We start from the raw sequence: 72,089 nt of genomic DNA on the forward strand, positions 1-72,089 counted from the left end.
ACAATCACCTTAAAGTGCACACACATTTTTCAGCAATTACTGTTAACTTAGATTAAGAGCATACACTACTCGGTTATTACCACTAGCTTGTAGTTAAGTTTACTTAGTTATCATTTCTAGTATCTCTTAGTGTTAGTACACCCTTTCTTAGACTGTTAATCATTGGTAGTAGAGACATTTGTTTTGGAAAATATTCTCCAAAAGCTATTACTTTAAGTAGTATTCTCCTCCCTATAGGAGCATATATGATGTATAGCTGAAATAAATTATAACTCAAATGGTTACTCATCACTTTTTTATTTTTCTACCAAGTTGAGAGCTAGAACTAGTTAACAAATTCCATCTACCTCTTAAGATCCTATTAGAAATATGATTGGGAGAAGGGGAAAAAGAATAATGAAGTGAGTTACAGAATTTGGACCACAACATCGTCATTTATAAACTTCCAAAAGATGTGACTAAATAGTTGCAACTCATCTGAATAATTTCAACCCATTTGAATAGATGTCAACTCAATAGTTGTAACTCATCATTTAAATTTAGTAGGCACATTCTCAAAGCATGGTTGTTATTACCGTTAATTTTGTACTAGGTGTGAGCAGTGGAAAAGTATGTAGAAGTTTGTATCAAATATAACCTAAAGGGGTGGTGAATAGGTTTTACTTACTCCTTTACCCAATTTTTACTTATTTTAATTTTACCGAAATCAAACTAAAATCAAACCCACAAAACAAAAATAAAGTGCAAGTAAAGTAAATAAATCTTGAGAGATGACACCGGAATTTTTAGCGAGGAAACCCCGACTGGTGGAAATCAACCAATCGTTATGGCAAAACCTTATGGACTACGCTGTAAGCCTGTAATACCTCAATATTTTAAAGGATTTATTAATTGAAATTAATTACTTTTATTTTATTTTTAAATAATTTATTTGATTCAATTTGAATTAATTGCGTTTATTTTAATTTTTAATTGATTTATTTTATTGAGTGCTTAAATTAATTATTTTATTTTATTTATATTTTGTGAATTATTGATATGATGATTATTGTGTGTGTGCTTAATTATTGATTGAATTGTTGGCGTGTTGATTTTATTGGTATGGTATGACTTGGTTGTAATTTATTGTTTTGTTTATGTGCTTAGTGTAATTAATTTTTTTTTTAATTTAAGTGTTTGTTTAATTATTTTATTTATTTAAATTAATTAGATTGGGCTTAAGGAAAATTGGATCAAAGAATATGGTCTTAGGCTTGAATGAAGCCTTATTGGGTTAATTAATAAAGCCCATAGTTTTATGATTATTTAAATTATCATTTTTTGTATAATTATAAATATATATTTAATTATATATAAATATAATTAATTAATAAGTGTTATGGAAGACTATATATATAGATGATATATATAGGTATTTATGATTTAATTAATTAATAATTAATTATGGAATGTAATATGCATAAATATATTATATATAATATATGTGTTTAGATATATAGATTAGTTAATGATTATTAGTTTCTTTTTATTTAATGGTCATTATAGGAATAGTATTAGGTATTAATTAGGGGTGGCAAAATTAGACACGACACGATAACACGATACGAACACGACACGGTTTAGGCGGGTTTGGGTTTAGTATAAATGGGTTTCGGTCGGATAAGGGTCGACACGATTAGAACACGAAAAAGTTGGGTTGGGTTCGGGTTCAACCCGTGTAACCCGTTTAATTAAACGGGTCGTGTCAATACGGATACGACCCAACCCATTTACAACCCATTTAAAATATAAAATAGTAAATTGTGAAATAAGAGAGGCTAAATTAGTAAATTTGTCCATATAGGTGTAAAATTAAAAATATAAGAAAAAAAGCACTAACCCTATCGCATTCGCATACGGTATATTCCATTTTCTTGTTTCTGTCGATAGAGAGTTAGAGAGCAAAAGGCGATTAAGAAGTACGAACCCTAGCTTTGAGCCTTTGATCATCTTCGATTTCTTATGTGATTTCTTCCTTCTATCGAGTTCTAACACAAAGTCACAACTAACAAAGGTACAGATCATTCAATTTCAGTTCCTATTTCATTTATTATCTCTTATATTCATTATTCACTATTTCCATTTTTTTGTTTATGCCGACAGAGAGCAAAAGGCGATTACGAACCCTAGCTTTGATCATCTTCGATTCCTCATGTGGTAGTTTTACAAGCAGCATATTAAAATATAGTTTTTATCACTACGAGCTTGATATTCCGAGGTTCTTTTTAGCAAATATGGTTAGTGTTAGTGCTTTCTTTATTTGTGTGTTGTGTTGATTGGTTCATTAGTGTTTCTTCTGAGATTTGACAAGAGATGGTCAAAGGGAGAGTAATCAAATCTTTGCTTAGGCTCAAAATCTAATGAATGTTTCAGACACTATCTCTGTATTTTCAATTGATACCGGTTCTATTTTTAGTATATGAGATCTGGGCTATTTAATCTAATTTCTTCCTTCTGTTGAGTTCTAACAAAGGTACAGATAAATTTCTTTGATCATCTTTAGCTTTCTTCCCAGAAAGACGAAGCTGGACCACACCATCTATAAGTCATATATATCTATATATATATATATATATATATATATATATATATATATGTCTGTGTGTATTTCTAATTTTCTATGTAAGCACACACATGTATGTATGTCAGTGTATTTCTTGTTCTTTTTTAATTTCTTTTATACTTGGATTAAATCGTTTAGAAATATTGTATATTCGTTACTGAAGTATAAAGTTTCCTCATTCCACAAACATTTTTGAGTTAAATAATTTCTTAGACATCTACACTCACTTATATTTTATTTTCTACGGAAAAAAATTTTGAAATACTTTTTGCTGAAACAAAAGAAAATTTCTGTCTTATAATTATTTTTTATTAAAGTCTAGAGATTATTACAGAAAAAAGAATTTGGGTGTATTAGAAATTAGAACAATAACTAATCTTTTCTTAAAATAAGAAATATATATTAAATTAACTTAGTAATTTATTTTTGTATTCTATTATCTTATCTTTTTACTTTTCTTTTATTTCGGTGCAAACTTGTAGATGGACGCTGCTACTGATATTCAAATAAACCTTGAAGATGTTGAAGAAAGTGGCGATGAAGTTGAAGAGCTACAAGGAGATGAGGAAGCTTTCAAACCAAAAAAAGCTGTAAAACGAAAAAGAAAATTCACCTCTACTGTTTGGAAATATTTTAAGATGCGTCCTCTTGCTAAAGACAAGAAGCCAAGATGCGAGTGCAACAAATGCGGAACTGTTTATTTGTGTAGTTCCAAGTATGGAACTGGGAATATGAAGCGGCATATTGATAATTATATCAGAAAGGACACATATGATGTAGGTCAGCTTCTTTTATCTCAAGTGCATTCATCAAAAATTGATCCTGAAAAGTTTCGTGAATTATTGACTGCTGCTATTATAATGCATGAGCTACCTTTTCAATTTGTTAAGTATGAGGGCATTTGAGTAGTATGTTGATATTTATGTGAGGATTTTCAACCTATTAGTAGGAATACTACCAAGGCTGATATCTTGAAAATGTATAAAACTGAAAAGGGTAGGCTTCGACACTTGTTAGGATCAGTGGAAGGTAGGATTTGTTTGACATCTGATTTATGGACTTCTTTAACTACTGATGGGTACTTGTGCCTCACTGCACATTTTATTGATGATGATTAGCAATTACAGAAAAGAATCTTAAACTTTTGCTACATGCCATCACCACATAATGGGGTTACCATAAATGAAAAAATTTACACATTGTTAACCGAATGGGGTGTAAACACTAAAATTTAGTGGGCTTTGGTTTTAACGAATGGACCCATTAAATATAGGCCTAATGTTTAAATAAATTATTTAATTTACCAGGCTTGGTCTACTTAAATTATTTAATTAGCTCAGCCCAGATAATTAAATGAAACGATAATTATTCCTAATAAAATATATTTTGAATAATTATCATTAAGGATAATTATCACAATATAACCGGCCCGGCCCAGTTATAGTTTTTTCCTTATCAGGAGATGACATGTGTCATCATCCTATTAATCCAAGAAGCCTATAAATAGAGGGTTGGAGGAAGAAAAAGGGGAGAGGATTCAGAATTCAGAAGTCTACAAATTTAGACACAAATTCAGAATTCAGAAGTTCAGAGACTCAGAAATCCAGAGACTCAGAATTCAAACACAAATTCAGAATCGAAACCCAAAAGCGAAGAACATCAAGCACATCCAACAATGTGCCGTTCTTCATCAAATTCCACAGTGATTCAAGAACAAGCTCGTGCAGCCCTTGGATCCAACCAACCAAAAACACGGAGATCGAATCAAAGGACCATTCTTTTTTTGTAAAAGATATTACAAAGGACTGTACTCCACATTCATAAATTAATAAAATTCTATTTTGCTCCATATTTTGTTTCTATTGCAGACTTACAAAATTTGTGTGTACAAATTTGTAGCACGCCCGGTGGGACCACCTTTGCCTCTCATCTCTTTCTCCTACCATCAAGTTTCTTCTCTATCAGATTCTATGGCTCCCCCTGAGATTCAGACAAACAAGAAAGCCCAAAAGAACATCGCTATTGCAAAGGTCGACGCTAAAGCCACCATGAAAAGTGGCACGAAGACCAAATTAAGCGATGGAAGTACCTTGACGGGCCCTGTGACACGTAGAAAGTCCCAGGCGATGGCGTCATTCAAACTTTAGCAAGATGTGGTGAAAACTAATCCTGCAACACCGGTGAACGTGAAAACTCAACATATCAAAAACCTTGACATTGTTCCAGAGGAGGCTCCACCACCAGATTCACTTCGTTCTATCTATGATGCTCACTCTAGTGTCGGTTCACCCCCAGAGTCACCACGTCAGACTTCGGAGCAATCAATCACTTCAAGGAACGTGGATTCTCAAGGCCTATCATACTCAGATATAGTTGTTGCTATGATGACTGGAGCTGCTACGGTGGAGGAACAACTAGCAACTATGGCTCATTCCATTGAGAACCTCACAAAGACTATTGAAGAAAAGGACTTGCAAATCACTACACTAATGAATAAATTGGAAGTTCAGACCTTCGGTGAGACACCAATGCCATCCGAGAATCGTGCAACTTTCACACCACCACCGTCTGGGAAACCTACATCTTCCACAGCAATACTAACGGAGAATCCTAATTCTACAGCACAAGGTACTCACAGGGAGAATCCCAAACAGACGCCGGTGACAGAACAAGCGACCAGTCAAAACCAGACGCCGGGGATAGAACAGGCGACTGGTCAAACCAATCATACATCTTCTTTAGTCTCTTCATTATCTGTTGAACAATTACAAGATATGATAACGAATACAATCCGAGCTCAATATGGTGGTGTCTCACAGAGCACTCTCATGTACTCAAAGCCCTATACAAGGAGAATCGACAGTATGAGAATGCATGTAGGATACCAACCTCCGAAGATTCAGCAATTTGACAGAAAAGGTAACCCCAAGCAACACATTGCCCATTTTGTCGAGACTTGTAACAATGCCGGAACAGAGGGGGACTTACTAGTCAAACAGTTTGTCCGGTCCCTTAAAGGAAACGCGTTCGAGTGGTACACTGACCTAAAGTCAGAATCAATTGATAGTTGGGACCAGATGGAATGAGAATTCTTGAACAGGTTCTATAGCACTCGTCATACTGTTAGTATGATAGAGTTGACTAACACGAAGCAATGGAAGGATGATCCTGTAATCGACTTCATTAATCGGTAGAGAGCCCTCAGTCTTGACTGCAAGGACCGTTTGTCAGAAGTATTTGCTGTGGAGATGTGTATGCAGGAAATGCATTGGGGCCTGCTCTACATTCTGTAAGGCATAAAACCTCGCACATTTGAGGAATTGGCTACGCGTGCCCATGACATGGAGATCAGTATGAAATCCCATGACGGCAAAAGTCCCGTGACTATAGAACCACGCAAAGATAAGAAAGACTGGAAGAAGGGCGACAAGTCATCAAAAAATGCGGCTAAAGATTCAATGGCTATCTCAACCACCCCAATCAAGATATCTGTTAAAGATGACAAGAAGGATGATAAAAAGCCTCGCCAGTTTCAAGAGAGGGAGAGACAGCGTCCTACGCTAAAGGAGTTAGAGAAGAAAGAATACCCCTTCCCCGATTCCGATGTTCCTGGCATCTTGGAATGTTTACTTGAAAGTAAAGTTATAGAACTCCCTGAATGCAAACGTCCTCCAGAGATGGGACGTATCAACGATCCAAAATACTGCAAATATCATCGCATTATCAGTCATCCAATTGAGAAGTGTTTTATCTTCAAGGAGGTGGTGATGAATCTGGCAAAACAAGGAAAAATCTTGTTGGATACAGACGAAGTTGTAACTTCAAATCATACTACTACTACTTTGACAACCTCTGTCGTGGGGAGTGCTCGTTCTCAACCTTTAACTTCGGAGGTATCTTGCACAACTATCCAGTTTGGTTCATTGGAACCAATCCCAATCTATATTACCAAGGGAGTGTACGTAACATTTCAACATTTGGAAGGGTTTTTCCTCAGGATGATGAAGAAGGATGGACTCTGGCGACAAGAAAGAAACCACGGAAGCAACAAGCTGATATTTTTCAGACTAATTATTCTGACAGAGGGCAAAGGAAGAAGAAACCCCAATATCACCATAAACAGTCTGGCCATAACAAAAAATGGGTCAAGAAGACACAGTCAACTAAACACACCTCTATAAGCAAAAAGAGTCAGAAGCCTATTACTTTGCAAGAGTTCTTTCCAAAAGGATACCTAAATGACGAAGTTGTAACAACTTACATGGTTTCAACTAAGAAAACAAGCCTTAATGATGAGAAGAACGAGGATTAAGATGAAGTCCAGACTGTAGAGAACCATAATACAACCATCATTGAAAAATCTGATGATGATGAAGTGGTCAGAGGTACGTTTGAGTCATGTTGTGCACCAATTGTTTTCACGGACGAGGATCTTCAGTTGGGTTCGAAGCCGCACAATTGTCCTCTCTTCGTCTCCGGTTACATAAAAGAACGGAGAGTTACTCGTATTCTTGTTGATGGTGGCTCGGCGGTGAATCTAATGCCAAAATTTATGATGAAAAATCTTGGCATAATAATTCACGAGTTATCGCGTAGCCGTCTTATTATTCAAGGTTTTAACCAAGGAGGACAGAGAGCTATCGGCATGATTCGGGCAAAGCTAACTATTGGCGAGCTCCAAGCAGAAACCTTATTCCATGTGATTAATGCAAAGACGTCCTACAATTTGTTGTTGGGAAGGCCTTGGATACATAGTAATGGCGTCATTCCATCGACTCTTCATCAGTGCTTCAAATTCTATAAAAATGGCATACAAACGGTTGTAGCGGATCATAAGCCATTTACAGAGGCAGAATCTCATTTTGCCGATGCCAAGTTCTATATCGATCATGATACATCTTCGGAAGTGCCCATCCCAAGCCTTCCGTCTACACAAGAGATTCAATCTACAAAAGCAAAAGAAGCATTAAGTGATCCACTAGACGTTTCAGTGACAGACATTGTAAAGGTAGCTAAAACGCGAGGGGTCTCGATAAAAGCACATCGGACGAAACCTATTTTAAAGTATGTTCCAAAATCTCAGCGACAAGAAGGGCAGGCACCTGTTATCGAGATAAGTGAAACTAAGGAATTTAAATTAAAGATGTCACAAACTAAGGAAAAAGAAGATATGCAAAAGCTTAAAGGAGAGTTAACTCTTCCTCTTCCTAAGATTCAGAAGTCTTCGCCTTCCAAGTCTCCGTTAAAAGGGTTCGTGTGGCCTTCTCAATCTATGGTTGATCATTTATCACTTCCAAAACAAAGGACCGACGAAGGATTCGATCCTAAAGCATACCAACTCTTGGCTAAGTCGGGGTATGATTTTACAAAACCTGCAAGCCTTGGAAAACTGAATGCTGAGGTCACCGGTGAGAAGATGCACGGCCTTAATGAGACACAGAAGAAGTTGAAAGATCAAGGGCATAAAATCATTTCACCTAAGTCTGGTCTCGGTTTCGTAGCTTCTGAGCCACTTCGAATTCAAATCACAAAGAGGGATAAGAAGTCAAGCACCTCATACATTGGGTTTGAAGAAGTTGAGGACGAACAAGGTCAGCAGATTGGGCATCAAAAATTAGTCTTTGACCGTATAAGAGCTCCATGCGATCGAACATCTGTATTCAATAGGTTGTCAAGCCGAGAATCAAATGTTTCAAGTTCTCATATCAGCAATTTGCCTCGTAACTCTGTTTTTAACAGAATAAGCTTTCATGACCAAGGAAGAAAATTTGCACAACCTCAATCTCGAAAGTCAGTATTTTCTCGAATTGGTACTATCCATGATGCACCACTAAAAAACATCAAGATTGTGAAGTCAGAAGAAACTAACATCGACGTGGTGAATAATAGTGAGGTTCAGAGCCTAGTGCCTTCGCGAATGAAACGTAAGACAGAGATAGATGTCACCAATGATGTTACATTGAAAGCTCGAAGGCGAACCATTGTATTTACTAATCAATCAGCAGAAGTGGATAGAATAGAAGGCACTGGCGAATCGTCTTGTGTTATGTCATACCACATCACTGTTGAAGAGGAACCTGACTGTGAATAACCAGATGATATCGAGAAAGCTCCACCAACACTAGAAGACGGGGGGCAGGCTACTGTTGATCAACTCAAAGAAATCAACTTAGGAACTGACGATCAACCCAAACCAGTTTTTGTTAGTGCATTCCTAAACCCCTCAGAAGAAAATGATTACTTTCAATTATTGTCTGAGTACAAGGATGTCTTTGCTTGGACATATAAAGAGATGCCCGGTCTTGATCCTAAAATTGCAGTGCACAATCTCGCTGTCAAACGTGGGACACGTCTGATTAAGCAGTCTCAACGTTTCTTCCGTCTAGAGCTAGTTCCAAGGATAGAGGAAAAACTCAACAAATTGATTGAAGTAGGGTTTGTCCGTGAGGTCAAATATCCAACATGGACTTCGAGCATTGTTCCAGTGAAGAAGAAAAATGGACAGATTCGAATCTGTGTGGACTTTCGTGATTTGAATGAGGTATGCCCAAAAGATGATTTTCCTTTTCCCATCCCTGAGCTCACTGTAGATGCAACCACTGGACATGAAGCTCTCTCTTTTATGGATTGTTACTCTGGGTACAATCAGATAAGAATGACTCCGAGGGACGAGGAGTTAACTGTTTTTCGCACTCCTAAAGGCATATATTGTTACAAAGTTATGCCCTTTGGACTAAAAAATGTGGGAGCAACATACCAGCGCGCTATGCAAAGAATCTTTGACGACATACTCCACAAGATTGTTGAATGTTATGTTGATGACTTGGTGGTTAAGACAAAAGAACGAAGAAATCATTTACAAGATTTACGTACTGTCTTTAATCGCTTTCGAAAATATCAACTTAAGATGAATCCCCTTAAATGTGCATTTGGTGTGACTTCAGGGAAATTCCTGGGATACATCGTACGTCATCGTGGTATTGAGATGGATCCTAATAAAATTAAGGCTATTCAAAAGATATCGCCACCAAAGAATTTACGTGAACTTAGAAGTTTTGCAAGGTCAACTTGCGTTCATTCGTCGATTCATTTCAAATTTAGCGAGTCGTTGTCAGCCTTTTAACCGACTCCTAAAAAAAGATGTTCCATTTAATTGGGACCAATCATGCCAAAATGCTTTTGATAGCATCAAAAAGTACCTTCTCAATTCTCTGGTATTGGGAGCACCGGTACCTAGAAAGCCACTCATACTTTACATTGCTGCGCAAGAAGAATCGCTGGGTGCCTTACTCGCTCAGAATAATGAAGAACATAAAGACAAGGCATTGTATCATTTAAGTCGCAGACTCACCCCAACGGAGCGAAATTATCCTCCAATTGAAAAAACATGCCTCGCACTTGTCTTCGCTTCTAAGAAATTGAGGCATTATTTCTTGGCTCATACGATACATCTTGTTGCAAGGGCAAATCCTCTCAAATATGTCATGTCTAAGCCGGTCCTTTCCGGACGATTGGCGAGGTGGTCAATTTTGTTCAACGAATTTGAAATTATTAATGTGCCACGAAAAGCAGTAAAAGGACAAGTCTTAGCTGATTTCTTAGCTGACCATCCTATTCCAGCCGATTGGGAAATTTCTGAAGATTTTCCTGATGAAGAAGTCTTCCTTGTGGACATCCTTCCTCCATGGATGATGTTTTTCGATGGGGCAGCACGATCAGATGGGGCTAGAGCAGGTTTAGTTTTTGTTTCTCCAAAGAGACATGTCATTCCATACTCTTTTGCACTTGCTGAAAACTGGTCAAATAATGTAGCTGAGTATCAAGCCTTGATTATCGGCCTTCAAATGGCGAATGAGATGAACATCACGGACCTCGAAATTTATGGAGACTCTAAGTTGGTGATCAACCAACTTCTTAAAGAATATGAGGTTAAGAAAGATGATCTAGTACCATACCATCGTTACGCCTCTCATTTGTTGGAACGGTTTGATAGCGTCATACTAGAGCACATTCCAAGAAAAGAAAATCGGATAGCTGATGATTTAGCAAATTTGGCTACAACATTGGCGTTAACTGATGAAGACCTGGTTGATGTTCCTGTATGTCAAAGATGGGTCTTGCCACAAGTCTTGGAGGATAAATTTGAAGAAAGTAATGTGGTTTCTTATTGGACACAAGAGGAAGAAGACTGGAGAATCCCTATCATTGATTATCTGGAACATGGAAAGCTTCCCGAAGACCTACGCCATAAGACTAAAATACGATGGCGAGCACCTCGTTTCATCTATTACAACGATACATTGTATAGGCATTCCTATGAGGGCCTTTTCCTTCGCTAACTTGGAAATGATGAAGCAACGCATGCAATGAAGGAGGCACATTCTGGGATTTGTGGAGCTCATCAATCTGGTCCAAAACTGCACTTTCGCGTTAAAAGAATGGGTTATTATTGGCCCACCATGGTCAAAGATTGCTTGGAGTATGCAAAAAGGTGTCAAGCCTGTCAATTCTATACCAACTTCATACACTAACCACCGGAACCATTACACCCTACTGTGACATCATGGCCGTTCGATGCATGGGGATTAGGTGTAGTTGGTCCTTTAAAAAAGTCTTCAAAAGGCCATTTGTATATCTTGGCTGCAACTGATTATTTTTTAAAATGGGCGGAAGCTACACCCTATAAACATGTGAAAAAGGAAATAGTGGTTGACTTCATCAAGTCCAACATTATTTATCGATATGGTGTCCCTCGATACATCATCACTGATAACGGGACGAATTTTAAAAACAGTTGGGTAACTGACCTTTGTGAGAAATTTGGATTCAAACAACGTAAATCCTCTATGTACAATGCCCCTGTAAATGGTCTCGCAGAAGCATTCAATAAGACTCTATGTAAGCTATTGAAGAAAGTAGTCAACCAAACAAAGCGAGATTGGCATGAGCGAATGGAAAAAGCATTATGGGCATACCGCACTACATATCGGACACCTACTCAAGCAACTCCATATTCTCTGGTCTATAGCGTAGAAGCAGTTCTTCCATTGGAACAACAAATCCCTTCATTAAGGATAGCTATACAAGAAGGTCTTACAAGTGAAGAAAATGCCATCTTACGTCTTCAAGAACTGGAAGCATTGGATGGAAAGAGATTAAAAGCTCAACAATAGCTAGAGTGTTATCAAGCTCGACTTTCTAAAGCGTTCAATAAGAGAGTTCGACCTCGGTCATTTCAAGTTCGAGACTTAGTATTAGCTGTTCGTAGACCGATTGTCATAAATCGTAAAGGAAATAAATTTGTATCCAAATGGGATGGGCCGTATGTTGTTTGCGAAATTTATACTAACGGCGCATATCTCATTATTGATGAAGACGGAGTAAGAGTGGGGCCCATTAATGGCAAATTCCTGAAGCGCTACTACCCATGAAGGCAATACTCCTGATCGTACGAGCTTAAACTGCACTATGCTCCTGGCCTACATGAGTTAAAACTGTGATTGCAAAAAAAAAAAAAAAATCTTTATAAACTCCTGGCCCGCAAGAGTATAAACTGTGAACGGTGAAACAAATAAATAATGATAACATCTTTGTAAATAAAATGGAGATAATAAATCATTTGTTTTATTGCTAAAAGTCAAAGTTACAACTTGTTTTTTTGGAAAAAAATGATGATCAATACTAAAATTCCATAGCGATAATTTCGTCACGTTCTTGCCATAATATCTCTTCCAGTTGCTTCACTACTTCAAGATCGCGATTCGAGATGACGTTAGCTTCTTCTATTGATTTTCGATCTTCCCAAAGTTTGGTGATGGCTTCCTTTTTCTGAGATAACTGTGCATCCATTGTCGATATAAGAACTTTAAGCCCTTGAGTCTCTTCCCTGGCTTCCTGCAATTCTTTCACTAATCTAGCTTCTTTAAATTCAGCTTCACTCAAACTAGATTGAAGTGATTCTATACGCTTAGCACCATCATCTTCTATAGACCTAGTGTTGGTGAGTTGTGCATCAATACTGGCCAATCGTTGGGATTGAGAGTTTGAAGTCATCATACAGGCATATGAAGAAGATGTAGCAATATAATTGGCCGCATTATTGGTATATGAGTCAATTCGCCTCTTCAAAGCTGAATGGTCTCTAGGGAGTTTTGCGAGTCCTTCATAAAGTGTTTGAAGTTTAGGTGCTCGAGACGGTATTTTATCGGTAGGAGTATCGTGTATGATATTCTTTATGAAATCAATAAAGAATAAAGCAGCACGACGATGAACATCAAGAACGATCTCTTCCGCATTGAAAATTGACATTTCAGAAGGGGCAACACGATGCAAGGGTGGACCCTGTTCTCTTAAAATCAAAGAAGGGATAACTACATGATCTTTACCAATATTTTCAACCACCTCCATAGCTTGACTAGTCACTTCAGCAACCCCCAAAACATCCGAGTGTTAACTAACTCTGCTTCTTTGTAGTGAAATCTCTGTACCTTTTCCTATCGCAGTGGCCAACTCTAAGGCAGATGGTCCATAAATAGATTCTTCACTACATGTTGGGTTAGCAACAATGACGACATCTTCCCCAAGAAATCCCTTGCTATCTTTTATCTATTAAAAAAATAATAATAAATAATGGTAATTTGCAGTACCAAAAAAAAAAAAATAATAAAAAAAAAAAAAAATATATATATATATATATATATATAAAATAACAGTTACCTGTATAGGTTGTGAACTGCTAGGTACCCCAGTAAAAAATTGATCAAGAGAAGTGGCAACACATTCCTGTACTGAATCAAGTCTCACTTTGTCGGTGACGTGCTTCTAGTTACAATCATCATCATAAGCTTTCACATCCTCATCTAACTCCATTGACAACTGACGACGGCGACAGTTATTGATTAGTGGTGGGACATCTTCTGCTGTTTGGTGATGGCTACTAGATCCTCCAACAATGTCACAATCATTATGAGATTTGATGGTTAACTTTGGCACTGGCTTAGATGGGAGATTTGACTTCAGCCCCTTAATTAAAACCTTCCTGATTTTAGTTGGTTTCTCTGGTGGGGAAATCGTGCGTTTAGATTGCTTTGAGGTAGTTTCTTTCTATGTAAATGGATCAATATATACGTTTGACCACCATTTGGCATATGCTCTGGTAACTGAGGATTTTTGGTGGCTTAAGGTTGAAAGAAGCAACGCATCACAACCAGAAGAATAATGAACGGATGAGTTCCAATGCTTTAAAAATTCCTCTAAGGTGTAAGTACGAAAGTCATTTTTTAATTTTCCAGGAATATCTTGATGATACCCAAATTGTCGGCTAAATCTGTGTGGACTATACGGCTCAATGATAAGATGGTCATTTTGGCGCAATGTCAAATAACGTGATCGAAGATTGATTAGGGTGTCAAAGTCAGACTTTGTCATCTCGCCATTATCTACAATAAGTCGCTCTTTTGAAGATCTTTTAGCCATTCGAGTTAAGTTTATTCCTTTACATGATCTGAATAAATTTTGGGCTTCAAAATGGTCAAAGTATCTTGCTCCTCCTTTGCCTGCATATAATGTCATTATAGGCCAATAGTTGGTATTAGGAATGGTGAAATTAGTTCTGAAATATTCACTCAACCATCCGAATACATAGTGAATAGGAAATATCGCAGAGCAGCTTCCAGGATCTAGTGAGGAAACAATCTCGTTCAAGCCTCTGTAAATACTGGCCAGAACCAGGATGGAAAGACAAATGTTGCAGCCATCTGCTAACATGCTTGCGACCTTGAAAGTCCCAGGACGAATTATGTTGCCAGGGTGTGCAGGTAAGGCAAATTTACAGAGCCAACATGCTAAAAAAACAGCTAGATAAGTGGTGTCTCTCGATGTTTCATCTACACCAAGGTTGATAAATCCTTCTTTCTCTTTGGTGGACATCGACCGGACAGGAGGGATCACACCAGACGGATTTTGAGTCCTCATAGGGCAGTGAACTTTATTTTTTGTTGATTTCTTTGAAGGTTTGGCATGTCTTGATGCACCTTTAAACCAGAAATTAATCCAGTCAGATATCTTCACATTCTGATCTCCTTTATACTTCTTGGAAAGTCTGTGGAAGGCCAAAAATAGGTGTTGACAACTCAAAGGGATAGAATTTTTGTTGTTGCCAGCTCTTGATAGTTCATCTGCACAAGGAATAACTTCATCATAAATTGTTCCTTGGTGAGGGAGACCACCTAGCATATATAGATCTCGAAGAGAAATTGATAGCTCGCCAATAAAACAATGAAGTGTATTAGTGGCTGGGCACCAACATTCAAGGAATGCTTTGAATACATCTTCATGACGATCATAGGAAAATATGGGGGCGAATAAAGCACCATATAGTTGTTGTTTTGATAGAAAGTCGTGGAAATGCGCTAAGACATCTTCTGACCACTCCCAATATAGTTCGGTGTATAGCAATTCAGCAGGAAGTTTATAGGGAATACTCCATGATATTTCCTTCGCCTGAACATTAAGACCCAATAGTGAAAACTGGTTTTCTTCAACAACTCTCTCATAAAGTGAAGAATTTAGTATCAAGGCTTTAAAGACAATAGATTCTTCATTAATTTGATCAGGACCAAAGTCGGTGAGTTCGCATGTGGCCGTGCATGTCCAATGAGATGAACAATGTTTATTGTTAGAATCAGGCACTTGAATAGCATTGCGACCAAAAAGTGAGTCATATACACTTAATGTCGTTCCTTGGACTCGTTGACTATTTTTGCTCTCTAAGATAGTCAGTTTTTGCTTTGCGAAACACTTGAACACCACCATGATGGATACCAAAGCTCAAATCGGTGTTGTCTAGAAGGAGGATTCTGCTACGGTTGACACAAAAAAAAAAAAAAAAAATCCAGCGTGCGTGGAGTGGAGTGAAAAAAAAAAAAAAAAAAAAAAGTTCTCCAGCGTGCGTGGAGAGAGAAAAAAAAAAAAAAAAAAAAAAAAATATATTCTCCTACATGCGTGGAGAAAAAAAAAAAAAAAAAAAAAAAAAAAAAAAAAATTGTTCTCCTACATGCGTGGAGAAAAAAAAAAAAAAAAAAAAATGTTCTCCTACATGCGTGGAGAAAAAAAAAAAAAAAAAAAAAAAAAAAAAAAAAAAAAAAAAAAAATTGTTCTCCTACATGCGTGAAAAAAAAAAAATTAAAAAAAAAAAAAAAAAGCTCCAGCCAGCGTGGAGAAGAGAAGAGAAGAGAGAGAAAAAAAAAAAAAAAAAAAAAAAAAAAAAAAGAAGAAGAAGAAAAAACACACGTACCTATTATTTGGGATCTGACAAGTCTTTTGGAATTGATATCAAACCCTATAATATTGAGGGTATATATAGGCAACAAGATACCTCCAAGTTGTATTGGGATTTGGACAATTCAATTTAAATAGGAAAGTACAATTAAGATGGGAAAAAAAAAAAAAAAAAAAGAAACTTCAAGTCCCACTTGGAAAAAGAGACAAGTCTTGTCAAAATTGGGACTTGAAGTGGGGGTAATTTGTAGACACTAAAATTTAGTATAAAACTAAAAAGGGTAGGCTTCGACACTTGTTAGGATCAGTGCAAGGTAGGATTTGTTTGACATCTGATTTATGGACTTCTTTAACTACTGATGGGTACTTGTGCCTCACTGCACATTTTATTGATGATGATTGGCAATTACAGAAAAGAATCTTAAACTTTTGCTATATGCCATCACCACATAATGGGGTTACCATAAATGAAAAAATTTACACATTGTTAACCGAATGGGGTGTAGACACTAAAATTTAGTGGGCTTTGGTTTTAACAAATGGACCCATTAAATATAGGCCTAATGTTTAAATAAATTATTTAATTTACCAGGCTTGGTCTACTTAAATTATTTAATTAGCTCAGCCCAGATAATTAAATGAAACGATAATTATTCTAATAAAATATATTTTGAATAATTATCTTTAAGGATAATTATCACTATATAACCGGCCCGGCCCAGTTATAGTTTTTTCCTTATCAGGAGATGACACGTGTCATCATCCTATTAATCCAAGAAGCCTATAAATAGAGGCTTGGAAGAAGAAAAAGGGGAGAGGATTCAGAATTCAGAAGTCTACAAATTCAGACACAAATTCAGAATTTAGAAGTTCAGAGACTCAGAATTCAGACACAAATTCATAATCGAAACCCAAAAGCGAAGAACATCAAGCACATCCAACAACGTGCCGTTCTTCATCAAATTCCACAGTGATTCAAGAACAAGCTCGTGCAGCCCTTGGATCCAACCAACCAAAAACAAGGAGATCGAATCAGAGGACCATTCTTTTTTTGTAAAAGATATTACAAAGGACTGTACTCCACATTCATAAATTAATAAAATTCTATTTTGCTCCATATTTTGTTTCTATTGCAGACTTACAAAATTTGTGTGTACATGGGGGATTGAGAAAAAACTGTTTTCAATCACTTTGGACAGCTTCTTCAAATACTTCATTTGTTGACATGTTGAAGTGTCAATTAAATTTAAATGATGCATTGTTGAGTGATGGTAATTATTTTCACATTCGGTGTTGTGCTCATATTTTGAATTTGATTATGCAAGATGGTTTAAAAGAAATTAATGAATCTGTCATTAAGATTTGTGAAAGTGTTAAGTATGTTAAAGGTTCTCCGGGGAGAAAACAAAAATTTTTGGAATGCATTTCTCATGTGTCTTTGGATTCTAAGAAAGGTTTGAGGCAAGATGTTTCTACAAGATGGAACTCAACATTTATTATGCTTGAGTGTGCCATTTTATTATCATCGTGCATTTTGTCACATGGCATTAAGTGACTCAAACTATAAGCATTGTCCATCTAAAGATGAGTGGAGCAAAGTGGAGAAGATTTGCAATTTCTTAGGAGAATTTTATAATGTCACCAAAGTCTTTTCTGGAACAAAATATGCTATAGCAAATTTGTACTTTCCTGCTGTGTTTTTAGTTCAACGAAAATTGCTAACTGAAAAGGAGAGTTTGGATGAGTTCTTGTTTAGCATGGCCACTAAAATGTATTCGAAATTCTCTAAATATTGGTCAGAATTTAGCATGATCCTTACTATTGCTGTGATTTTAGACCCTCGTTTCAAGCTTTATTTTGTGGCTTTTAGTTACACTAAGATTTATGGTTATGATTCTAGAGAGATCAAAAGGGTCTGTGATAACTTGTTTAGTCTCTTTAATGAGTATTTGTGTGATTCTCATTCTCATATGAGCACAAAAGCCACTTCACAAACAGTTGGAAGTTGTTCTTATGAAAGAGAAAAAGCATTTTGGACAAAAGAGAGTAGAGATATCATGCAGGTAATTTGATATTTTATTTTTTCATTTATGTATTTTAACTAGTTTTACTTTATTCTTGTAAAATATTTATTTGAGTACTTGTTTTTACTTATTTATTTTTTATATAGGAATTTGATAGTTTTGAAAGTGATGAATTTGATAGTGCTCAAAAATCAGAATTAGAATTGTATTTGGATGAGCCAAAGGTTGACAGGAAAGTAGACCTTAATGTGCTTGTATATTGGAAGGCCAACCAATTTAGGTATCCAGTACTTTCTCGTATGGCTCGAGATGTATTAAGCATTCCAGTGTCTACGGTTGCTTCCGAGGCTGCTTTTAGTGTTGGTGGTCGAATTCTTGATCAATTCCGTAGTTGTTTTAAACCCGAGAATATGGAGGCTTTGGTTTGCACAAGAGATTGGTTATTTAATATAAAAGGTAATCAATTCAAATTTTTATTAATTAAATTAAATTTACTTTCATTGGTATTTATATTAATTTTTCTTTTGGTGTTTTTAAATGAAAAGAGCATACAACTTCAATTGGATGACCTTGTTGTGGAGTTTGATGATTTGACCATAAGTAATAAAGAAGGCGTTCCTTCAGCACAATGTTTAAACACTTTTGCTGATATGGTTCAATAAGGTATTAATGATGTTATAACTCAATTTATTATTAATATTGTAATACTTATATAACTTGTGCTCTTTTTTTTTCAGCTCTCTATTTGGTGAAACTTTTTTTGGTGCTACTACTATTTTGGAAATTATCTTTTGATCATGCCTTCTTCATTGAAGCTAGTGAATATCCTTTTTGGTGGTTTTGATTAACAAAGAGCATATGCTTAGAGGTGACCCTTTTGTTAGTAATCTGCATATGACAAAGAGCAATATGATTCTACTGAACTACTCTCTTTTTTGGAGGTTGACATAACTGTATTTTACTGCTGCTGCTACTATGAAAGGTAAAACACCAAAAGCCCTATAAAAACACTTCTTTGTTGTTGTTACTCTGACGAATCTGCATAAAACCTTCTATCATGTCTGCTAAATGCTCTTTATTTATTGCCAATTATTGTCTCATGTTCTTGCTGCTCCTCACAATCAGACTTTGCTATGTCTATACTGTAGAGTTTAGCATAATTAAACTTACCTGATTGGTGATGACTTTTCTCATTAATAAGTGTCAAATTGTAGTGCTAGGAAACTATAATCAGATGAACTTGTGTGTTTACAATACAATGGATAAGTGATTTTGCATATTTTGTTTTAAGTTACTGGAACTCCGATCGCACATAATTACTTTCTTCTTGTTGTTGTTGTACTCCACCCCCCATGCAACCGAATAGGTTGATATTGTAGTAGTCGGAAAAATGGGATTACTTCATATATAACATCCTTGGAATTTCAAGATTTTCTTTGTTCTAATCCATATAATTTTATATTCACATCATTACCAAATGCTGGCTTATTTGATACGCAGGGTCTTAGTGCATTGATTTATGCTGGAATTGGAATAGTGGAAGGAAATGATTCATCTGGAGAGTGGGAGGAACTGGAACTAAAGACATCTCAGGTTTATATACATACCTGTGTATGTTTTTTTTTTTTTTCCCTTGTTTTGGAAAAGGAGAGGAAGGGGGTTTATATGCATACAACCTTCTTTGTGTTGGAGTGAATCAAGGATTAATCATTTCACATCATTCAAAAGTACATTTGAGGAATAATAATAGGAACTAAAGTCATTTTGTTTTCTTTCTTCTTCTTCTTTTTTTTTTTTTTTTTTGTTTTTTTTCCCTTTCTTTATTTTATTTTTTTGTCATGTGTGTCACTTATGATGCAGTTTACCAAATTAATGAAACTAGAGGTGCCTCTCTCTTGATACTAAGAAACAGTGACTCGAGGACTACGAACTGTGAAGGTTAGTGGTTCTGACATAAAAATTACATCTTGGAGCATTTTTTCGAAATTCATATTGTTTTTTCCTGTTAGATGGCTTCTTGCATAAATAACTTTGAACTTTGAGAGATTCACCGATCACATAACTACACTGTAATTTTTATCATTTCTGTACACAGAAATCAAGCATTGTAATTTTCCCTTGACCATATCATGTCATTGTGTTTGAGCTAAAATGATTCTCTTTGATTGGTAGCAGTCTGGGTTCACCAGTTTGGTCTCCAATTCAGTTTATTCTTTTATATTTTCAGTCAAGTCCTTGTCTATTTTTTATAACATTTATACTAGACAATTTGCTTCAACTTTAGGACGATAATTGGCTGATTTGTCTGGTAATCTTATGGAATTTTCATCTCACCATGTGAATTTTCAACTTCAGCTCTTTTGTGATCTGCCATATACCCAAACTTGAGGTGTCCATTTTTAGCAAGGAATATGGATACAAATATATCCATATTTTATCATGCCAACTGCAAAATGAGCTGAAATTTGCTGCAAGTTGAACCTATTACAAACCCTTACGGTCCTTCAATCATTGATGAGAATTTGGAGGCTATTATTGTTGTCAGGTCCTTTAAATTAATTGCTGTTCTTTAATCCAAAATATCTAAATGAGATATGAGTTTCTTGTGGGGGACTTGTAGATTGATCTTCTGCCTTTTGAGCACGAACATATTAGAGTTATCATTTCCATTTTAGCATAGATTAGGTTGCTTATGCCAGAAAAAACATGTTCGAGTTCAAAATATCTTACATATCGCTCCCAAAAAAAATAGATAGAAAAATAAATAAAAGGGCTAAAGTAACTTATACGATTCTGAATTGCTCATTTTTTTGTTTCACTCGTGATTACATTTAATGTTTCAATCACTTTTGCAGTTTTGATGACAAAGTTGGTTTAATAAGTGGAGCTAATTATGAGGATATATCTATGATATATCATAATAACCAGACAGGCAGATGGATCTCATTATTTAGGTATGGCTTTTCCTGGAAATGTTGATTTGACTATCACTTTTGCAGTTTTTTTTTTTTGGCATTTATTCATTTGAACATGTTTTTTTTTATATCCCTAGTTTCACAAAAGTGGTACTTGTGCAAGGGAAATAGAATGTTCCTCGAGCTATATATAATTTGAGAGAGAGAGAGAGAGGAGGGTTTGATCCATTTGCCTTTCCTGTGAATCGGCCCTTTTTTGAGTACTTAAAATTAGTTGAAAAAGTTGTAGTTTTGCACTGCATGCTTTCATTCATTCTTGTTCATAATTTTGCAAGAGAAGTTACTAACATGGGTCCTCTCTCTGCATCTTGATTTTAGAATCTTTTGCTGGGCTTAAGTTGGAACTGAGGGGGTCATTCTAAGCCAGTTAAGTTAATTCATTTAGGTATGGCTTTTCCTGGAAATGTTGATTTGACTATCACTTTTGCAGTTTTTTTTCTGGCATTTGTTCATTTGAACATGTTTTTTTTTTTTTATATATATCCCTAGTTTCACAAAAGTGGTACTTGTGCTATGCTTCAAGGGAAATAGAATGTTCCTCGAGCCATATATAATTTGAGAGAGAGAGAGGGGGGGGGGGGAGGGTTTGATCCATCTGCCTTTCCTGTGAATTGGCCCTTTTCTGAGTACTTAAAATTAGTTGAAAAAGTTGGAGTTTTGCACTGCATGCTTTCATTCATTCTTGTTCATAATTTTGCAAGAGAAGTTACTAACATGGGTCCTCCCTCTGCATCTTGATTTTAGAATCTTTTGCTGGGCTTAAGTTAGAACTGAGGGAGTCATTCTAAGCCAGTTAAGTTAATTAACACTTGTCATTGGAACTGTTCATTGTAGATAAAGTATTCTACAGCATTAATGGCTAAAGAGTGGGTGGAATAAACCATTTACTCCCAAATTATTGGGTGTCTAATTATTATTTTATTCTCGAAGATGTTATCATTATTTTTCTTTTCAGGGAGTTTGACTTATATAGAGTTCCAAGTTCCAACTGTACATTTTGTTTTTAGTTTTTTCTTACCATAGGAGCTCGAGATAATCAGATCACTCCCACAATTTGGTATCTTAATTATTTGTTACATATATTAGATGGATTGAAAATCAACTTAATGTGATTTGTTCTCTAGGGATTCTAAAGGGTTGACCATATTGTCATCTATATGGTACTTGCTGTTATGCTATGGTATCTTATTTGCAACCATGTGAGTCTTTCCCTGTATGAATAATGAATGCAGAAGATGGATCTCTTTATGAAGTTTTATTAGTTTTATCATTTTATATAGATTAGAGGTAAAAAAACTGGGAACTACATACTAAAGTGGGGGTGAAAGCTTTTGACAAGCTTGGAGATGGAATGTCATGATCTTTGTTTGGTGATAGGCTCGAAGAATGAAATAGCCTTCTTCATTGAAGGCTTGAAGCCAGTGAATGGTATGTTTAACACTTTGCTCATGTGCTCATAAGGTTTTCTTTTTTTTTTTTTTTACTTGATTTTTATTAGTTTTATCTTTTTATATAGATTAGAGGTAAAAAGACTGGGAACTACATACTATAGTGGAGGTGAAAGCTTTTGACAAGCTTGGAGATGGAATGTCATGATCTTTGTTTGGTGCCAAGCTCGGTAAATGAAATAGCTAGTGACAAGCTTCCAGTTCCAGAGCATGACCACTTTTTTTCTTTCTTGAATGAATAGGACTTTGTGGATTTTAGTTATATATATATGTTGGATGATTTGTTGAAACAATTTGGGTTGAAAAGATATGTAACTGATAAATGGGTTAAATGGGTCATGTCGTGTTGAACTCAACATGACACGACCCAATTATTACATGGGTCGTGTCGTGTTGAACCCAATATAACACGACCCAATTATTAAACGGGTTACATGGGTCGTGTTGTGTTATCCGTTTAATAATTGGGTCGTGTTCGTGTTTATCCAACTTGACACGAAAATTAAATGGGTCATGTTCGTGTCGACCTATTTGTTATAATACCCATGTCTCGACATGACACGAACACGACCCATGAACACAAATTGCCACCCCTAGTATTAATGTGTATAAATATATAATATTTTATCGATAAAAATTTCTCACGTTAGAAAAATAACAGAGGCAGAGAAAGAAGAAGAGAGGACTGACAAGGAGGATGCCGGATCTGAGAAAGAGGATGTCGGAATTGGAAGAAACAATCAAAACTTGAAGCGTCGGTTCCGTTTCGAAACCTTCAGGCGAGTTTTCTCTATTTTTCCTCTTAGAACCCATAAGGATTTCACCTTGAGTATTAAGGCTTTAATTAAATTATTAATTTGGATTAATAAAAAGCATCAAGTTAATTTATTTGATTAAATCATGTTTAGATATGATTATTTAAAAGTATGAATTATTATATATATATATTTTTAATTTTGGATTATTGGATTTTATTTCTATATGTAGGTGTTGTATATATATTTTAAAATCAATGTATAGGTGGAACTATGACCCAAGGGGATTAATTTGGGTTTTTATATTTTTTGGAATTTTTCTGTACTTTTCAAAATATTTTTAGAATTTGTTTTGTAATTTTTTTTATATTCTGGAATTTATTTTTAGAATTATTTTTATTAAATTTTAAATTAATTCTATGCACTCTGTGTGAATCGGCGCATATACCAGGAGATGGATTCAGTGTTTCGAGGTATGATCTAGTGTGGTAGTATGCATGGTAAGAGGTTACATCGCTGATCTGGGCCATTGGAATAGTTTAAATATAAGGGGAATGATTCGGTGCATTACGATGTACACAAAAGAGTGCGCATGTGAATCTGGACCATGAATTAGGATTGGTCAACAGAAGATTGATCTGTTGTGGGTGCATACATGTGAGCTCAAATGAACTAATCTGGTGTGGGTGCATTTATGTGAGCTCAAGTGAGCTAATCCAGCATTGGCGCGCCCACAGTAGTGTTTAAGCTCAGCCAATTATTTTGCCTGTTTGTGACATAAAATTAAAACGGTCATAACTTAGTCATCTTAAATCAAAATTGGGTCATTCTTGAGCTCAAATTCAAGGATTTTTCGTCCTCTTTCCAATGGTACCAATTTTATTATCAGATTCCCATCCTACTAGGAGATATTTATGTTTTAGTGAGACGGTATCGGAAAACTATTTAAATCGATATGGAGTATTTAGGGGAAACTATTTCTGACATATTTAGTAGCATTAATTTGTGTAAATATAACAAATTAATAATTTGTTATGGAAGGAAGTGTATATATATATAATTATTTATATATGTGTATATATAGTTTAATTCGTTTATGAGTTGTATGGAAAGATGAATATATATATATATATATATATATATATATATCATTTAAGATGATTAATATTATCATTCTTATTTGGTATATCTTGATAGGTTGATTATTAAATTAATGATATGCGTATAATATGCATGAGATAGTTATGTATAATTTAGCGTATTGTTAAGTTTAAAGTGATTCATGGTTAAAGTGTAGGCATAGATGAATTGTCAAAGGATTAAAAATATTATCTAAATATTTGTATGAATAGAATACATACATGGGAAGCATGGATGAGTTGTTAATTAAATGTATGAATAAATATACTTATGGAAGCATGGTTGAATTGCCAAAGTTTAAATAATTATACTTAAGGAGGCATGGTTGAGTTGCCAATATATATATAAATAAATATATTTATAAAGACATGATTGATTTGCCAAAGCGTAATTAAATTGCTATGTGCTAGATGATTAAAATTCCATCTAGGGTTATTGTGTGTATCAGTTGGATTAGGAGTACATTAGAATAATCTAGTGTTCAAAGGTTAGTATATTATTTTATGTATAGCAATAATATAATACTGGGAAAGACATGGATGATTTGTTAAAGCCTAGATATTAGCTGTGTGATTTAGTGAATAAAAATCATTATCAGGATTTGAAATTTAATATAATTTTCCTTTTATTATAATTGATTGTTTAAATGATTAAACAATTGTCTATAATGGAATTATGGTCAATGAAGTTTCTTTTTAAAAGAAATATGAATTGTGGATTGGTTTAGGAATGATTGTTAATTTAATCATTGTTTAATAGTTTTGAATTTAATGAACCTAGTAATAGATGTGACTAATGTAGTATATTATGTATATATGCATATCATGGTGTACTAAAGATAAAAGCTTTATTAAGATTGGCTTTGGTCAGAGATGATCTTTTTATTGGTTTTCAGAGGCCAGGTAGAGAGAGCATGCTCGTAGGGTTTAATCCGCGATTTGTTTTTCAGGTTATTAGAAATTCAAGTCTCAAGGTTGAAGATCCGCAGTTAGAGGACTTATCTATTTTTTTTTCTTATTTCAATATAGGATATTTTCTTATTGTTAGATGATAGACTTAATTTAGAGTTCATTAGATTAGTGGATTATGTTCAGGGGTCCTTGATTTACGGGATTCCCGAGTTGTAACCTTTGGAGAATTATTAATGAAAATTTATTATTTAATAGATTTTCCTTCAGCGAGTTATTTATTCTTTTTAGTTTCTTTTTGTACTCTGTGTTTGTTTGAAATACTTTAATTATTTTGATATCCCTTAATTTTGTGCACGGATTTGATCAACCCGTGTTCCCCCGTCCCATAGCTCTCGACCTCAGGCTTACTCTTAAGTATCGCTGGTAGATCAAACAACACTCCACGAATACTTTGACTCCTTCAAAGTATGATCAAATCACCCATTTTCTTCAATTTTGAATTTGATGAAGAGCAATTAAAATCCTGCTTCTCGGAATCTCTGAGTCTTCAATTATGCTCCAATTTTGATCAAATAGAGAACACTCTAAAATCACTTTTGTGTTTATGTGTGTGCTCTCAAAAACAAAATCAGATTTGATTTACTTCGCCCTGTTAGAAAATTTGTCATACCAACTCTGCCCATACTCCGTAACGGGTTTGTAATTGTTATATCATCCCCGCCCCTACTCCGGTAGACAAAGTATCAACTCCTCCCCATATACTCCGTTTAATTGCAAGACGCAGTAGCGGCGGGTTGGGTTATGCCACTTTTATTATTATGTAAAAAAAAAAAAAAAAAAACAAAACAAAATTAACCCAATGTGTTCAAATTGGGCTGATAAATAAGTTGACCTAACTTTTAAATTACTAAATAATAAATATTAATATATTAACGAACACTTCTAACAAAGTAATAAGAATCTTAAAAATATTAAATATATATATTAAAAGGTATATATATAATCGGGGCGGAGTCGGGGAGTGTTCATCACTAAATCTGCCCTCGCGCCCAAACCCGCTTCGGGTTTTCAATTATTTAACCTTATCTATCCCAAAACCATTTAGGTGAACACCAAGTCTACCTTATTAGGGGCGGTGGTGGGATGGAAACCCACAAGTCGGAGAAAATTGCCATCTCTGCCCCTATCAATTCTTATATTTTATACATTAATACAATATAGAGTTCTATACTCTCTCTTTATTTATAAAATGGTATCAGAGTCTTTCGATCTCTGGTAAACAATCTACCAGTTTATCATAGTCACCGCTAGGGATGACACCATTAGCCCTATCCTCAGCGACGGCGGTTAACCGACAAATCATGATTCCAAATACATGATTCTGCACTCCAAGATATCCATATACCCCGTTTAGGGAAGCCTTGTTGTCTAAGTTTTCTTTTGGGAAACCTAACGAGATGCCTCATTTAAAGAAGCCTCGCCTAGGGATGCCTTGTATTAGGAAGCCTCGTTGTTTAACGAGATGACTCATTCAAAGATGCCCAACATGTCAGATCAGCTCCATCACCGCACCACCATGTACCTCAAGTGGTAATCCCACTCTTCCATGCACCCTCATGCGTACTAGCGGTAATTCCGCACCTCAACGTGTCAGATCAGCTCTGTTACCGCGCCACTATGTGCCATCAGTGGTCATCACGCACTTCAACACGCCTTTAACGTGGTGAATCTTCACAAAATTCATCACCCATTAATTTATAGTAGTTACCACTGGGGATGGCAATGTTAACCTATTCACTCTCTACCCTTACCTCCAAGATCTTCACAGATCCACCCTATGTCACCTGATATGTTAGCATTGGTGCAACGTCATACGCATTCTGCAATGGTACCAATAGCTGTGCCACGTTAATTAGTTGCCACGCAGTAGAGATGCCAGCAGTAGTGCCAAGTCGCATGCCACTTTAATTGTCATGTCATCACCTACGTTATCATTGGTGCCACGTTAGTTACATGAGGGTGAAATGATTGTCTTTAAACTATCACGTTAGTTGACACACAACAGAGGTACCAGCAAGTATCAAGTCACCTATTACTTTAATTGTTATGTCATTAACTACGTTATCATCGATGTCATGTTAGCTACATCAGGGTGAAATGATTGATTGTCTTCAAACTCAACGTAGTTTCATATAACCCACCTTGACTTTAAGGGGGACTGTTTAAAATATATTATTACTATGTATAAGTTTACCATATAGGGTTTAAGTTTATTATATAGAGTAGGTTTACTTGCTCTCCATATCTCTTATATAAACTCTTATATATTCTTATATTTTATATATCACTTACCATGTATAGGTTTACCATATAAGATTCAAATTTATTATATAGAGTTTAGGTTTACTTCTTCTCCATTTTTACTTATATAAACTTCTATGTATTCTTATATTTTATATATTAATATAATGAGGAGTTCTATATTCTTTCTTTATCTCTCTCTCTCTCTCACTCGCGCGCGCGCACACACATATATATATATATATATATATATATATATATATATCCACTAGGAACGATGAGTGAGTTACTCTTAAATTTAGTTCTTCTACTGTCACCATGTCCATGGATGACTGAAGTCAGAGATATGTCTAGTCGTGATTCCCTGACGCATGGATCTAATGGAGGACAAAATTTCATCTCCATATATATATATCCACTAGGAACGATGAGTGAGTTACTCTTAAAATTTAGTTCTTCTACTGTCACCATGTCCATGGATGACTGAAGTCAGAGATATGTCTAGTCGTGATTCCCTGACGCATGGATCTAATGGAGGACAAAATTTCATCTCCATTTGGTGCATTGTTTCAAAATCATTATTGTTGAGTACAACATGCATGGTATAATCCGAAGGATTAAAAAAATTAAAAAAAGTTTTGAAAATCACATCAACCATTGGATGCTCGTACACAAGGTATGTTGCATCCTGAAAAAAGCAGCAATCTAAAAGATGCTGAATTTGATAATAACCAAAAGGCTACCGACAATCGAATCACACTCATCTTACGGATAAGATCTACTTTTAAGTTTCAACAACTGACAAAAATCACTTATTTAATTATATAGTTTATTATATTAACATGTGTCTCACAATAAATAGCAATGAGAGTCCCCACCGTACCCATATCCAATAATTGTACTCCGCGTAATTTGACAATACAAAAGATTCTTTCTTCATCAAAGTTGCAAAATAAAAAATAAAAAATAAAAAATAAAATAAATAAATAAATAAATTATTATTGTTAAGGGCTAGCTAATAAGATCTTGCAGTAAAATGTTATTTTTTGGATATTTATCTTAGGTCGAATCCATCAAATAGATGCGTGAAAAATAATTTGTTTAAAATTGATGAATAAATTATTTTTATTAGGTATTAATATTTTTTTTTTATAGTAAAAATTTTATTATAACCAAACACTAAAAAATAAGAAAAATATTTTTTTAAAAATATTTACATGCGAACAAACCGAGCATAAAAAAAATTAATATCCACCATCTATAAAAAATATTTTCATGAAACACAACACAAAAACATTTAATTGTTTTAAGGAATTTGATCATATAACAGGAAACATAGATAGAAGTTGCACAATAATTAAACTAAATTCATGTGCCAAACTTCGGGGTACCATAAAATAGGAAACATAGATAGAAGTTGCGCAATAATTTTTCTTAGTCAAGTGACTCAAATAATAGTACTCCTGGCTTGGTTGAAGATGCTATGATTTTATTTTCGTGACAAATTAGGAGGGATAACTCGAACAAGGCTCGCTTGATTTCTAGTTTTAATTTTCTAATTTTGAGTTGATCGAAATTCACTCCAATGCTCATTAAAAATATTGGCAGGGAAATTCCATAAGAGATGTTATAATACATATTTTAGAGAATGATTTCTTGAAAAAGGTATACAATATTCTACGAGTACTTTACACGTGATATTTTTGTATAATACACAATCATGTTTTTTTTTTTAAAAAAAGAAAAAAACGCTTATATTTCTTGTGTATCACCACAAATTAAGAGATTTCATAAGGGGTACATTAGACTGTTAGTTTGCATTTTTCCTTTTTGTTCTAGGAAATCATTTCTTCCTTATATATAGTTACACACACACTCTCTCTCTTTCTCTCTCTCTTCAATCCACAGTTCTGGCCCCGGACCTGATCATCATCTTATTTTGGATCACTGTCACAGTCATGGTGGTCACTCACTCTGTCATTTCTCACTATATAAGAAAACTATACTGTCATATAAGAAGTTATTATTTCACGTTTAAAAGAGTTCACGAGTGTAGGGCCTGTAGCTTTCGACGATAGGACACCCCTCTTCAATGTAAATGCGCGCATATATATAAGGAAAATAGTGCTAAAATATTTAGTAATAATAATTATATATATATATAAATATATATATTGATATAAGATACTGTAGCAAAAAATGTACTAAATAAAACATGGACATTGTTACGAACAACGTTGTGTTTTTGTTTCCAACCAAAAAAATTATGAAAGTTTAAAATATTTGCAAGGTTTGTTTCGGTTCAAATAGTACCCAAGCATTTTTGAAAAAAGTTCAAAATTGGAAGCATTTGCTTTTTCCCAGTTACTTTTGTACTGTAGCAAAAACACTGTAGCCCTAAACGATATATAAAAAAATCTGAAATAACTTTTTAAACTGGCCAATTTATTTTTTAAACCTGCAACAATTGTTTTTTGCAAACATGTTTTTTTTTTCTTCATGTTATTGCTTTTAAAAATTCTTGCAATAAATATAACATTAAAAAACATGCTCTCGATTACTATAGAACACACTCCATTAGGGATGGCAACGGGAGCGGATTTGGGCGGGTGTACCCTCCCCCGACCCCCGCAACCGTTTAAAAATTCCGCCCCCGTTCCTACCCAAAACAGCAAAAACGAGAGAACTTTCCACCCCATCCCCGTAACCGTTTAACATTTTTACCCCTGCGGGTACCCGCCCTGCCCCGTTTAACATCATAATTTATTTATTGTTGAAATATATTTGCTCGTTTTTTTTTTCCTCTCATCTTGTTATCAAAACTTTTTTTTTTTTTCAACAATTTTAATCTTTTTCTCAACTTATTTAATTTTGTTCTCAACACTTTTTAATCTTTTTATCAATACTTTTTAATCTTATTTTTAACACTTTTAATCTTATTTTTAATACTTTTTAATATTTTTCTTAACACCTTAAATCTTGTCCTCAACAAATTTTAATCTTTTTCTCAACACATTTAATATTGTTATCAATACATTTAATATTGTTCTCAACACCTTTTAATCTTGTTATCAATACCTTTTAATCTTGTTCTCAATACCATTTAATCTTGTTTTCAACACCTTTAATATCTAACTCAACACCTTTTAATCATTATCTCAATACCTTTTATCTTTATCTTAATATTTTTTATTTTTACCTTGATACCTTTTAAATGAAGAGGATCTGACTTTTGAATTTAGCATGTGAAAATAAGAAGGGTGCGGATTGAAAAAAAAAAACCAATTCTATTTTAGAATGCATCTGGTTCCATGTTTTTCGAAAATAATTTTCTTATATATGATTTATATTCTACACTAAGTTTTTGTTTTTTTAAAAATATGAATGGACATATATATATATATATGAATGTATATAGAGTTGTTCGAAGTACAATAAGAAAATAGTAACTGATGAATCTATAAGCAGGCCATTAATTATATAAATATAAATTGTATTTAAAATGTATAAAAAATGAAATTTTGATTTATATAACAGATTGTATAGATCTATATATAGTATTGATATCTAAGGCGAAAAAGTAGCTAGTAAAAGATACTATGCGGAACAACCATATATTATGCGGAACAACCAGTGGAGTCCACCGTATCATAATTGATATGATGTGACATATTATTAAATTAATATCGATGCTCAAAGATGTACTATATAATGAGGTGTTCAGGGCAAGTGTCACAGGGCTAAATTACACCACGAATTTTTGCCTCTGCAATGGCACTTGGGGCCACCAAGTCTCAGCCAACACAACAACACAATACACACAATATAGAAATATAAAGAAGGCACACACAGTTTACAGGGACAAGCCCCAACCTTTGCTCATATTAAACATATTACAAAGGAACATGAGTTCGTACAAGAAACAACCAAGGCTCACACCCTCTTCTCTGTTCCCTCTACAAAGCCCACCTTAGCATTATATAGGCCACTCTCAAAACCGCCCATAACTGCCCACTAAGATGATGGATGACACCCCCATCCACCTAGGGTCGTGCTGGCACCCTCTAAATGAGCCAGCACTATAATGCAGTTGACAAGCCCAACTGCTAGACTTGTTGGCATGTTCTGCTCATGCCACATAACCACAAGAAGTTAGATTCTGCATGGTGGAGGAAACCACCCTTAACCGCCTGTGTGTTGGTCCTCTCAGAATTGTGCCACATGTTTGGGAGGTTACTCAGCACTCCCCCACTTCCCATGATGAGTGGGAAGTGCTAGTAACTTCCCCCAACCAACCGAGCCCACTAAGCCACCACCTCTTGTAACCGCAAGCCATGACTTTGTGTTATCCATGCTCTAGCCACATCTGAGTCAACCTTGTGAACCTAGCCCAAGTCCACCAATCTGCACCCACATATATATGTCTCTGAGTGCACGGCGTGCCAAGCCATGCACGCCCGTGCGCACGCTCGGGTGCACACCAAAGTGCACGCCGGCGCACACACTAGTGCCCTTCTTTGCGCGCCATGTTTGTACCCTCATGCGCCCGTGGCTGCACACCCACCTGGGCGCCCATGTGCACGCCGAGCTAGACGCTCGCGCACACTAGGTTGGACGCCTACCCGCGCGCCAACCTGCACGCCCGCACGCACGCCGCTGCACTCCAGCGCGCGTGTCGGTGCACACTTATTTGCCCTTCAATATCTTGGATGCTCCCCACTTGTGCAACCATCTTGGAGTGGTGCAACACGTGCCCATGCACGTTGGCTAAGCCCTCTAAGCAAGCCATGCCATAGCCCAACCGATGCGCTCAACAGACCCCCCCCTAATATAGTCTTAAGGAAATCCAGCACTCTGACAGGAGTAAACATCACCCATGCTTGAGGAGTCATAATGGCCTTTCAGACCTTTCCCGACATCCAAATTAAGTGCCGTCTGCGCCAACCAGCTTCTATGGACTCAAGGTATCTCCCATAAAGATCCCGAGTCAAAACTCTAAGTTTCACTTTTCGCCATATTTACGAAAGTGCCACTGGGCACCCCCAGTGCACGCCGAGCATCCTTTTAAGCATCTTGTGTGCACGCTGAGCATCTTGTGCACGCTGACAACCCACTGAGCACCCTCATGGCTGTCTAATCAAAGCCACAGTATTCCTAAGACATGGCATGGCCTTGAAATGCCCATGTCTTCCCTTGGACAACCGTCAAGGGGCTAACAAACCACCCCCACCAGAAGAAGTCGACGCCCTCGTCGACTTGTCCAAGTACTCCTTTACCTGTTTCTCAAACTGCCATAATGTCACATCTCTTTCCCAACTAGCCTCTGCTTCGCTGCATCCTTTCCATTGCACCAAGTAGTCAGTTCTGCGATTTTTCTTACTCTGACCCTGGGTCCGGTGAGACAAAATCTTCTCCACCTCCTTGTTAAACTGCAACCGAATAACAGGTGGGGCTCTCTTAGCCTGCTGTCTTGATGTATCTGCAGTGTCCTCATGAAAAGGCTTGAGGAAACTCACATGAAAAGTAGGATGGACCTTCAGTCTCTCAGGTAACTGTAATCTGTAAGCAACATTCCCAACTTTCTTCACAACTTCAAATGGACCATCATACTTCTGAATCAGCCCTCTGTGAACAGTCTTGCTGCTTATCTTCTTCCAAATCTGTGGAGTCAACTTCAACAGAACCTTGTCTCCCACTTGGAAGTCTAATGGCCTTCTCCCTTTATCTGCATACTTTTTCATCCTTCTCGCAGCCTTGGCAAGGCTGTCCTGTGCCTCCTCCACCATCTCTTGCATGGAACGGGCATATCGATATGCTGCAGGGCATCTTCCACCTGTCCTCTGCACTGCCACCTCCTGTGGTGTGCGAGGTTGTTGCCCTGTTGCCAACTCAAAGGGACTCATTCCAGTTGCTGAAGACCTGTGCAAATTATAAGAGAATTGTGCAGTGTCTAGCAACTCCAGCCAATTTTTCTGACTTGCAGTGACATAGTGCCTCAGATATTCTTCCAATAACTGGTTCATCCTCTCAATCTGTCCGTCAGTCTAAGGATGGTTTGCTGTGGAGAACTTTAGTTCAGAACCCATCAAGCCAAATAGCACTGTCCAGAACCTTCCCGTAAATCTGGTGTCGCGATCACTAACAATATCTTCGGGCAAGCCAAAATATTTCACCACAAACTTATGAAATAAACCAGCAGCAACTTCCGCTGGGCATGCATGTGGTGCAGCAATAAAAATTGCATACTTAGAGAATCTATCTACAACCACAAAAATAGATCTCATACCTTCCACCTTGGGAAAACCAGAAATGAAGTCCATTGAAACTGACTGCCATGGACGCTCTGGTATAGGCAAAGGTTGCAGTAGCCCTGCCTCCTTCTTCCTTTCATACTTGTCTTTCTGACAGACCAAGCAAGTCTTGACATATAACTCTATGTCATCCTCCATCTTGGGCCAGTAATATGATCTGGATATCAACGCCAGCATTCTATCCACCCCTGGATGTCCAGCCCACTGAGGATCATGCATTTCCCGCATTAGTTCCCGTCTCAAACCTCCAACAGGAACATATAATCTACCTCCTCTGGCATAGAGTAGATTATCTTCAATCCAGTACTTTCTGACTTCACCATCAGTAACCTGTTGCTTTAGTTTCTGATAGGCATTGTCGGACTGAGATTGCTCTTTGATTCTGTCAAGGAAATCAGTATACACCGTTGTCAACGACGCCACATACTCCTGCACTTCTTTCCTACTCAAGGCATCAGTAACCTGATTCTGCTTTCCAGGTCTGTGAACCCACACAAAATTGAACTCCCCAAGAAACTCTTGCCAACGAGCTTGCTTTGGAGTAAGCTTTTTCTGTGTCTTGAAGTAGGTATTGGCCACATTGTCAGTCACCACTGTAAACTTAGTACCCAACAGATAGTGCTTCCATGCGTCAAGACAATGTATCACTGCAGTCATCTCCTTCTCGTGAGTTGTATACCTCTGTTCAGCATCCTTAAGCTTCCTGCTTTCAAAGGCACATGGGTGTCCTTCTTGGACTAGAACCCCACCAATTGCTCTATCAGAGGCATCAGTATGCACTTCAAATGGCAAACCAAAGTCAGGCAGTCTCAAGACCGGTTCTGTAGACACTGCCTGCTTAAGCATCTCAAAAGCATTCTGGCACTCCTCAGACCAAACCCACTGTTTGTCTTTCTTCAGTAAGTCCGTTAAAGGACTAACCTTCTTGGAATACCCCTTTATAAACTTTCTGTAGTAATTTGCCAACCCTAGAAAAGATCTCAACTCTGTCACTTTGGTAGGTGCAGACCAATCAAGGATGGCTTTCACCTTTCTCTCATCCATTCTGACATGGCCCTTACTGATCCAATGCCCCAAAAACATCACTTCTTGGCGACAAAACTCACACTTCTCCTTTTTGACAAATAACTGAAACTCCTTCAGTTTTGAGAAAACCAATCTCAAGTGTTTTAAGTGATCTTTCAATGACTCACTATAGACTACAATGTCATCCAAATAAACAACAACAAAGCGATCGATGTAGTCATAAAACACATTATTCATTAAGTTGCAGAAGGTTGCCGGGGCATTAGTTAGCCCAAACGGCATTACAAGAAATTCATAAGACCCATAACGAGTTACACATGCAGTTTTGGGTTCATCTCCTTCTGCTATACGCACCTGCCAGTAGCCTGCACGTAAATCCAGCTTAGTAAAATAGGATGCCCTTGACAACCTGTCAAATAAGTCTGCGGCATTGGGCACTGGGTACTTGTTCTTCACAGTCACCTTATTCAGAGCCCTATAATCCACACACATCCGCATTGAGCCATCCTGCTTCTTCTGGAACAACACTGGCGCGCCATACGGTGCCTTGGATGGTTGAATATAGCCAAACTCCAGCAACTCATCCAACTGTCTACGCAGTTCAGCCAGTTCTGAAGGCGCCATCCGATATGGGGCCTGAGCAGGAGCCCTTGCACCCGGCTCCAACTCTATCTTATGATCAACAGCACGTCGAGGGGGCAATTGCTTGGGTAGTTCTGGTGGCATCACTTCTGCAAATTCCTCTAGAATTTCAGCAACAGAATCCGAAACTTCAACAAGCTGGTCCGGTTTGATCTCTATCATAGCTGCAAGAAAGGTAGAGTCTCCTCTCTTCAAACCTGTTTTCACTTGCAATGCAGAGATTATTTCGATGCAACCATATTTACGATCTTCCTTCTTTTGGTTCCCATAAAGAGCCACTGATGGAATAAAACATGGACAACTCCTGTCCCAAATAAAAACTCCTCCCAAATATGGTACAACTACCACTCTGGCTTTCGTAAGGAACTCAATTCCAAGAATTAGATCAAAATCATCTAAGGGAACAGCCATAAGACTAACTACGCCCTCCCAACAACCAACTTTCATAGAAGTGGTGGCCATGCCTAAAACAGGCTTGGCTTCAGAATTCACAGCTTTCATCTTATTAGCATGTGGAATTAACTTTAAATTAAAGTTACTTACTTCCCTCTGCGCAATGAAGTTATGAGTGGCCCCCGTGTCCACCATTGCCAAAACTTCCTTGCCGTTCAGTGTCACCTGAATGAACATGAGCCCTTTCAACTCCATGGACTGTTCTTCAGTAAGAGCATTCAGCATTTGCAGAGGATTAACTCGGGTTGGACCAGATTCCGAGTCTGAGTCTCCTTTTGATTCAGCAACAATAGCACTCAACTTCTCCCTCTTGGGACAGTCCCTAACACGATGGGGACCATTGCAGATGAAACAACCGTAGTTGGGCTTAGTCCCACTACTACTCCCTTTGTTGTTGTAATCTGCCTTGGCCTTGACAAAGCCACCCCCTTTATCCTTCTTTTGATTCTTGTCCTTCTTTTTGTCCTTGAACCTGAAGGACTGGCCTTTGTCTTTCTTCCCCTCCTTGGACTTCTTCTTGTCTTGTGTAGTAGACCCAGTCATTTTGAAATCTACAAGACAATCTGCCGCTGTCATGGCAGTAGGAAGGTCCCTCACACCTTGCCTACGGAGTTCTGCCTGAGCCCATGGTTGCAATCCGGACATGAAATTGAACAGCTTGTCCTCCTCTGACATATTTCGAATGTCCAGCATCAAGGAACTAAAGTCCTTCACATAGTCACGAACGGTACCTGTGTGCTTCAATTTCTTCAGAGATTCCCTTGCAATCCATGCAGTGTTCTGAGGCAAGAACTGGTCCTTCAATTCCTTCTTGAGGGTCTCCCAAACTTCAATCCGAGGCCTACCCGCAGAAGCATCGTCCTCTGTCCGTGTGCGCCACCATAGCTTTGCATCACCAGACAGATACATGCTTGTAATGGTCACCTTCTCGCCATCAGGGATCCGAGCAGCCTTAAAGTACTGCTCCATGTCCCATAGGAAATTCTCCAACTCTTTGGCATTTCAGGTACCACTGAAAGACTTGGGATCCGGCACCTTGATCTTCTGCGAAAGAGGATCACCACCGCTTCTGGAACTCCCATGAATGGCCCTCTTCACCAAGGACACTTCATCTTCAAGGTCTTTCAGGTTCTTCTTGAAGACGTCAGTCAGTGACTCAACATCTTCAGAGATACGGGACAATTGCTCTTTGGTGGCCTGCATGAAGTCACCAAACCCATCAGGATCAGTCTTCAAGATCTCCAATTCAGAAGCCAAGTTTTCAATTCGAACAACAAGGCTCTCTGCACCATCTTGTACCTCTGTTTCTGTAGGAAAACCCACGAACTCTTCCAAATGGGAAACTCTTTCACGAGTATTACCTCCAGCCATCGTAGAACAGGGCTCTGATACCAATTGTCACAGGGCTAAATTACACCACGAATTTTTGCCTCTGCAATGGCACTTGGGGCCACCAAGTCTCAGCCAACACAACAACACAATACACACAATATAGAAATATAAAGAAGGCACACACAGTTTACAGGGACAAGCCCCAACCTTTGCTCATATTAAACATATTACAAAGGAACATGAGTTCGTACAAGGAACAACCAAGGCTCACACCCTCTTCTCTGTTCCCTCTACAAAGCCCACCTTAGCATTATATAGGCCACTCTCAAAACCGCCCATAACTGCCCACTAAGATGATGGATGACACCCCCATCCACCTAGGGTCGTGCTGGCACCCTCTAAATGAGCCAGCACTATAATGCAGTTGACAAGCCCAACTGCTAGACTTGTTGGCATGTTCTGCTCATGCCACATAACCACAAGAAGTTAGATTCTGCATGGTGGAGGAAACCACCCTTAACCGCCTGTGTGTTGGTCCTCTCAGAATTGTGCCACATGTTTGGGAGGTTACTCAGCACTCCCCCACTTCCCATAATGAGTGGGAAGTGCTAGTAACTTCCCCCAACCAACCGAGCCCACTAAGCCACCACCTCTTGTAACCGCAAGCCATGACTTTGTGTTATCCATGCTCTAGCCACATCTGAGTCAACCTTGTGAACCTAGCCCAAGTCCACCAATCTGCACCCACATATATATGTCTCTGAGTGCACGGCGTGCCAAGCCATGCATGCCCGTGCGCACGCTCGGGTGCACACCAAAGTGCACGCCGGCGCACACACTAGTGCCCTTCTTTGCGCGCCATGTTTGTACCCTCATGCGCCCGTGGCTGCACACCCACCTGGGCGCCCATGTGCACGCCGAGCTAGACGCTCGCGCACACTAGGTTGGACGCCTACCCGCGCGCCAACCTGCACGCCCGCACGCACGCCGCTGCACTCCAGCGCGCGTGTCGGTGCACACTTATTTGCCCTTCAATATCTTGGATGCTCCCCACTTGTGCAACCATCTTGGAGTGGTGCAACACGTGCCCATGCACGTTGGCTAAGCCCTCTAAGCAAGCCATGCCATAGCCCAACCGATGCGCTCAACAGACCCCCCCCTAATATAGTCTTAAGGAAATCCAGCACTCTGACAGGAGTAAACATCACCCATGCTTGAGGAGTCATAATGGCCTTTCAGACCTTTCCCGACATCCAAATTAAGTGCCGTCTGCGCCAACCAGCTTCTATGGACTCAAGGTATCTCCCATAAAGATCCCGAGTCAAAACTCCAAGTTTCACTTTTCGCCATATTTACGAAAGTGCCACTGGGCACCCCCAGTGCACGCCGAGCATCCTTTTAAGCATCTTGTGTGCACGCTGAGCATCTTGTGCACGCTGACAACCCACTGAGCACCCTCATGGCTGTCTAATCAAAGCCACAGTATTCCTAAGACATGGCATGGCCTTGAAATGCCCATGTCTTCCCTTGGACAACCGTCAAGGGGCTAACAGCAAGTATGCTCTCCAAGCCTTCTTGCTTCCAATTGCATTAATTATTGAATTAATATTGTGGTGGTTTTATAGAGAAGAGATAATATGGGTTTATGTGGTAAGTTGGTAGCCCAAATAGAGATCAAGTCTGGTGGTGATGTGTTTCATGAACTCTTCAGAAACACACCACATGACATACCAAACATCAGTCCTGGTTGTATACAGGGTTGTGGTTTGCATCAGAGTGATTGGGGCACTGTAGGCTCTATTTACCTCTGGAATTATATCCATGGTAAGACAACACACTCATTTCTAAATTCCTAGAAAGTATACAATACTAAAAAGTATATATATATATATATATATATATGATACACATACAAAAACATCTGTGTGTGTCCTAGTGTGTATATATGATTATATAGATATACCAAACTTATGTTCAGTAGTTTTTTAAACATATTTCATGATACAGACACCACTAATGTGAAGCGATCGCGAACATATACTTCTTACATATATATATATATTGGAATTTTAAGCATATGTTTAGATGAAATTTTTGAATAGATGGAGTTCGAGGAATATATATATATATATATTTTTTTAAAATAGCAAACACACACTCTTTTTGTCATGCCTGGCTCAAATTCGTCTCCTCCTATTTGAGGATAGGAAGGTTACACTCCCGTCCGTTTGAGAAACTTTGAGAACTCAAAAAAACATGGACTTTTAATTACCAATAATAATAATAATACTAATAATAACAATAAATAAATAAATAATGCAGTTTTTATGAGGGTTCTGAGAAAACATAATTCCACCTTGGTTTGTTCAGTCTCTTATATTTACAAAAATCTTTGTTCGATAATTTCAAGAACTGGCATATAAAAACTCAATTACAAAAAACCTATTTTTTCGAGTGACAAATCGAGAACTGGCTTATGAAATGTCTCTTTTATAATTGTTTAAAATATTTTTGTTTTGATTTTTTAAATTTTATTTTTTGAGTGACAAACCAAGCATATTCCTTCTTAGTATTGTTTTCATTGCTATAAAAATCGAGAACCATTCATACAAATTTGGCCTTGAATCTAGCTTGTGCATCTTTTTGACATATAAGCATCATGCTATTTAATTTGTCTCTCACCATTGTAATTAAGTACGAGCTTCATTCCTTAATTTTGATCTTATGCTAGTTTCAGATTTCCTTTTTAGTTTATAAATGAGTCTTTAAAAAACATGAAGTTACAGCTTACTTGGTTCAGTTTACTGTTTACAAAAATTCCTTGGTTGATATTTGGAGAACTGAGTTTTTAGCAGACTTACGTGGTTTATAACTTTGACAATAGTTTTCTGTTTTCAGAAAACTGAAATCTGAAATCTAGACAAAAAACTTTACTTGATTCAATTTTCTATAAATTGGCCGGTCTCTAAAAATTCAGTTATAAAAAGATTTGTTTTCAAAAAACTGTCTTTTATAATTATCTGAAAACAGTTTTATGTTCTCTGAATTATTGAGAACTGTTTTCAGAGTTATAAACCAAGCAGACATAGAAATGAAAATTAGAAAACTGCAAAAAAAAAAAAACTCTACTTGATTCATTTTTCTGAAACTCAGCTACAAAAAGGCATGTTTTCATAGAGCTATCTTTTATAGTTATTTGAAAACAATTTTCTATTTTTTAAGTAGTCGAGAACTATTTTTAAAGTTACAAACTAAGCAAACAGAGAACTGAAAATCAGAAAATTGTAAATAAAACTCTACTTGATTCAGTTTTCTGAAAACTATTTTTTAAAGACTTAGTTACAAAAAGGCATGTTTTTATAGAACTGCCTTTTATAATTATCATAAAACAATTTTATATTTTCTAAATAATCGAGAATTGTTTACAGAGTTATAAACTAAGCAAGATTCGTATTTTTTTAGACGTGTCTTTTATAATTATTCGAAAACAGGTTGTTGTTTTAGTGAGTTACTATTTTTTGAGACAGAAACTAAGCATATTCCTGCTTGGTATTGTTTTCATCTCGAGAAGTATTCTTACAAACTTGGCCCTTAATCTTTTGCATCTTTTTGATCTATAAGCCTCACACTGTTTAATTTGTCTTTCACCATTGTAATCAAGCAGGAGCTTCATTCCTTAATTTTGATCTTACGCTAGCTTCAGATTTTCTTTTCACTAGACGTACGGGTGCCTATAATGTTGTAAAAAAAAAAAAACACACACACACAGTACGTGCACACTGTGTGTATATATTTATGCACACGTACTGTTGGGTTTGCCTGCAAATTAATACATGATACAATTAGTAACATGTTACTCATTAAGATACAAATGGATCTCTCTATTCATGGTTTGACTGAAGAGTCATTATATACAATTCATTCTCGTAATAATACATTTTATGGATTATCCATAGATGGGAAAGCATGTGTTGCAAAAGAGCTTATCGAATCCATAGACGAGGAAAAGAAGTCCATCACTTTCAAGGTCCTTGAAGGAGATCTCCTGAAGCTTTACAAGAACTTCTCTGTGACGTTTCATGTTGATACAAACGGTGATAGCAACTTGGTGACATGGACCTTTGAATATGAGAAGCTGAGTGACAATGTCCCATATCCAACTACATTGATGGACTTCTGCATTGCTCTCACCAAAGACATTGAAACTCATCACCTCAAGAAATAGGCAAAAAGTCCTATATATATATATATATATATATATATATATATATATATGTCATGGTGGACCCAATTAAATATATGTATAATAAAAGTTTGGGAGGTGCTCCTATGAATTATATGTATGTGCTATTAATAAATAGTGTGTTAGGGTGTGGAGAAACTTGTACTTGCAAGGATGTCTTGCATATGGGTGGTGCTTATGTATTAAAGTGTGTATCTGCTAATAAATAGTATGTTTATGGTTTAATGCATATTTACTTGGTGAAGCTTCTGGTAGCTCTGTGCATATAAATACACTTACAGCCAGAATTTCATTCCAGGGGCATAGTGTATTTGATAGGAGAAAAAAAAAAAAAAAAATCAATGGCAAAAATATAATTTTCACATAAAAAAAAAAAAAAAAAAAAAAAAAAAAAAAAAAAAAAAGAGCAAAGTTACTATTTTCAGAAGACAAAAAAGTAATTACCTGGCAAGGTGAGATACTAGGTGAACTAGGAGTCTAGGAGCCATTCCAAAGCAATCATACCCACTCTCTGAGTCTCCAAGCGCATAGTGAATTTTGACAACCAAAGCAAACAAGATTGTATTTTATTATCTTTATCTTAAACTAAGATGGAAACTAAATGTTCTTCAATAATGTGAATTGAAAATCCCATAAAAGAATATATTTGTTTATCTAAAGAGCTAAACAGGTAACAAGTTGATATGATATTTAAATAAAAAGAACTAAAGTAGAATACTTGACACATATAAGATCCAAAATATTAATTGATAATATTTCATTGAATACAATTACAACTACCCTCGATGGCTTTTCATCTTTTGAAAGCGTTGAATGATAGCTTCATTATCTATGCCCCTAAATATTTCTTTTTCAATATACACAACCAAGCTATCATTCATAAATTGATCTCCCATCCGATTATGCAATTCATTCTTTACAATATTCATAGCAAAAAATGCCCTCTTCACCGTGGCAGTCGCGACTGGTAAGATTAATGCCAATGTCACAAGTAGATACACCTTGTCTTTTTCTGTTTCAATCATTTTTTTTGTAAGAGCAAAAATCCCTTTCAATCCTTCAAACCTGATATTAGAGCGCACATCAAGAATATAAGTTTCAAGTTGACTTCCAAGTTCTATGAGCTTGGCTGTAGAAAATTCTTTTGGATAGTATTCAGCAAAGCGAGTGATTTTTTGCTTGTCAAAAGCAAGAATGCATCATCTGGACATAGACATGCCACACAAAGAAGTAACTCAGTATTGGCCTCATTGAAATGATTATTTAGCTCTTGAAGTTGCATATCTATGACATAATAAAACAACTCAACACGATAGTATTGCAAGTTTGTCATTTCTTGCACATTTCGTCGTCATCGTCCTTGAGTAATGAACATATTGTTCATGTTGGGAACATCAATCTCATGTCTCTCACAAAAGGAAGAAACTTCATCAAGCAAAGAATCCCATCCATCATCCCTTATCATTTGTAGTCGTTGCTTACATACTTTGACAAGCTCCATGCATTCATGATACCTTGATCTTTTCTTTGTAGTGCTTTGGATAATTCATTTGTCATGCCCAACAATGTCTTCATCAAATGGAGATTGAATACAATATTAAAGGATTGTATTGACCCAAGTAGAATAGATGTTTCGCCTCTTTAATTAGATTTCAATCCATCCTTTTCGATAAACTTAAGAACATCAATTACAGATGAGAATAATGTAATCAAGCTAATTAAAGTACCATAATGTCAGCCCCAATGGGTGTCTCCTGCACGTACAAGAGAAGTACTCTGATTTAGGCCTTGCCCACTTCTGGGCTTGCCTTTGTTAAGTCCATCAATAACTTCAGCAATTTACTTCTCGTGAACCATATCACGACGTTTACATGAGGCTCCAACTACATTCACCACATTAGCAACAAATACGAAACAAGTGGAAATTTGGCCATGATTCTTTGCCACAGCAATAAGAGCCAACTGAAGTTGGTGAGCAAAACAATGAACATAAAAAACAAATTCATTCTGTTTCAGAACAAGCGTTTTGAGACCATTGAACTCACCTTGCATATTGCTAGCCCCATCATAGCCTTGCCCACGCAATCTAGAAATGCTCAATCCATGTGTAGAAAATATATTATCAATCGCCATCTTGAGTGAGAGAGCAGTTGTATCGGTAACATGTACCATACTAATAAAATGTTCAATGACACTTCCATTCTTCACGTAACGTAACATAATAGCCATTTACTCCTTTATCAATACATCACGAGACTCATCAATTAAAATAGAAAAAAATCCATCTCCAATATCTCTAATAATAAAATTGACAACCTCTGTTGCAATGGCATTTACAAACTCTTTTTGAATCTCAGGTGATGTTAACTTCAGATTTTCAGGAGCATTTTCCAATACAATGGCTCTAACATCCTCATTGTGACGAGCATAAAATCTCAAAAGTATGAGGAAGTTCCCTTGATTGTTTGAATCTTCAGATTCATCGTGCCCACGAAAGGCAAGTCCTTAGTGTAAAAGATATCGGATATATTCAATTGATGCAGTCAAACGAGTCCGATATTCATTTCTAGATTGGTGCGACTACTTGCATAAAATTGTTTGAATATGTTGTTTTTGGTTCACCAAAGCTTCACATGATCTCTAAGCTTGGTTGTGGGCACTATTGGGACCTCCAACATGCACCACAAGAAAAGTGGGCTTTTATGAGGTAGTATTTATGGGATCTTTTATTTTCTTTCATAGAAGCCCCTTTTTACACATAAAGGGTCATGTTTTCACGGGATATTAATAGAATCCTCGTTAAAAACCGTTTTCATGGGAGTTTAAAGAGCCCGTTAATGTTTACATATATTTATGAAGGATTGATTCAACTTTAATGGAGAAAAAGCCACTCGTAGATTAAATATATTTTTAAGGGAGTATTTTCCTCCTGTGAATATGAAAATAAAAATTAAAAATAAAAATTCCGCCCTCACTTAATGGGGAAAAAGCCTCTCGTAGATAAATATTTTTAAGCGAGTATTTTCCTCCCGTGAATATAAAAATAAAAACGCCGCCCTCACTTAATGGGGAAAAAGCCACTTGTAGATAAATAATTTTAAGGGAGTATTTTCTTCCCGTGAATATGAAAATAAAAATAAAAAATAAAAATCCCGCCCTCACTTAACGAGGAAAAAGTCACTCGTAGATAAATATATTTTTAAGGGAGTATTTTCCTCTCGTGAATATGAAAATAAAAATAAAAAATAAAAATTCCGCCCTCACTTTTAGTCTCTCGCATGTGCAAAAGAGCAACCCGCTAAAAGCCTTTTTTTTCCACGTCACCAACACATAGACCATGGTGGCTTCTCGAGGGTGCGCACAAAACAATGCACAACACTTTGAGTTTGGAAATTAGTGTTAAGTGGGCACCATAATTTAAATTTATAAACCGCTTAACACCTATACTATGTAGTATGAGTGAGAAGGGATCGTCCCAAGGGATTGAGGTGTTGTACTAGGTTGAGGAATCAAGATTAGGGTTAGTAGGTCGAGTGATCAAAGTAGTGGTTGGTTGGTTGAATTTCACTAGATGCAAATTAAACTAAAGTAAACAATAATGCAATAAGGAGAATAAAAGAGAGAGAGATCTTGGGGTTTAGAGATCATCACCAAGCATAGCTTTTCTACACCCTTAATGAATGATTAATGAGGGGAAGAACATATATTGCAACAAAGTGTGTGTGTGGTTGTTCCAACAAGCATGGATGACAAATTAAGCATATATTGTCTAAGCAACATGGTGGATAGCACAACATATCAAATTAAGCCATTAATCCTTTCTTTAAACTCACAATCCAAACACATCACATGGTTAGAGATATATGTTACTTGCTTTCATAAGTATGGAACATCAACAAGAAGCATGGATTGTTCTTCCATTTAACAACTACACTACAACTAAGCTAATGACATGAAATTAAACTAATTAAACTAAGGGAGAGGTACAATCCATCAAGAAATGAGTATGAACCATCAAACAAACCACAAGAACATTCCATTAAGCACTATGTCTTGACAACCTCTAGATCTATAGCATCAATACACATAGACATGCATTAATAACACAAGAAATAGAGACAAACACATGAAGTTCTATTCTAGCATACATAGACATATGGATAGAATGAAATGATCAATTGGAAGCATTAAACCATATAAATCATTGAATAAACAAGATCTATATATATGAAAGTGTCAAAACATGTATCATAATACAAATCTCCTCAAAAATACATAAATCAAGAAGTAGAAAACATACTTGGGGCTAACTCTAGCCCTAAGAGGACGTCTAGCCACTCATGGATGATGTCTTCCAACCCTTAAGGGCAAGCTCCATGGAAGAAATCTGCTCCTTAGTTGATAAAGAGTCTCCAATGATGTCTCTAACCTCCTCCTCTCCTTTGCTTCCTCATTAAGTATTATCTTCTCTAAGTAAGTGTATATGTGTAAAAGTGGCTCATATTCCTTATATAGGTAGGTCAAAAATCACCCCAAATGAGCTGGGCTCGTACACCAATAATCCTCTAATGATTGGATATGAGACAACTTTTAATGAGCTAGAATTTGGATTTTTCTCGGGATTTGGGAAGTTCGATCGATCGAACTTGAGGTGAGATCGATCGAACAAGGCTGAGATCTATTGAATTGAAGCTGGATCGATCCTCAATGGCGGCGCCTTTTTAAATAAAAACAAATCTGAGATATTTTGAAGATATTTTTGGGAAAAGGACAAAAGTGGTTGGTAGGGTGGTACAGCTGGATAAGATCTAGCATGTGGATAAAGACAAGAAGGTTCGATCGATCAGAGAATGATGTTGGATCAATCGAACTTTTGGGATCTCTGAAGATGACATCATGGCCTGGATCTATCTTGAAGTGCTGAGATCAATGAAAGTTGGATCGATCGAACTTTTCTTGAGATTGATCCAAGTTGCTGAAATTCCACCCATTGCTTCCTTTTGCTCTACTTTGCTCATTTCTTTGATTTATCCTAGAATTGCTTTATTTCTGCTCTTATTTGGCTGAGTTAGCTTGTTTTGGAGATAAGTACCTGAAAGTGGAAATAACACGAAATCAATACAAAATGGAAAAATGAGATAGATAAAGGTTCTAGAATACCTAAGCTTAATGGGTTTAAATAAGTACTTTTCAGTGCTCATCACACCCCCAAACTTAAATATTGCTAATCCCTAGCAATGAACTATGAAGTAAAGGAATGAAATAAACAGCTATACAACTACGAACTAGAAAGCAATAAATGGATAACGCCACTTTCGTAGGGAATACGATTGCATTTAGCATATGCAACAAGTCTTTTAAACCCTTAGGTTACTCATAATGGACGAGTGAAGTCTCGTGAGGGTTTCCAGAAATGATACCCACAAACATTAAGCTCATTCTTTCAAAAAAGGCACCAATATTGTAAACAAGTATGCAATTTTTCAACCATTTCCAAGCAATTTCCCAAAATCTCAACATCAAGCAAGCAAGTATGGTCCTCTACACATCAAGAAAATGATCATGAAAATTAAATCAATACTAGAATCCTTTTTTAGTGGACCGGCATCAAGTATGTTGCTATCTTAGCCAACTAAGGAATTAATCACATCCTTACCCTCAAACTAGCACACAAATCTAGTACCGATCATCAAGACAAAAAGTGGACCTGTTATTAAAGCTTTATTGTTCTAGGTGCGCTTATTTTTATTTATTTATTTATTTTTTTTTAGGATCAAAGATGGAAGCATGGTGCAATGTGTTGATCTATTAAGCTTTCTATTGATTCATAAGGTCGAGCGTTAGGTCAATGACTCCCAAACCAAACGGCTTTAAGGCACTAGGTGTTCAAACACCCCTAAGGACTTACAAGCTCAAATCAACTAGGCTACAAATCAAAACAACCTCCATCTAATCATTTCCCACTTCTCACCTTTTTGGGAGAAGTCCTCACTTTTTTTTATTACTTTTGCAACTTTTTTTTTTTTTGTAAGCAAGTTCAATTATTAACCTATAGTTTGGGCCCTCCACCTTTCAGCGCGAGAAATTCAGTGCTTGATGAGGTTAGAATCCCAACTACTTAGTGAAAAGGGGTTGTTATCCACTTTTATCAAGAATGAAAGCTTTCAATGCACTACTAGCCTAATTGGGTTATAACCAATTCAATAATCAACAAAGCATGTACCCCACAAATGAATGCTAGTGTGCCCCTGTGTTAGTGTAGAATTCTAGAGTGAATCTCAAAACAATTACAAAATCATGATGATGTGGACCACAAGTGCAAACAAGATATCAATTTTTCAAAAAATTTACTCATAAATGGCATCCACAAGGCATACAAAGAGTATTGGACTCTCAAGTTAAGCAATTTTTAAATTTTAAACAATATAGTCCTCAAAAGATCAAAATCATAGCTAACATGGACCAATCATAGAAAATCTCTCAAATACACAAGTCATGCTTAAAAGTTTGAATTTAAAAACAAACACTACAAAGCACCATTACCCCCAAACTTAAATGGCACAATGTCCTCAATGTGCAAAGAGAACAAAAGGAAAGAGTATACCAGTGTAATTAAGGCAAAGAATGGCTGGGATAGAAGTATCCAAAGTGGGTGGCATAACCCCCAAAACTTGGGATTAACTGTGGTCCTCAAATTTGGCACTTAGATAAACTCATCAAATAATAAAAGGGATTATAATAGTGCACAGTGGTCATGTAAGTGTAAATGGGATAGCAACTGAAAAATAGAGAAAGGCAAAAGGGTGGTTCTGAAAATTTTGGGCAGTACTCTCTCTCACTGAAGTCACTGGGATGCACCTGATGGAGTCAAACAGATAGCTATAAGAATATGAAAATATGACATCCATACAGAAAACATATATAAATAAAAAAATAAAGTACAGTACATCCAGTATCAAAGCTGACAGACATGGCTGCAAAAATAATATGATAGTATAAAAAATATGCGGAGATCAGAGATATATAAAATGACAGGAGGAAAGGGATAGAGAGACTAGGAAGAGGAGGTAGGACGAGCTGGTCGCGCTTCGCGGATGTCTCTGGATAGATCTCTGAATGTGGTCATGACATCCGTACGGAGGGAAGTAATATCAGCTCTAATGGAGACAGCATCCTCTCAGAGAGAGACCGTGTCGGCGCGAATAGATACTACAGCATCCTCCAAAGCCTGGAGTCGCTCTCTAAAGTCGGGTGTCTGTGCTGGAGCCTCAGGTACCGCTAGAGCGGGAGAATGATGATCCTAAGCCTGCTCCGTATCGTGAATGGTGACCCAATTAGAGAGTACTGCTCTGCGTCCTCGGCAGGCTGCTCCAAATCAATGTCCATATGTACGGCAGCCGGATCGACTGGTATATCGTCCGCTGCTGGGTCTGCTGCTGCTGCTGCCTGCTCCTCTGCCTCTAAATCATCAACTGCCTCGACAACATCGTCCCTCAGGCTCTTGATAAGAGCATCGTAGCTCTTATCCCAGTCCTTCTTCTTGAAGGAACAAGCCCCAGAATTAGTCTGCTCCCGTGGCTGGAAGGGATAGCGCTGGTCTCGTAGAATCTGAGTGATGAGATGACCAAATGGAAGATACTTAGCCCTTTTGGGCTTGGCCTTACTGATGTGGTCGACATACAGCTTCATCATGACGCTCCAGATGAGCGTTGGAATAGATAGCCAATGCCCTGTATAGAATACGTACAGAGCTGTCAAATAGTCACCGTGCCTCTATGTCTTAAGGCCGGCCATAAAGAACAGGACAGGGTCAAAAAACCACAGATCATCTGGAAGATAGGTTCGGGTGGCATAAGTCTTGCCACCGGCATAGTGACCTGTGAGTAAAATGGCCATGTCTGCATACGTGGGCCTGTAGAGAGTAGGATATGTGTCCTGTAGCTCTAGAGGGTAGACGTGTGGACACTGGCAAGATCTGGACAATGTGTCCACCATGATGCGGATCGGGTAGCCGTCAATGGTGGTCAGCAGCTCTGCCAGGTTACTCGGGGCAGGCCGGAAGTTCTGGTAGAACATCCGGACCTACCTCGGGTACACTGGGTATGAGACAGGGGCTAGTATGGCTAAGATGCCCCATCTGAAGATATCATCATATGCTGACCGGGTAATGGCTGGTCTAACTCCTGGGCTGGCTGAGCTGGCTGTGGTGATGGAAATGGTATGTGCTCAGCCTCAGCATCACCCTGTGAAGAAGATGCTCCGTCTGAAGACTGTAGGCGGCTGTCAACTGGAGACTGAGGTGGAGTGGGTTCCTGGGCATGAGATGGACCCGCCTCGTCATCCAAACTTGGCCTGCCCCTACGGTGACAATGTCCATGGGCTACAGTCTTGACCCTAGCCATGGTCTGCAAAATAAAAGGAAAAACTTGCAAAGGAAGTCAATGTCGATATAAAGAATTAAAGCACAGTTCATAGAATCATATATGTCAAATAGGATAGACAAAACAAATAGGGAACATGAATCTATGCAAGTGACAAGGAATAAATGATATGATATGAAACATACGAGACAGTATAAGTATGGAATGCATCCAATGTGGAAAACACAGGCATTGGGTATGTATGAGATGGCATGAAACATAAGAGATGGTGTGTGAGATGTGTGTAACAAATCTGTGAAGTTCGATTGATCACAAAAATGTGAGATAGATTCAAGTTCGATCGATCAAGAGTGAGTGAGAACGATCTGTTACAGATTGATCGAATAAAAATTTTGATTAATCGAACTGTGAAATGAAATTCGAAAAGTCACAGATCTGTGACGTGGATGGCACGGGGCCTTCACAAACATGGTCGTGGGCCCATCAACACAACAAATCAACCTATTGGGTCAGGGTGCGCACAAAACAATGCACAACACTTTGAGTTTGGAAATTAGTGTCTAGTGGGCACCATAATTTAAATTTATAAACCGCTTAACACCTACACTATGTAGTATGAGTCAGAAGGGATCGTCCCAAGGGATTGAGGTGTCATACTAGGTCGAGGAATCAAGATTAGGGTTAGTAGGTCGAGTGATCAAAGTAGTGGTTGGTTGGTTGAATTTCACTAGATGCAAATTAAACTAAAGTACACAATAATGCAATAAGGAGAATAAAAGAGAGAGAGATCTTGGGGTTTAGAGATCACCACCAAGCATAGCTTTTCTACACCCTTAATGAATGATTAATGAGGGGAAGAACATGTATTGCAACAAAATGTGTGTGTGTGGTTGTTTCAACAAGCGTGGATGACAAATTAAGCATATATTGTCTAAGCAACATGGTAGATAGCACAACATATCAAATTAAGCCATTAATCCCTTCTTTAAGCTCACAATCCAAACACATCACATGGTTAGAGATATATGTTACTTGTTTTCATAAGTATGGAATATCAACAACAAGCATGGATTGTCCTCCTATTTAACAACTACACTATAACTAAGCTAATGGCATGAAATTAAAGTAATTAAACTAAGGGAGAGGTACAATCCATCAAGAAATGAGTATGAACCATTAAATAAACCACAAGAACATTCCATTAAGCACTATGTCTTGACAATCTCTAAATCTATAGTATCAATACACATAGACATGCATCAATAACACAAGAAATAGAGACAAACACATGAACATCTATTCTAGTATACATAGACATATGGATAGAATGAAATGATCAATTGGAAGTATTAAACATATAAATCATTGAATAAACAAGATCTATATATATGAAAGTGTCAAAACATGTTTCACAATACAAATCCCCTCAAAAATACATAAATCAAGAAGTAGAAAGCATGCTTGGGGCTAACTCTAGTCCCAAGAGGATTCCTAGCCACTTATGGATGATGTCTTCCAACCCTCAAGGGCAAGCTCCATGGAAGAAATCTGCTCCTTGGTTGATGAAGAGTCTCCAATGGTGTCTCTAGCCTCCTCATCTCCTTTGCTTCCTCACTAAGTATTATCTTCTCTAAGTAAGTGTATATGTGTAAAAGTGGCTCATATTCCTTATATAGGTAGGTCAAAAATCACCCCAAATGAGCTGGGCTCGTACACCAATAATCCTCTAATGATTGGATATGAGATAACTTTTAATGAGCTAGAATTTGGATTTTTCTCGGGATTTGGGAAGTTCGATCAATCGAACTTGTGGTGAGATCGATCGAACATGGCTGAGATCTATCGAATTGAAGCTGGATCGATCTTCAATGGCGGCACCTTTTTGTATAAAAAAAAAATCTGAAATATTTTGAAGATATTTGTGGGAAACGGACAAAAGTGGTTGGTAGAGTGGTATAACTGGATAAGATCTGGCATGTGGATAAGGACAAGAAAGTTTGATCGATCAGAGAATGATGTTGGATCGATCGAACTTTTGGGATCTCTGAAGATGACATCATGGCCTGGATCTATCTTGAAGTGCTTAGATCAATGAAAGTTGGTTCGATCAAAATTTTATTGAGATCGATCGAAGTTGCTGAAATTCCACTCTTTGCTTCCTTTTGCTCTATTTTACTCCTTTCTTTGATTCATCCTAGAATTGCTTCAATTATGCTCTTATTTAGCTGAGTTAGCTTATTTTGGGGATAAGTACCTGAAAATGAAAATAACATGAAATCAATACAAAATGGTAGAATAAGATAGGTAAAGGTTCTAGAATACCTAAGTTTAAGGGGTTTAAACGCACACTTTTCAGCGTTCATCAGACCACAAAATGCCCTAATCATCTTTCTTTCCCAGCTAGTCTCTCAAAATGCCTTAATCTTCTTGCTTCCATTATTTTTGTTGAGGAGGCCAGATCCCACCTTGTTACTTACACTGCCGACAACACCCAGCTAGTCTCTTCCCTGCTAAGGCTGCTATCCATCTCTCTCGCATTCACTTGGCTAAGAATTAAGTTCACTTCAAAGCTTGTAACAAATAGTATTGTGACATTCCTCTTCAACAATGAAGCTATAAGAGTAAACCATTTTCTACTTTGTTTCTCTCAGCTCGTTAAAATTTTTATCTCTTTTTTGGGTTTCTGAACATTAAAGCACGTAGTTTTCTTTTTGTATACTCTATTTTATTTCTCGTTCTTTGATTCTAGAAAATCTTCTACAAATTGGACGTTCTAAGTATATATCTGATTTTGGTTCAATAATTTTCAATGAATTAATTAGTGAAGGTTTTTGTTCACCCAGTCGGATCATTTACCCCATCTCCGCTTGAAGTTGTATCTCAAATCTCTGCGTCGCTTGAAGTTCTTTCTCCTATCTATCTCCATCTCTATTTGAAGTGCTGGTTCGACAGGTTACGGAAAGTTGGCCGATCTTAACCAATTTCTACCTTAACCAACACAGAGCTATTTGTTTAACCCTCTCTTTACTCTCTAGAACTAAGGATCCGGACTTACCTTCATTCTTCAGGTAATCTGCAATCCCTCTTTCTCAAACATTTTAAGGGTTTTCTTCAACCCCTATTTCTTAAACAATTTTTAGGGCTTACACATGCATATTTTTTTCTCTGGTTTATTGTCGATTATAATTCACCTACATGCATTCAATTGCCTCCATTTAGAGTACATCACTATGAAATTAAACCACAAACTATTCAAATGATTCCTAACTATCATGGACTTTCAAGTGAAGAACCTTACAAGTATTTGGATGAGTTTCTTGAAGTATGCTCCACCGTGAAATACATGGACATACCGAAAGATGTTTTGAGATTAAAACTTTTTCCTTTCACCATTAAAGATAAGGAAAAATATTGGTTCAATAATCTTAGGCCTTTTTCGATAACTTCTTGGGCGGAAATACAACAAGAGTTCTTGAAAAAGTACTATCCGGTTTCAAAGACCAATGCAATGAGAACTTCAATTGGAGAATTTTCTCAAGGGGATGGGGAATTGTTTCATGAGGCATGGGAAAGATTTAATGATTTGCTTAGGAAGTGTCCACATCATGACATACCTAAGTGGCAATTTGTTCAATACTTCTTTGAAAGTTTGCCGGATAATCACAAGGGTATGGTTGATGCATCTATGGGTGGTTATTATCTTAATAAGTATGAAAATGATGCTTGGCGTCTTTATGAAAGCATGAGTGAGAATTCAATGCATCGATCTGTGTCATCTAAAAATGGTAGAAATCTAGGTGGAAGGAAGAATGTCGTCTTATATTAAGTTAACAATTCCAAAGACATAGCCACCGAAGTCAAGTCTTTATCTCAAAGGTTTGATCAATTTTTTATCAACCAAAATTCGGTGAATCAAGTGTCTTCCTCCCTTAATCATGTTCATCATCCATCTAATGAATCATGCATGACTTGTTCTAGTATCTTACATTCTACTTCCAATTATCCCCATGGACATGTGCAAAGTGAGCATCATGAACAAGTTAATGCCGCATTTGTTAACCAAGGGAATAATCCTTATGTCACACATTATAATCCCAGGTGGAGGAACTATCCAAACTTCTCTTGGAAAAGCCAAGGGGAGGGCTCCAACCCTCCCTAAGGTGGTTTTCAAGGCAAGTATGTTCCACCCCCATTGCAAAGCTAAGGTTCCCAAGGTTATAGATCATCTTTTTAATCATCACATGAAAATTAATTTTCTAACCCTCATTTTCCTAATCAATCATCTTATTCTTAAGAAAATTCTAGGAGTCCCGCTTTTGAGGAAAAAGTGTTGACCGCTTTGGATACTTTGGAGGCAAATACCCAATTGCTTCATTCTCATTCCCAATCCATTGCGAAGCTAGAAACCCAAGTTGGGCAAATAACAAGCACATTAAATGCTAGGGAAAAAGGGAAAATGCCTTTGAATCCACCAAAGCAACAATTTGTTATGGAGACGAATTCCTCATCGAAAAGTCCCACAATTAAATATGTCAATGCGGTGACGACCTTGAGAAGTGAAAAAATTGTTGAAAATCAAGTTGGAGTTCACAATGAAGAAAGTTAACCGGTGCAACCAAAAGTTGACACCCGTTCCGTTTCACATTCTATTCCTCCTTCGTTGCATGTGCATGAACCTTTTGTCAAAAAAGTTTTGAAAGATGATTTGAAAAATTCTTGTATTGGAAGTGATTCTCAAAAAGATTTTGAAAAAGATTTTGAGTCAAAAGCTCCATTTTCGGATGCCTTAAAAGGATCCATTTCTCTTGAAAAGCAAAAGACCAAGGCCAATGAAATAATTGAAATGTTTAGGCAAGTGAAGATAAATCTTCTTCTCTAGGATGTAATTAAACAAATTCTGGCTTATGCCAAATTCTTGATAGATCTTTGCACCTAAAAGAGGAAGAACAAAAGTCAATCACCAAAGAAAATTGTCTTGACCGAGCAAGTAAGCTCCATTTTGCAACACAACACTCTTCCAAAATTTAAAAACCCCAGTTCACCTATTACTTCTTGAATCATTGGTGACCATGTCATTAACTGGGCTTTTCTAGATTTAGGAGCAAGTGTTAACCTTCTCCATATTCGGTGTATGTTCAATTGGGCTTAGAAGAGTTAAAACCAACGTCGGTAGTTTTGTAACTAGCCGACCGATCCATCAAAATACCCCGATGTATTATTGAGGATGTGTTGATTAAAATTGATAACTTCTTTTTCCCGGTAATTTCGTTGTCATTTATACGGATTTGGTCCCAAATCCCAAGAGCCAAATTCCCATTATCCTTGGCCATCCTTTCTTGGCAACCACAAATGCCAACATTAATTGTAGGATGGGGATAATGAAAATTTCATTTGGGCATATGAAGGTGAAATTAAACATATTTAATCCAACCCCGAGTTCAATGGACAAGCATGAAGAAGTGTGTGTTATGGAAAAGTGTTTTGAAAATGAATGTGAAAAAGTTGAGTCTTTGCTTGGCAATGAAATTTCCAAAGGTTTACTTTCCAAAATGATTCCAAAGAAAAAAGTTTTAAAACCAAGTGTTGAAAGGGCATGGAAGCCCAACAGTTGCATTAACAAAGGACCATCAATCTCCTTTGAATCAAATCTAATAAGTTCTTTAGGGAACAATTTGTTAGGTGGGATTCAAAAGTCCATTCACCCCATCAAGGAGGGGATGCACAATAAGATTTTTGATCCAGGCTAAAAGTGCCCAACGTCTTGCTTGAAACATTAAAGACTAGTGCATTTCGTAGGGTTTGACAACCCTATTCCTCCCTCATTTTTGTTTCTATATGTTTCTGCATCGTCTAGATATGAGTTGAATTGAAAAATCTGGCTTACAGGCAATTTCCTGCATTTTGAGTATTGCCAGTGAGGTTTCGATCGATCAAACTCCAGTTCGATTGATCAAAGTCCCACTTCCATCGACCGAATCACCCGAGTTGAGGACCTTTCAAATTTCATTTCGATCGATCAAAGTTAAGTTTAATTGATCGAAATCCATTTTAGATTGATCGAAGTTAAGGGGTTCAATCCATCGAAGTCCTTTGATCAATCGAAAATGCGTCATTTGAATTTTTCGGAAATCCCTTTGGCCGTTTGACTTCTTAAACGCTTTTTATTTTATTTTTTATTTTCTTTCTTTCTTCTTTCTCCTCCCCTATTTTCTTTTTATTTTTATTTTTCTTTTTCCTTTTCCTTTTCTTTTTCTATTTTCTTTTTCTTCCTCCCTCTCATCTTCCCTCTCTTGCCCAAACCCTAACCCTCTTTTCTCTCTCCCCGATTCCATTCATCTCTCTCTCTTTACTCTCATCCAATCTCTCAATGTCCCTCACTTCAACCAAGCCGCCACCATCCACCACTTTCTCTTTCATTGTCTCCGGCGAGCTCAAGAAAGCTTCGCTGCCGACCTCCATTAAAGCCGGTAAGAAGCTTTTGGCCATCCGGCCAAGCTCCTTCATCTTCCAAGCTCCATCCATCTCGGATTTTCTCTTATTCTCCATCTCTAGCTAATTTAGGCCAAGGAGACCTTGATTCCAAGCTCCGGCAAGTTCTGCAGATTTCAGCAAGACTCCGGCAAGTTTTTGGTCACCATCTGCAAGGCCGGTGAGGTTGAAAAACCCTATTTTTGCCCGAATACATTGGTTTCACCCTCTCATTCTCTCTTTTGGATCGGGTAATCTCCAAATCATTTTATTTTTTTATTATTTTATTTTTGCTCATTCTATTTTGTATTTTATTTTGTCTTGTTTAACTATTTTAATTGATATTTTGTGTATATACTCTTAGTTATAAAAATTGAAAATAAATTAAAAATTAGAAAACAAAAACAAACAAAAATGAAAAATGCAAAATAACAAGACAAAATAAAATTTTTGTTGAATATTGTTGCAAATTTTTTTTGGAACATTTGAATTGGATTTGCCCCTAAAATTTTGCATAAATGGTGATGGAATTTCGTTGAGAATGACGAATGGTCTTTAAAAGAATTGAATTCCTTTGATGGTGAACTTAGTTTAATAGTAGTATTGTGACAAGAAAATTGAAATTGAATTAGAATGAGATGGAATGTGGTTTGTTGTTGGTGTAGTTTTTAGAAGGAGGATGGGCAAATTTTATTGGTTTTGTGGATTTGATTGTGGGTGGTGCCCCTTGTTGGATGTTGAGATTGATTTATTGATTATCTTGAATGCTAAATACATATGTTTTGATGTGTTTGAAAAGTTTTTGGATGTCTATTTTTGAGGGGAAACCATGCCTGATTTTCATAAAATTTTTGAACTTTGATTTTAAAATTCAAAAAGGCATGTGATTTGATTTTTGAACTTTGAGATGGAATTTGAAAAGAATTTTAAAGTTGATTTTGGATTAAAAAGAAAGAAATTTTTAACTTGTTTTCAAAGTTGAGATGTTGATGTTGATTTTAAAAAATTAAATGGCATTAAAAGTTTGAATTGTTGTGAGCATAGTTCCACCTTCTCTCATTTGCTTGAACGTAAAATGCATGTGATCTAAGTTGCCTAAATTGATTGCAAGCATGACTTGATTTGACTTTGTACTTTTGAATTGAAAATGATAAGTCTTGTCTTCAATGCATTAAATGTTTCAAATGGACCTCTTTGAAAAGTTTTGATTGGGTTGAGTGCATTATTTTAGTAAAATGAGCTTTCATTGTTAAAATGCTTTGTGATCACACTTGTTGGGTTTCAAATGTTTAAAAAGGGAAATTTTTTAACTTTGTTTGAAAAACGTGAAGTTGAGTTGCATGATTCTTTCTATTGTTGTTCATTCATTGAATGATTCTTGTCATTAAGTTATTCTACAATGCAATTGAATGTCTTGAGCCCAAAGTTTTCAAAAATTTAATTTTTGCCCCAAAAGTGTTGAGAAATTTCAAAGTTGACCAAAATGCCCTTCTTTGAATTGAAGCTTGTTCCATTTGATTCCTTTGCATCCATTTGAAAATGCTAAGTGCCTTTGAACTTGTTTGTGATATAATTCTTGATTCTTCCCATGTTAGGGCATAAATGCCTCTTGACCTTCCTTATCATGATTCTTGATCCTCTTTTGTTAACTGAGTTGAATTGCCATTCCAACCTATCTGTTTGAAGTCAATTAATTCAATTGTTGCTTAAATGACCTTGAAACTTGTCTAATGTGATCTCTTTTGAATAATTGTGTGCTCTTTGGAATAATTGCAACCTGTTGCTTGTATATACACCATTTTGCACACACTTGTATCACATTGACAGTTTTGAGATTTTTTATGCATTTTTTCAGCCTGTTATCTTGGATTGACTTTTAACTAAGTTTTGGGGGTGTTATGGATTTTGGAAGTTGCAATGCATGATTTGGATGTTGTATCTGTTCTTTGGCCTTAGTATCGATTCTTGCACTTACTTGAGATTTTGAAATGAAATTTGAACCAAGTTAGGATTGTGCTTGCTTGATATTAGTGTATATCTATTTCCATGCCATTGTCTTGATATCTTTTACACTTGTGATCTTTTTTTCATGACCGAGGTTCTTTTTGGTCCAGATTCTGACTTCCAGATGGTAAGCTTCTTGTATTCTCTGTATTTAACCATTCTCTGCTTTATTTAAGCATCTAGAGGAGGTCACGAGCCATGAGTGATCATAGGATGTTGATTTTGTTGCATTACCATACATGATATTTCTTTGTCTGGAGTTGTTAATTCTATGTGCATCATTCTGATATATGCCATCTAGTTGCATACCATGTCTAGGATTCATTCTTGAACTTGCTTGTTATAACATGCCTAGGATTGTAGTGTTTTGTAACCGTGCATTTCGCTTAGTCTGTATTACATGACATGCTTGTTTCTTGAGTCCTAGGTTGATAGTTGCCATGCCTTTATGCTCTTTGTTATCCTATTTACTATATTTGATCTTCACTGTTGCACTTGTAGACATTCTTGCTTAGGAATTGATATGATGTCATCCTAGGGTTTACTTGTCATATCTTTGTAGCATCTACTTGAGTTTTAGGTTTGTGAATGCACGTTGCATCATTTATGCACATCACAACCTATGCTTATCCTGTTGATCATTTTTCTGCTCCAAATGTTCCATATGTGACTTTTTTGCACTCTCTGCCATTATTGCCTATCTGCTCTCTTTTGTTTAACTGAGGCATATAGAATGATGATCTTGAAGCTTTTCTAATCACTTCTTGCACAAGCATGATCCTATTTGTCTATTTGCCATTTCTATCTGTTTCAGGTATGCTTTGTGTTTTCTTATCAGTTGCTTACCTTATTCTTTACCTGTACACTGATTTATACTTGTGTTTTTGCAGATGCAGCGTAGAAGAAAGACTCTTGCTAGGAAGCGAGTTCACAGAGTTCCATAGCCGCCATCTCCGGTTATAGAGTCTTTATTTTCTTCATCTTCTGCATCAGTCCAGTTTGAGCCATCTACCATAGATGCCGAGCATGCTATTATCCGAGAGATCCCCACTAAGTCTTGTGCCAGTACGACATGGGAGACCGAGTACAGATTTGATAGAGACTTATTCTCCACTTTGGACCAGACCAAGTGGCCTTATGATGAGCTTGTGAGGCGGGGCATTGATGCCATTATGACTCTAGCAGACACAGTCGTCTACCCCCGGTTGGTTACTTTGTTCTACTAGTGCCTTCAGATGGATAAGGATGACTGACTTTTTTTACACACTACCATTGACGGCCAGGAGATTCATATTTATATCTCGGCCATAGTTGCTGGCAGTCGATGCCCCCACACTTTTCCATTGGCTGATGATACTCAGGAGCCTTTGTACCCTACACATCCACCGTTTCCCACTGAGCTGACCATGGTAGCTACATTATCTCTATAGGTAGCATATGAGGGGCACACCTTTACAGACCAGGTCAAGATTGATCCTCAGTATTGGTTCTTCAATTCCGTATTGCACCTCAATGCATTCCCTATAGGTCATGGCACTCAGAGGCGAGAGGGGATATTTTAGACTTTATATTGTTTAGATTAGGGGTATTGGATCTCTATTCCTACACTTATATGGGAGCTCATGCACAAGTTCTAGAAGAACTTGCATCACACGCACAACACTAGAGCATATACCTGGCCTTTACTTTTTGGCCAATTGATTACACAGCTACTTCTAGACCAGGGGTATCAGTTTGACCTTAAGGAGATTATAAGCTTGATGCAAAGCGATCCAAGAGAGCCTATGATCTGGCCCGGTAGAATAAGACCTTCAATTCATGTCGTAAGAACAGAGCCAACAGGGATATGAAGAGACTTCAGGCACAGTAGTAGAGGCAATCGCAATAGGCGATGCTCTTAATGATGATATAATAGACAGATTTCCCCCCCAGACAGAGACGTCGCATTACCACTTCAGGTTCTACCTCCCAACTAGATGTACCTGGTGCATCTTAGTAGACTGGCCTTTACATGCCCCTCCTACTGAGCCGACAGTCTATACCAGCACTGATTTTAGCTATAGATTAAAGGTAGCTTAGCTGCATACAGATTTCATATCTTTTAGAGCTGATATGACTGGGTGGCACGACGATGTCACGAGGAGGTATGATGATTTGGTGAGGAGAAGTGATGACCTAGTGGGGAGACACGATGATCTAGTTCGCCAATTAGATGAGTTACAAGCAGATATAGCTGAGGTGTAACATGAGCTAGGCGCACTGTGCACTGACCTTACAGATTCTCTCACTCGCCACAACACCGAGATGTCGGCCATGTTGCAGTATAATGCGGACATGATTACTGCAGATCCGACCATCTGATTCCATTTTATCTCTCTCATACTCATTACCTATTTGATATCTGCACTGCTATGACTATGATATTTCTGCACCATCTTGACACTTGCACTGGTTTTGGATATTATTTGGATATTTATTTTGATATTATTTGGATGTTTCAGATATTTTTGGATACTATTGTTTCCATTGCATTGATATGATTTATCGATAATTGATCTTGCACTTATATTTTATATATGGATTTTTGGATCTTTGATATCAGTTTTGGATATTGTGAGCTTTACATTGCTAGATACCATGATTTTTGCCTAGTTCTCAGTTTCACTTCTCAGCTATATCATTGATGTATATGCTTTAACAATTGTCAGTGTGACCATTTTCAGATAGGTTTTCAGAATCTAAGTTTGGGGGTGCGCCTTCCAAAGCTAAGCTTCCATTGCCGAGTCCCTAGTGTTTCACCCATTTGGTATACTCTTTCCATTATCTGTTGCTTCTTTGCACATTGAGGACAATGCACAGATTAAGTTTGGGGATATATTTGCATACTTAACATATCGCAATTACTTTCTATATATGTGATATTATTTGAGAGTCCTGGGCTATGATTTTGATCTTTTGAGGACCATGATACTTATAATTTAAAAATTACTTGACTTGAGATTCACTCTAGGATTCTACACTAGCACAGGCACACACTAGCATTCATTTGTGGGGTACATGCTTTATTGACTATTGAATTGGTTATATCCCAATTAGGCTAGTAATGCATTGAAAACTTTCATCTTGACAAAAGTGGATAACAATCCCTTTTCATTGAGTAGTCGGGATTCTAGCCTCATCAAGCATTGAATTTCTCGCGCCGAAAGGTGGAAGGCCTAAACTCTAGGCTAATAATTGACTTGAAAAAAAAAAAAAAAAAAAAAAAAAAAAAAAAAAAGTTGCAAAAGTAAATAATAAGAAAAGTGAAGACTTCTCCCAAAAAGTGAGAAGTGAAAAATGATTAGATGAAGGTTGTTTTAATTTGTAACCTAGTTGATTTGAGCCTGTAAGTTCTTAGGGGTGTTTAAACACCTAATGCCCTAAAGCTGTCCGATTTGGGAGTCATTGACCTAATGCTCAACCTCATGGATCACTAGAAAGCTTAATAGATCACTACATTGCACCATGCTTCCATCTTTGATAAAAAAACAAAAGGTCCATTCTTTGTTTTGATGATAGGGACTAGATTTGTGTGCTAGTTTGAGGGTAAGGATGTGATCATTTCTTTAGTTGGCTTAGATAGCAACATATTTGATGTCGGTCCACTTAAAAGGATTCTAGAATTGTTTTGATTTGCATGATCATGTTCTTGATGTGTGGAGGACCATACTTGTTTGCTTGATGTTGAGATTTTGGGAGATTGCTTGGAAGGTGTTGAAAAATTGAATACTTGAGGTAGTTTTCTCCCAATATTTATTTTGTATATTAGTGCCTCTCTTGTGAGAAAGAGCTCAATGTTTGTGGGTATCATTTCTGGAACCCCTCATTAGACTTCACTCATCCACTAGGGGTAACCTAGGGGTTTCAAAGGCTTGTTACATGCGCTAAATGCAATCCTGTTCCATATGAAAGTGGCGTTTTCATTTTATTACTTTCTAGTTCATAGTTACTTAGTTGCTTCTTTCTTTCCTTTCCTTGTAGTTCATTGCAATGGACTAGCAATATCTAAATTTAGGGGTGTGATAAGTGCTCAAATGTGACGCATTTTAGCACTTAAATTAGGGTATTTTAGTCCATTTGTATATCTTACTTTCATATCTTAGATACTTATTTGTATTTTTGCCTATTTCAGGTTAATAAAGTTCAAACAGGCTAACAAGAGCCATTAAACTCAATTTTGGAGCTAAGGAACAAAGTTGGAAAGAAACCAATAAAAATGCACTAGGGGAACTCTGATCGATCGAAAGGGAGTCCCGATTGATCGAAAAGGTCTACAATCAACTTTAAAAATACACAAAAACTAGTTCATAATTGGTTAAATGGAATTAGACTGTCAGATATATAGTTTTAAAAATTTCTTTCTTTTTAATCCAAAATTAACTTTAAAATTCTTTTCAAATTCCATCTCAAAGTCCAAGAATCAAACCACATGCCTTTTTAATTTAAAATCAAAGTTCAAAAATTTTTCGACAATCTGGTATGGTTTCTGCTTAAAAATGGACATCCAAAATTTTTTAAAACACATCAAAACACACGTATTTAGCATTTAAGATAATCAATAAATCAATCTCAACATCCAACAAGGGACACCGCCCACAATCAATCGACAAAACTAATAAAATTTTCCCATCGTCCTTCTAAAAACTACACCAACAATAAACCACATTCCATCTTATTCCAATTTTAATTTCAATTTTCATGTCACAATTCAACATAACAAGATCAAAAATCTAATTCACTAGTGTTAAACAAAGTTCACCATCAAAGGAATTCAATTCTTTTAAAGACCAATCTCCATTCTTAATGTAATTCCATCACCAGTTATACAAAATTTTAGGGACAAATCCAATTCAAATGTTCTAAAAAATTTTAGCAACAATTTTCAACAAAATTTTTATTTTGTTTTGTTATTTTGCATTTTTTGTTTTTGTTTGTTTTTGCTTTCTAATTTTTAATTTATTTTCAATTTTTATAACTAAGAGTATATACACAAAATAGCAATTAAAATAATTAAACAAGACAAAATGAAAACAAAATAAAATATAAAATAGAATGAGCAAAAACAAAATAAAAATAAAATAATAAAAAAGGAAAATGATTTATTACCCAATCCAAAAGAGAGAATAAGAGGGTGAAACCAATGTATTGGGGCACAAATAGGGTTTTTCAACCTCGCTGGCGTTGGAGAAGGTGATCGGAAACTCACCGGAGTCTCGCCGGAATCTACAGAACTCGCCGGAGCTTGGAATCGAGGTCTCCTTGGCCTAAATCGGCCAGAGGCAGAGAATAAGAGAGAATTCGAGATAGATAGAGCTTAGAAGATGAAGGAACTTGGCCAGATGGCCAAAAGCTTCTTGCCGGCTTTAATGGAGGTTGGCGACGAAGCTTTCTTGGGCTTGCCGGAGATGATGAAAGAGAAGGTAGTGGATGGTGGCAGCTTGGGTTAGGTGAGGGAGATTGAGAGATTGGATGAGAGTAAAGAGAGAGAGATGAATGGAATCGGGGAGAGAGAAAAGAGGGTTAGGGTTTGGGTGAGAGAGGGAAGATGAAAAAGAAAATAGAAAAAGAAAAGGAAAAGGGAAAAAGAAAAATAAAAAGAAAATAGGGGAGGAGAGAGAAGAAAGAAAGAAAATAAATAAAAAATAAAAAAAGTGTTTAAGAAGTCGAATGGCAAAAAGGATTTCCGGAAAATTCAAATGACGCATTTTCGATCGATCGAAGGACTTTGATCGATTGAACCCTTAACTTCGATTGATCCAAAATGGATTTTAATCGATTGAACTTAACTTTGATCGATCGAAATGGAATTTGAAAGGTCCTCAACCCAGATGATTCGATCGATTGAATTGATCGATCGAAACCTCACTGGCAGTACTCAAAATGTAGGAAATGGCCCATAAGCTGAATTTTTCAATTCAACTCATATTTAGACGACGCAGAAACATATAGAAACAGAAATAAGGGAAGAATAAGGTTGTCAAACCCTACAAAATGCACTAGTCTTTAGCATCTCTAGCAAGACATTGGGCTTTTTTAGTCCGGATAAAAAATCTTGTTGTGCATCCCCTTCTTGACGAGATGAATGGACTTTTGAATCCCACCCAACAAATTGTTCCCTAAAGAACTTGTTGGATTTGATTCAAAGGAGATTGATGGTCTTTTTTCAATGCAACTCTTGGGCTTCCATGCCCTTTCAACACTTGGTTTTAAAACTTTTTTTTGGAATCATTTTGGAAGGTAAACGTTTGAAAATGCCAAACAAAGACTCAACTTTTTCAAATTCATTTTCAAAACACTTTTCCACAACACACACTTCTTCAAGCTTGTCCATTGAACTCAGGGTTGGATTAAATATGTTCAATTTCACCTTCATATGCCTAAATGAAATTTTCATTATCCCCGTCCTACAATTGATGTTGGCATTTGTGGTTTCCAATAAGAGACGGCCAAGGATAATTGGAATTCGGCTCTTGGGATTTGGGACTGATTCCATGTCAATGACAATGAAATCAACCGGGAAAAATAAGTTATCAATTTTAATCAACACATCCTCAATAATACCCTGGGGCTTTTTGATAGATCGGTTGGCTAGTTGCAAAACTACCAACGTTACCCAATTAAACATACACTGAATATGGAAGAAGGTTAACACTTGCTCCTAAGTCTAGAAGAGCCCGGTTAATGACATGGTCACCAATGATGCAAGACGTAGTAAGTGAACCAGGATCCTTAAATTTTAGAAGAGTGTTGTGTTGCAAAACGGAGCTTACCAGCTCGGCCAAGACAACTTTCTTTGGTGACTGGCTTTTGTTCTTACTCTTTTTGGTGCAAAGATCTTTCAAGAATTTGCATAAGCCGGAATTTATTTAATTGCATCCAAGAGAGTAAGATTTATCTTCAATTGCCTAAACATTTCAATTATTTCATTGGCCTTGGTTTTTTGTTTTTCAAGAGAAATGGATCCTTTTAAGGCATCCGGAAATGGAGCTTTTGCCTCAAAATCTTTTTTAAAATCTTTTTGAGAATCAATTCCAACACAAGAATTTTTCAAATCATCTTTCAAAACTTTTTGAACAAAGGGTTCATGCACATGCAACGAAGGAGGAATAGAATGTGAAACGGGACGGGTGTCAACTTTTGATTGCATCGGTTCACTATTTTCATTGTGAACTCCAACTTGATTGTAAATAATTTTTTCACATCTCAAGGTTGTTACCGCATTGACATACTCAATTGTGGGACTTTCCGATAAGGAATTCGTCTCCACAACAAATTGTTGCTTTGGTGGATTCAAAGGCATTTTCCCTTTTTCCTTAGCATTCAATGTGCTTGCTATTTTCCCAACTTGGGTTTCTAGCTTTGCAATGGATCGGGAATGAGAATGAAGCAATTGGGTATTTGCCTCCAAAGTACCTAAAGCGGTCAACACTTTTTCCTCAAAAGCTGGACTCCTAGAATTTCCTTGAGAATAAGATGATTGATTAGGGAAATGAGAGTTAGAAAATTGATTTCCATGTGATGATTGAAAAGATAATCTATAACCTTAGGAACCTTGGCTTTGCAATGGGGGCGGAACATACTTGCCCTGAAAAACACCTTGGGGAGGGTTGCAGCCCTCCCCTTGGCTTTTCTAAGAGAAGTTTGGATGGTTCTTCCACCCGGAATTATAATGTGTGCCATAGGGGTTATTCCCTTGGTTAACAAATGCGGCATTAACTTGTTCATGATGCTCACTTTGCACATGCCCATGGAGACAATTGGAAGTAGAATGTAAGACACTAGAACAATTCATGCATGATTCATTAGATGGATGATGAACATAATTAGGGGAGGAAGACACTTGATTCACCGAATTTTGGTTGATCAAAAATTGATTAAATCTTTGAGATAAAGACTTGACTTCGGTGGCTATGTTATTGGAATTGTCAACTTGATATAAACCGATATTATTCCTTCCACCTAGATTTCTACCATTTTTAGATGACGAAGGTCGATATATTGAATTCTCATTCATGTTTTCATAAAGACTCCAAACATCATTTTCATGCTTATCAAGATAAGAACCACCCATAGATGCATCAACCATACCCTTGTGACTATCCAGCAAACTTTCAAAGAAGTATTGAACTAATTACCACTTACGCATGTCATGATGTGGACACTTCCTAAGCAAATCATTAAATTTTCCCATGCCTCATGATACAATTCCCCATCCCCTTGAGAAAATTCTCTAATTGAAGTTCTCATTGCATTTGTCTTTAAATCCGGATAGTACTTTTTCAAGATCTTTTGTTGCATTTCCGCCTAAGAAGTTATTGAAAAAGGCCTAAGATTGTTGAACCAATATGTTGCCTTATCTTTAAGGGTGAAAGAAAAAAGTTTTAATCTCAAAACATTTTCTGGCATGTCTGTGTATTTCACAATGGATCATACTTCAAGAAACTTATCCAAATGCTTGTAAGGTTTTTCACTTGGAAGTCCATGATAGCTAGGAAGCATTTGAATAGTTTGCGGTTTAATTTCATAGTGATGTGCTCTAAATGGGGGTAACTGAATGCATGTAAGTGCATTATATTCATTTGGCACATAATGATCACGTAAAGCAAGAGGAGGATTCACAACCGGTGGTGCTACATAAGCACCTTGATTGCCTTAAATAATGGGAGGTTGTAGAACAAAAATTGGCCGAGACATTCCTAATGGAACATGGCCTTGTTGTTATGGTAGAATGAAAGGTCTTCGCATGCCTAATGGTACTTGAATGTTGTCACGATGCACATTAGGGTGCAGGATACCTTATTGGTCTATTTGACCAAGGTCCTCAACACAGTCCTCATTGATGTCTTCCATTGATGAAATGGAATGACTAGAATTACCCCTTCCCTTACAATTATGAACAATGGATTCAAGATTCAAATTAAGTGGGACAAGAGTAGAATTTAACGACCTACGACCATACATGCACAAACAAAACAAAAACAAGCAACAAGCAAGTAGCAATCATTTCTCATCCGCAACAAATCAATAATCAACAATCCTCCACATACAATGATCCCATACTCCCATGATTTGAACAATATGCAAGAAAAATAAAATTGCCTCCACGTGGGCTCACGATCTATCTAAGAAAATAAAGAATTGCCTCCACGCGGGCTCACGATTTAACTAAAGATAGAGTTTAGAGAAGCTCACAAAAGGTTCTTAAGCAACTTCAAATGATTTTTCAATTTTTTCTTTGCCTTACTTTGCTTTGTAATTTTTTTTTATTTTTGAACTTTTTATGCTCTTGCTTAGCTTTGCTTGGCTTGCTTGCTTCTTTCTTCTAGAATCATTTTGCTTCACCCTCTTGGCTCAATTCACCTAGCTAATGAAGAACAAACACAATAAGTAACCAAAATAAAAAATAAAAAATAAAAACAAGATCAAAAGAATATTAATTTCTAATTAATTTCCAAATACGATGGTGTCAATCCCCGGTAACGGCGCCAAAACTTGGTGTGTTATCGTGTCAATGCACCAAAATGCATGCAAAAGTGTGTAGTGTGGCAAAGTTTAAATTTAGAAAAAGCCACTACCACTTCCAACTAAAATAAAGCTAGAGTGAGTAGGGATCGTCCCAAGGGAAAGGAGATGTATTTGTGATGGAAATTAATGTCAGATTAGTAGGTCGAATGATCAAAGATGGTTAGTGATTGTTTAATTAAACTACAATGTAATTAAAATTAATGCAAGTAGAAAGTAATTTAGAAAGTAGGGAAAAGATATAGAAGGGAGGTCTTGTTGCTTAGAGTCACCACTAAGCTTCACTTCATCAAATACTAGAAATTGTACATTAATTGTGAAATTTAGATTGTAACTTGTGTGTGTGTAACGTCAATTGAAACTAAGCATGGATGACAAATAAGTATAGATTGTCTAGCCAATTTTAATGAAAAGCACAACCTATCAAATGAGACCAATATCCATTCAATTAAACCACAATTAATGCACACATAAATATCTAGAGACATGCACTATTTGTATTCACAAGTATGGAATATTAAGAAACAAGAATGGATTGTTCACCTACCTAAGAAATTAAAGTAATTACACTACAACTAGACTAGAGACATGAAATTAAACTAATTAAACTAGAGATGTGATACAATCCATCAAGAAACAAGTGTGAACCATCAAATAAATCACAAGAGTGTTCCATTAAGCACCATGCTTTAACCATCACTAGATTACATCATCAACGCATATGAACATGAACATCAATTCTAGCATAGATAGACATATATCTAGAGCTAAATGATCAATTGAAAGCATTAATCCATACAAATCAAGTAAAAATCACAAGATCTATATTTATTCATGGTCAAAACATCTATTACAACTAAAATCCCAAAAAATACACAAAAGCTAGGTTTGAGAGGCAAGCCTAGGGGCTATCTCTAGCCCCAAGAGAAGGATTTAACCACTCATTATAGTGGACATGGAACCCTTAAGGGCTAGCTTGGAGGATGGCATCATCATCTTAATCCTGATTTCTTCTCAAAACCCTAGTTCTAGAGAGGAAAATTATTTTTTCTATAATTGGTAATATCTATAAATGATTCTTACAATAATGTTCAATAAATCAATTACACACTCCTTTGAGTAAGGACCAAGTCAGAATTACAGCCCTGATTGGAGGAAATTCACAGCTACACAAGTTAGGTAGAAATCGGCGCGCTCGGAAATTAGACAGCTCACTACCAGCAGGCATTTCGATCGATTGGACACTTAGCTTCGAAGCTGACGTGGCTTAAAAATATCTTCTAGGCTTTATCCAATTGGCTGAGCTGGCACTACCTTATTTCGATCGTTTGTAGACCTCTTCCATTGATCGAGACTCCTCTTCGATTGATCAAAGTTCCCCTGGTGCATTTTTCTTGGCTTCTTTCTAACTTTGTTCCTTAGCTCCAAAATTGAGCCAAATGGCTCTTGTTAGCCTGTTTAAACTTTTTTAACCTAAAATAGGCAAAAACACAAATAAGTATCAAAGACATGAAAGTAAGATAGATGAATAGGCTAAAATACCCTAGCTTAGGCGCTAAAATGCGTCACATTTGAGCACTTATCACACTCCCAAACTTAGATATTGCTAGTCCCTAGCAATGAACTACAAGGAAAGGAAAGAAATAAGCAACTAAGTAACTATGAACTAGAAAGCAATAAAAGGATAACGCCGCTTTCGTAGGGCCCCTAGTGGACGAGCGAAGTCTCGTGAGGGTTTCCAAAAATGATACCCACAAACATTGAGCTCTCTCTTACAAGAGAGGCACCAATATATAAAACAAGCATTGGGAGAAACTACCTCAAGTATGCAATTTTTCAACCCTTTCCAAGCAATTTCCCAAAATCTCAACATCAAGCAAACAAATATGGTCCTCCACACATCAAAAAAATGATTATGCAAATCTAAACAACTCTAGAATCCTTTTAAGTGGACTGGCATCAAATATGTTGCTATCTAAGCCAACTAAAGAAATGATCACATCCTTACCCTCAAACTAACACACAAATCTATTCTCAATCATCAAAACAGAGAGTCGACCTTTTATTAAAGCTTATTCAACTTGGTGCGCTTATTTTTTTATTTTATAACCTAGCGGATCAAAGATGGAAGCATGGTGCAGTGTAATGATCTATTAAGCTTTCTAGTGATCCATGAGATCGAGCGTTAGGTCAATGACTTCCAAACCGGACGGCTTTAGGGCATAAGGTGTTTAAACACCCCTAAGGACTTACAAGCTCAAATCAACTAGGTTACAAATCAAAAGAACCTCCATCTAATCATTTCCCACTTCTCACCTTTGGGGAGAAGTCACTTTTTTTATAATTTGCTTTTGTAACTTTTTTTTTTTTTTTTTCAAGTCAATTATTAGTCGATCACTTTTATTGATCGAATCACCTAGGTTGAGGACCTTTCAAATTCCATTTTGATCATTCAAAGTTAAGTTTAATCAATCGAAATCCATTTTGGATCAATCGAAGTTAAGGGTTCAATCGATCGAAGTCCTTCGATTGAACGAAAATGAGTCATTTAAATTTTCCGGAAATCCCTTTGGCCGTTCGACTTCTTAAACACGTCTTATTTATTTATTTATTTATTTTCTTTCTTTCATCTCTCTCCTCCCCTATTTTCTTTTTATTTTTCTTTTTTCCTTTTCCTTTTCTTTTTCTATTTTCTTTTTCTTCCTCCCTCTCATCTTCCCTCTTTCGCCCAAACCTTAACCCTCTTTTCTCTCTCCCTGCTTCCATTCATCTCTCTCTTTTCTACTCTCATCCAATCTCTCAATCTCCCTCACCTCAACCAAGCCGCCACCATCCACCACTTTCTCTTTCATCATCTCTGGCGAGCCCAAGAAAGCTTCGCCGCCAACCTCCATTAAAGCTGGCAAGAAGCTTTTGGGCATCCGACCAAGCTCCTTCATCTTCCAAGCTCCATCCATCTCGGATTCTCTCTTATTCTCCATCTCCTGCCAATTTAGGCCAAGGAGACCTCGATTCCAAGCTTCGGCGAGTTCTGCAGATTCCGGCGAGACTTCGGCGAGTTTTCGGTCACCTTCTCCAATGTTGGCGAGGTTGAAAACCCCTACTTTTGCCCGAATACATTGGTTTCACACTCATTCTCTCTTTTGGATCGGGTAATCTCCAAATCATTTGCCTTTTTATTATTTTATTTTTAATTTATTTTTGCTCATTCTATTTTGTATTTTATTTCGTTTTCATTAAGTTTTGTTTAACTATTTTAATTGTTATTTTGTGTATATACTCTTAGTTATAAAAATTGAAAACAAATAAAAAATTAGAAAACAAAAACAAAAACAAACAAAAATGAAAAATGCAAAATAACAAAACAAAATAAAATTTTTGTTGAAAATTGTTGCTAAATTTTTTTGGAACATTTGAATTGGATTTGCCCCTGAAATTTTGCATAAATGGTGATGGAATTACATTGGAAAATGGTCTTTAAAAGAATTGAATTCCTTTGATGGTGAACTTTTTTCAACACTAGTGAATTAGATTTTTGATCTCATTATGTTCAATTGTGACATGAAAATTGAAATTGAAATTGGAATGAGATGGAATGTGGTTTGTTGTTAGTGTAGTTTTTAGAAGGACGATGTGAAAATTTTGTTAGTTTTGTGGATTGATTGTGGGCGGTGTCCCTTGTTGGATGTTGAGATTGATTTATTGATTATCTTGAATGCTAAATACATGTGTTTTAAAAAATTTTGGATGTCCATTTTTCAGGGGAAACTATGCCGAATTTTCGAAAAATTTTTGAACTTTGATTTTAAAATTCAAAAAGGCATGTGGTTTGATTCTTGGACTTTGAGATGGAATTTGAAAAGAATTTTAAAGTTGATTTTGGATTAAAAAGAAATTTTTTTTTTAAACTATATATCTGACCGTCTAATTCCATTTAATCAAATATGAACTAGTTTTTGTGTATTTTTAAAGTTAATTGCAGACCTCTTCGATCGATCTGGACTCACCTTCAATCGATCGAAGTTCCCCTGTTGCATTTTTCTGGGCTTCTTTCCTACTTTGTTCCTTAACTCCAAAATTGAGTTTAATGACTCTTGTTAGCCTGTTTTGAACTTTATTAACCTAAATAGGTAAAAATACAAATAAGTATCTAAGACATGAAAGTAAGATAGATAAATGGACTAAAATACCCTAGTTTATGTGCTAAAATGCGTCACATTTGAGCACTTATCAC

At 36.7% G+C, this 72,089-nt stretch overlaps 2 protein-coding genes and 1 pseudogene across 2 annotated transcripts; 2 read left to right on the top strand and 1 right to left on the bottom strand.

Moving 5' to 3' along the window:
* Window positions 1-17,421: 17,421 nt before the first annotated feature.
* LOC132296438 (zinc finger BED domain-containing protein RICESLEEPER 1-like) lies at window positions 17,422-20,765 on the top strand. Its single transcript, XM_059794642.1, has 4 exons — window positions 17,422-17,943; window positions 18,051-18,326; window positions 19,405-19,497; window positions 20,760-20,765. Exons 1-4 carry the CDS (start codon window positions 17,422-17,424, stop codon window positions 20,763-20,765), a joined length of 897 nt encoding a protein of 298 aa, XP_059650625.1.
* Window positions 20,766-38,820: 18,055 nt separating this feature from the next.
* On the top strand, window positions 38,821-41,423 carry LOC132296439 (kirola-like). Its single transcript, XM_059794643.1, has 2 exons — window positions 38,821-39,022; window positions 41,155-41,423. The coding sequence occupies exons 1-2, from the start codon at window positions 38,836-38,838 to the stop codon at window positions 41,421-41,423; spliced, it is 456 nt and encodes a 151-aa protein (XP_059650626.1). The 5' UTR covers window positions 38,821-38,835.
* Window positions 41,424-53,335: 11,912 nt separating this feature from the next.
* On the bottom strand, window positions 53,336-53,434 carry LOC132297939 (small nucleolar RNA R71; annotated as a pseudogene).
* Between the last annotated feature and the right edge of the window lie 18,655 nt (window positions 53,435-72,089).

This window comes from Cornus florida, unplaced genomic scaffold (assembly GCF_030987335.1).
Source record: "Cornus florida cultivar Cherokee Brave unplaced genomic scaffold, ASM3098733v1 CherokeeBrave_3.0.0_Hap2_Chr02, whole genome shotgun sequence".
In the NCBI taxonomy this organism is placed as follows: Eukaryota; Viridiplantae; Streptophyta; class Magnoliopsida; order Cornales; family Cornaceae; genus Cornus; species Cornus florida.

What these genes read in the sequence shown, in the direction of transcription:
- LOC132296438 (XM_059794642.1), top strand. Translation starts at nt 17,422, where the DNA reads ATGGCATTAAGTGACTCAAACTATAAGCATTGTCCATCTAAAGATGAG. An exon ending in AGAGTAGAGATATCATGCAG is followed by an intron (nt 17,944 to 18,050) that starts GTAATTTGATAT and finishes TTTTTTATATAG; the next exon opens with GAATTTGATAGTTTTGAAAG. An exon ending in CCGAGAATATGGAGGCTTTG is followed by an intron (nt 18,327 to 19,404) that starts GTTTGCACAAGA and finishes TTTGATACGCAG; the next exon opens with GGTCTTAGTGCATTGATTTA.
- LOC132296439 (XM_059794643.1), top strand. Translation starts at nt 38,836, where the DNA reads ATGGGTTTATGTGGTAAGTTGGTAGCCCAAATAGAGATCAAGTCTGGT. An exon ending in CCTCTGGAATTATATCCATG is followed by an intron (nt 39,023 to 41,154) that starts GTAAGACAACAC and finishes GATTATCCATAG; the next exon opens with ATGGGAAAGCATGTGTTGCA.